This window comes from Symphodus melops (assembly GCF_947650265.1).
Source record: "Symphodus melops genome assembly, chromosome: 1".
NCBI classification, from domain to species: Eukaryota; Metazoa; Chordata; class Actinopteri; order Labriformes; family Labridae; genus Symphodus; species Symphodus melops.
The window spans coordinates 40132547-40204635 of NC_136691.1; the positions used below are offsets into that span (position 1 = coordinate 40132547).

A 72089-nucleotide genomic window follows, 5' to 3' on the forward strand; every position below is an offset into this window, starting at 1 on the left:
AATCGTACAAATTCAGTAACATATAGTTGCTGAGGAAAGAGGGGCGTAAACAGGCACATTCACACATAAACACATGTTCTGTGTACGCACAGACACACACACACACACACACACACACACACACACACACACCTACACACACACACACACACACACACACACACACAATCTACTATGTATGTTACAAATGGGCTGCAAACAGCCACAGGGGAACAGATCAAGCAGAATAAAACAAAACACACCTCAGTGTTGAGCAGTGGGGGGTTACACAGGTGATTGTAAAACGCAGTGAGCCTAAGTAGAGGATTTGTTGTACATAAAACAGATCAATAAAGACATGCTGTGTTACCACATTGTTATCCCTTAGAGATGTGATGTGTCGGTGAGACCTACTGCCATCGCCTCTACAACATTGAAATGGAAACCTATTTACACACTACTCTTAATTAATTTCAGCTCTGTAGAAAACCTTTAATTGTTTTGAATGCCTCAGTACATTACAGACCGGGTATCAGTATACTATGGTCTGCATAGAATCTGTAAGCAATACTGAAAACATGCAAACTCATGCGCACACTTTCCATGTGTATGGAGCATCCAGCCCCTGAACATATGTAAAGGCTCTGTAGTTTTCTCCATCATACTGAGGGGGGAAAAAAAGCTATCAGCTTGGATTCAAGGCAGATTCAGTTGATTTTTAACGCAACAGCTGATTCAGTTTTTGTATCAGAGCCTTCAACTCTCTTTTCAATTCAGGCTCAATTTATAGCCAGTAATAAAAGTGCCTGACGCCCTGAACATCGATAAAAGACAGATCCTGCAGAGTGAGGGATGATGCTGCAGAGAAGGCAAATTACAGAGACACTATGTTTAGCTCCAGGAGCTTTACTATTCTATTCATGCTGATCCATTCCTTATTAATGTACACAGAACAAATAACCTAAAGCTACATATTTGAGTAAGACAAAGACATCTGTGTTGTGTTTGAGGATTTGCTCAACTGAGCTTATGAAACAGATCATTTTAAAGACTTTTCCAGCCCTGTGAGAATTAAGTGAGGGCCTCACTTCCCTATACCGCTGCCCTGATTTCTTATTTTGTCTCACAACAGTATTGATCAGAGTATCCTGTTATGGGGGTTAAGGAAGGATTCAACAGAAGATCGCTGATGGGATGTTGCTTGGGAACCACTTCTGCTGCGAATAATGCCCAGAGGTGGTCAGTGTTAACAATAGTAGCATTAGGAGAATGTTAAGTATGTTGGATAAATATATTTTTTTGCGTTCATGTGGCCCATTGGAAAAGTGCACGGTATAAATAAATCTGAGAGGAGAAACATAGCACATTACGTGTGCCAGCAGCCCTAATGTATCTGCATGTTCTGTTCACCATATGTGTCTAAATCACGTTATAAGCACAACACATGCGTTTAAGAGGCGCAGAGCACAGACTGTTGTCCTGTCCTCACCGTGGGAGCACATGGTGCGCTGCTGTGACAGTCAGCATTGAACATGTCTTTGGGGATGTTCCATTATTTACACTCTGCCTTCCTGTGGCCCAGATGAGACATGACAGGAGCCACAGGAAGCTCATGAATTAAACAGAGGGACCTAAAAGCACATGGGGAGGGTGGAGGGCGATGGTGAGGCCTAAGGGAGACAGCTGAGCACCGGGACCGGCAGCAGATTGCAACGCACGTCGCCATGGCCTGAGGGGCTGGAGAGAGGTGAGGAAGGGACACAAAGACATACGGAGATGGAGATATGAGCAGAAAAAAAGCAACAAAAAAAAGGATCCTGGAAATTATCTTTGAATGAGGTTTTAATCAGAGAAAATTAAGAGGTGGCAAATAGAACAATCTTTCCAGAGATGTTTTCATTTGCGGTAGTGCATTAAAAATATAGGTGTGAAAATGACGTTATGCATTCAGGAGACACTCTGCTGTGTCTCAGCTGTTGCACAAATAGGCTGGAAAGCAGTGAGTAGCTTCTGGTGTCAGCCTGAGTGTCCGTATAGATGGATGGGATAACCACATTTGGGCTGTGACTCATCATCTGATGCAGCAAACCAAAGCACAGTAGCTGCTGGCAATACTCTTCCTGTTTAAGTGAGGTGATATAATTTCATTGATTGGTATTGAGGTCATCAACCCTGATACATTTTGATGGATGAATATGCAAGAGATATTTATCCTCTTTAATTCAAGTTGTGTGTTTATAACAACATTTAATGGGACATGGATTAACCCATGTGTGGATTCTTTTGGAACTGTTTGCTTGTGTAAAATTTAATGGCTTTCTCCTTCTCTCAAAGGCACACAGGTTCAAACAACGTGCATTTTACGAGTCTGATATTTGTAAGTAACTTTTTACAGGTTGTGCCTCTGATGACAAACCCATTTCACTGGCCACCAGGGAGCTGCTGTCCATATCTCATGGTCGCACCAGACTGGAAAAGGAACCGCCCAGATTGTCAGTGCCTGAGTGATATCATCAGATCATCAACCTCCAACACGGGCGCTGAGCCACGTAGTGCATTTTCATATAGTAGAAGGTCTTCATCCTTCACTCAGCCTCTTTTATATTCCCGGCCTTTTATCTTCAAATATTAATCCTGCAGAACAAGGGAAATTGGCTTGTCATATAAAATGGGAAGTTGTGAGCATCATATATCTGAATGGCCGCCAAGTGAATTAGGCTTATTAACTTGAATCTGTAAAATCTTTTTTTGTAACCTCAGGCTGAATGTAGCTTTCTCTTATTGATGCAGTCCATTAGATGTAATAGTAGTCTGTCTGTGGAGTATCAGTTGTCTTTCAGCTTGTGCCTGAGTGCTCTTAATTCCCTGCAGAGCCCATCTGGATGGACAAGCATCCTTTAAAAAACAATATGACAAGGCACTCGAATGCAGAATTTAGATGCAAACTACTAATTTACTCAATCATCACAATGGTTGCTGAGTGTACCTCTTTTTTACATTATTGTAGTATCTGTCTATTTGTTGTAATGATGCCAAATAACGCATTAACAGCAAGGTTGATAATGAAATAGTCAGGTCTGAAAACAAAAATGAGACGCAAGAACTGACGCTTCTTAGTTAACTCTCTTTCTTTATTTAAATGACAATCAGGAAATAAAGTTGGGACAACTTGAATCAAGTTCTCCAAAATAAGTCACAAAACATGTCCAAAAAACACAAACATCTGTGTGCAGCTCAGCGCTCCAGTGGTGTGTAAAGTTGTCTTTATTATTAGAAACAATAAGAGATTCAGATAGCTCTCTTCTGATCATGCTGTAATCCATCAGAATCAGCTTCATTGGCCACGTATAGTATGCCTAAAGGCACAAGGAATTTGGCTTCTGTGAAATGTGCTCTCAGTGTATAAAAGTAAAACATTAAATAAAAACATAAATAAGCAAAGACTAATATACACATGGCTAAATAAGACAATAGTGCAGTATTGAGTCGTGCAAAAATGCTGAGATGAGCTTGACAGTTATTATGTAAATATGGAACATATTAGGTTTTTTACAGTATTTACATCAAATGTCTGCATGTTCATGAGGAGGATAATATTACAAAATTTGCATGATAATCCATCTCTCTAGCCTAAAGCTGAGTTTATCACATTGCTCATTCTACTCCTACTCAGTCTCTTTTTTCGAAGTTGTCGCCATATGAAGAATACAAAAGTTGTGCATTGCACGGAGCTGCCCATTTATTACCACCACAAAAGTGTGACTGAGAGGACCATGTGCTCTGTCCCCACCCCCATCACACCACCACTCTGCCCATATGTGCATTCGAAGTGGCAGCTGCAAACTCCCCCGCTTGCCCCTCTGAAGAAGGAAAGTGAAAAACAGCCCCCTAAACCACAGTGGAAGTATGGAGACCTTTTCTGGTCAGATTGTTTCTCACTCACGCTGTCACCAATATTATCAAGAAGAAAAGGCTTCCAGTGCCTATTGTTACATAAAATATAAATTACAACGCTAAGGAATCTGTCTTCTGCAGTATTTATCCATCAAATTCATCTATAATAGCACCCTGTTTTGTAATTATGCAGATGCAATAATTAAATGTGTGTACCTACCCCTCCACATATATAAACAACCTGCAATTATCCACAAATAAAGCCCCACAGCAGCCTCCCAACTGGCTCCATTCTCCAACTTCCTGTGGGAGACTACAGGAGGTTCAGAGCAGCAGACTGTGTCATAGCCCACTAAACACATTAGCAGCTCAGTGACACAACGGGGCCAGGCTGGGCACATATTGCACACATTGAGGCAACGCCAGCGAAAGTCTCATCCAGCATCAATTAGAATATTGCAAGACAAGTGTGCAGACAGGGAAACCAATGCAAGTCCGGCTGCACACCCAGACACAGATATAGCGCATATAAACCCTTTCTGTTTCAGGCTCTCTGCTTTATATTCACCACAAAACTGGATGAAATGTCACCTCATGCACAGAGAGACAAGAAAAAGCAGCTTGTTCAGTTACACGCAGCATAAAACCAATCTTATGCAAAGGGTGTCTGCAGTCATGTTAATTCTTTGTATATTAAACAGAAAAAAGTAAAATCTAGAACATGCAACTGAAAGCTACATCCAACAATATCATGGTTTTATATTATAGAAATTTTTACATTATAGAAAGTATATTCCCAAACATAACTCACAATAGTGCACTTTGTTATAGGATTGCATGAGTATATCTATGCAGCTCTCATGCATATAATACATTTTAAGGTGAGTGGGTACGTCATGGCAGTGTCTGGGACCTATATCAGATGCATGCTGGTTGGAGTTTTATTTTAAAAGAGGATATCTTAAAGTTTGATGCCACATCTTGAAATTCACATATAACATTAAACTTTAAGCATTTGATTAACATTTGACATGGCATGGGATGGTTTCATAAATCCCATAAATGTCTGAGCCCACCAGTCCTGAGGACCTTTGCTCACGCTATCCACCCATGCGTTACACACTTCCTGTTTTAAACTTTTATGTTCAACTTGTTATTTATTCACACAGGGTCTGGTGTGTCTACAAGTCTGATTAAACTAAGGAGACAGGAGGCAGAAGAACATATGGGATAATGTGTGTGCTCCACCTCATGTAATTTAGCTAGAGAAGGTTTGTATGCTTATGTATGTGTCACAGCCTGAGAAAGGAAGTCCATGTGCTCGTATTAGCCTGTCACACTCACTGCTGTTTCATTTTCTTTCTGATGTATTGACGTTTCCCTTGTATAGGCTAACAATACCGGATGAAAGGTTTGACACACACACACACTTTAGTTGCTACAAAAAACCTTTCCACATCACTCTGTCATCAACAGCTATCATGACAAGGAGGCTTGTGTTACAAGAGAAATAATAATGATGCTGTTTCACATCACATGAGATGCGTCAGCAAATAAAAAAAAAACATTTGGCTTTAAAGGCATACAGGGTTAGAGATCTTACCAGGGGCTGTTTGAAGGTAATGAAGTGTTATGATAAGAACATAGATAGAAGATTAAAATGAATATGGATGACAGCCCTCAGTTGACACCCAGTCCAGTTCCCGTGTTCCTCAAATCAGTGTCCATGCTTAGATCTGACACAGCGGTTATGGTGAAACAAAGCAGAACAGCAGAGTGGAGCGGCCCTGCCAATCGTATTCACACATTCATCTTGAAGCCCTCAAATAACTCACATGCAGAGAAAACAAAACAAAAAAAGATGCAAGTACATGAGGGCTTACATAATATAGATGAGATAATGTGCAGGCAAGGTTTTAAACTCAATGATTTAACCTTTCCGGTTATTCTCTTTTTTAACACTCTGCAAGGCTTTCGCAAAACAGGCTAGAAAGTGGATACTGCACCTCCCAGCAGGTGTGAAGAAGAATTGTGTGTGTACTCTCATTGTACTCAGTATAAGAGGATTCACAGGACTCAGTCACACTGCCACACAGAAGATCAGACCACCATAGAAGGCCACTTGAGGACAAGTTTGGCAATTAAGTCAAAAGCGTGGCCATACAGTTAAAGTGGTGGGGAAAAACAGGTTGTTGTGCATCCTCAAGTGCCCACATAAGTACTCTATTTTCTCCATAGGCATGCTTGACTATGTCGATTCATGCATGTTTGTTTGCATGTTTACATCTGAGTATTTTTGCGTTTCAAGCAGAGTGGCTTTTATGGATACATGTCAAGTCAATGTGAGTCTTCAGTTTTACAGTTCACTGACCTTCTGTGTCACAGGACTTAGGCACAGCCAGGGCTTCGGTGAACACTGATATCAGCTTCCTGGGTGACCCACTGGGATGTGAGGTGTGCTTCCTCTTGAGTGGTAGTGTAGTTTCATAAAACCCATGCCTCCTGCACTTCTGTTATGCTGATGTCAGTATCCATTTGTCAGGAGACAACAGGGAAAGTGAAGGAGAGGAGGGAGTAATGGTTAGATGTCACTCACATTAGATCAGAGAACACAGCAGATCAGCAAAGATTTGGATGCACAGATGGAGGCTGACAGCAGATGTCATTGAGCTGTGCTCTGTCTATCCATCTACCTGGGGAGGACTGTCAAATCACAGCAGGAACAACGAGGGGGGACAGAAAAAACGAGTATTTATAAATTGAGAAAATGACTCAGACAGAGATTAAAACTGAGCTGAGCAAAGTGGAAAAGACATCTACTCTTGCTTTGACATATATTTTTTTACCCTGAAAAATTCTCCAAGATGTGGAGGTAAAAATTTGATGGCAGCTGCATCACTGCTGCTGTTGCTAATCCAAACTATATGAGCTCTATCTGGCCAACGTAAGCCCATGGCTGACCCACTCGAGCACACGAGTCAACTTTCCAGCCAGCGAACAGCATATAAATATCTCAAAGGGGCATTTAAAGCTTGTCCAAATGAGATTTAATAAGAGACCAACTTCTGTCTTACAGTTGGATGACTTCGTCTCACTAGGTTCTGTCTCTACACTGTAAAAGAGATACACATTAACTACTCAATAAAATTGAGGCAAAATATTGCACACATTATTATTAAATAAATCTAACCTTGTTAAAAGTTGAGTTAATATAACTGAAATCAGTTACGAAAGATTAACCTGTTTCAATTGAGTAGATTCAAATAAAACACGAACAAATTAACAAAATTTTAACCAAAAGTATCAAGTAGATATCCCGGTAAAGAGCTGGCAGCAGAGACGCCACAAATATATCAAGCATTTGTCTTGATCTGGATAAAAGACGTCAGCCAGTCGAGGGATGATAGTGGCAATAATGATCATACCCCCCTGATTTTTTTTGGGCGACCTTCACTGAACCCGCCTGCCTCCCACACCCACGATGGAGGGCGGGGAGGGCGGAGGGCGGAGGTCGCGGTGACTGTAAAGAACTTTGATGCTCAATTTATCACAGTTTACAATGCATGCACTATATATAATAAAATAACTAAATTCTGCATTTTAAAGATTTATAATATCAGTGCAACTAAGAAAACAACTTCATTATTCTGTAGACTACACACAACTGCCTAAAATCTGCTTTAATGTGATATACAAAATAAGCAATACAAACTTTTGAACGATTGAAATAAAGTTAGTGTTATTTGTAAGGGCAATGTCGATATGAATGCTGCTACTGTCAAATTGAAACAACAAACACAACAAATAAACAAACTGTAAGGTGATCCAAAGATTCCAGCTCAAAAGGTTTTGAGTAGTAAACAGGCAGAGATTAGAGTCTGCTTTAAACTATGTAAAGCATGCAATAAATGCAATTTCTTAAATTTCTTTTGAGTAACTGCCCCTTCCCAAACATCACTGTGTGAACTGCTAGAGTCTGGGTGTGTGGAGGGGAGAGATGACTGTCGTATGGCTTGTCACTGTTCATCTCTGCAGCATTATTCCAGTGTTGCTCTGTCAAACAACAACAAAATAGATATTCATAATCAATCAGAAATAAACTATATACTCAAAAGCAATGCTTATAAAGATAATACCAATTCTCCTACAATTTAATGTAGCAAATCAGACAATTGAAACAACACATGGAGAGCGAAATGAAAGAGAGCAGACTGACCTGTATGAAGTCCCATTCAGATTCAGGGTGTTTCTTCAGTAGCATGGAGACATGTTGGCTGAAGGAGACTTCTTCTGGACAATAACATCTGTCTTCTTGGAAAACCTTTGAACCAAGTCAACAAGATAGGTTAGTTCAGATACAACAGCCAAATAAGCAATATTATGTTATCATATTTTAGTCTTTAGTCAGTCTGTTTTTTTGTTTTTTTTAATTGTGGCTATGATTCATTAATGAAAAATATATTATGTATCTATTAAAAAGGAAATATTGGTTTCATTGCTTTGTTTGTTGTTCCTGTCCTAATGCTATATTATTCTGTATATTGTTACTTACAATACATTTTTTGTATTTTGTGTTACATTTTTATCTTTATTTTGTACTCTTATTGTATATGCTGCTGGAACCTACATTTCCTGAGGGAGTCATCCCAAAGGATCAATAAAGTTTAGTCTAAGTCTAAGTCTAATGCAATGTCCTAAAACATTACAACTATCTTAAACACCTTGCTTGGACAACTTTCCCACTCCTCACACTGTCCAAAAATTAAAATCAAGCTTGCAGATAAGATTTATTGGGAAACAATGTAGACATTTTGTCATAAAATCAGAGTGTCAAAGTGATGATTAAAAACCCCACAGCATGCAACTACTAATCAACTTGCTCTGTAGGATATTTTCAAACACTATAAAACATTATGCGCCGTAATTTCAGTAGCTGCAGGAAATTATGATTGAAGCCTTATTTCCCATATCCTCGAATACCGATAGAAGATGTCATGGATGGAGCCGGTGCCGCTCTGTGTTCACTTGGCTGTGTCTGCACGCTGACTGGAGAGAGCAGTGGGAGAGAGAGAGAGAGAAAGAGAGAGAGAAGTGCAGCAGCGGGCAAGCCACCAGCAGCCCTGAAACCTAGAAATAAAGACGAACTCAGCTTACATGCGTAACAATAATCTACTGTTGCCTACGATAGTTCGCAACATACGACTCTGGGAGCTTGGTTGATAGCACCGGAACGCTTGTGGGATGTATTTTTGACGGCTGGAAACTGTAAAGAAAAGAAAAACAACAACACTGGAAAAAAAGAAAGGGGGTCACACACAACAGTGACAATAAAACAACACTCACCGACAAGTGGTCCGCCTGGTGCCGTGGATAAAGTCCGAGCAGACAAACAGGATATATTGGTGATTAAATATTATTTTTTGAAACGTTACTATAGTTAGTTTACACGAGAATATGTTTTGTTAACTTTTTTTAACTCAGGAAACGATGAAGACATAGCAAGCAAGCACTCATCAAGTGTCTCGGAGCTGCTAGCCTTCACGCTAGCGTTAGCTGGGCTTTCTATGCGAGGAAAGCTAACGCCCGCTAGTGCAGCCGAATAAGCTAAGTTAGCTTGGCGGCTAACGCTAGCTGACGAGCGAAACGCGTTTTGGAGAAACTTTTGTTGTTGTCTCCCCAGAGCCCAAACACTGAAGGAGTGTTGTGAGAACAGAGGGGTAGGGCAGGTTCCCTTCTGGACTTTTCCCCCTCTATATATTAGTTTAATATGATGGCTGCGGAGGTCAGCAGTGAGGATACGGGCTCGGTCACCACAGGGACAGGGGTGGCAGGCGGAGGAGGCCCGGACACGGCCCCTTTTCCCTACTATCCTAAACCAAGCAGGGTGCGTGTGACTGACTTGGGAGAAGGACAAGCACCAGCCCTCCGTCAAAATTCAAACACCTCTCCGGACTCACTTCCTGACATGAGTATGATATATCCCTGGGCTGGTGGGGATGTGACCGGACCAGTGCTGTCCGCTCCAGGGAGTGGCGGAACAGGAGGTGGACACTCAGTTTTCCAAGGAACAACCTCAGGGACCGTGGGCAGCGTTTGCAGCTCTCCCACTTCGGAAGGTCCAGTAAGTCGGATTTCACCCACATCAACAGGCCCGGATGGACCCACTGCCTTCCCACCACTGCCTCCCCCTCCTCCTCCAGGTTGTGGGGGGCTCAGTGGCACTATGGATGAGAGCGACATGCAGGATGGACCGGAATACGAAGAAGAAGAGGTGGTATTCCCCCTCTCTGCGCCTCCCACCAACCAGTGAGTATACACCTTGTAAAAATGAATCAAATCACAAGATATCGACGTTTCACATCATCCTGTGTTTGTTGAGTTCACGTCCTTCCTGCTGACAAATACTTGAGGTCTGAACTTGACTTAGTGTGAACTCCTGCATGGTCACTAGTGACTTGTCACACAGCTGTCATCAAACAATTACAGATACAAGAAGTTATCACAATTTAATAACACACACACACTTGTTTTTCTTTTGCGTTATCAAGCTGAATTTTTGGGGAAGAACCAGGCATACTCTGATCATATAACATGATACACTGTGTTGATCCACTGACTCATGATATGATTGAACAATCAAATAAAGTAACTTTTTTTTTTGAAGGTCCCACAGGACAGTTCTAATATATGTTTCACTGATCAATAATTTATTGAACAGTGATCAACTATTAGGATATTCAGCATACTGAAGTGCATCTTATTCTATGAGGGAAGGGGTTTAAACATAGGATTTGAGTTCACAGCACAGACTGAGTGATGAGTTAATTTGAACATATTTAAAAGAAGTCATCTTTTTGGGGCTTCACCAATCTAATTAAGTAAAAGTTGTATATTAAACAACTCATTTTGATCCAGATCTTATTTATAAGGGTGTAACAAATGGTTTAGAAAGATTACATTACTACCAATATTATTTTGGATTCCAGACACTCCAGTCCTATGACAGCAAAACGACCCAGGTCATGTTTAAAAATTAAGTAAGCTTTTGTGCATAAAGCTGTCAGTGGATTAGCTTGACTATAAATAAATAAATAAATACGAGAAGATCTGTTTAGTGTTGACGATTCAGAAGAGGATTGGGGCTCACTGCAGGCCAGGGGAAGGTCAGTGTTTGTAGTTTGGACATGTAGGAATCTTGGGCTCTGCACAAAATAACTTGTTTAGTCTAAGAAAAGGTGATATAGCCATGTATGCATACATCCATACATTCTCTGTGTAAATCAACTGAAATGTGAACAGCTTATTAACTTCCTATCATTATAAACATTTGTCATAAAGAGGTAATCAAGTCTTCTTTAACTGACCTTAATAAGAAGTGTTTTACATACTCGCATATGAAAGCTTGTATGTCATCTTAATAGTATCCTAATTATTTTTAGAAACACTGTGCCTTGTATTTGTTTAATTTAAAGGCAAATGTAATGTTGCTCCTTTGCTGAACAATTGTCTGCTAATAGCCAATTCACAGTCTCCTGACTTCATGGAAATTATCTGCCAGAAACATTGATTGTGATTAAAGTCAAACAAGCATATAGCAGGCTATGTGTCAACCTTGTTGGGTTGAATACACATTAATAATCATACTTTACTATGCTTTATTATAGGCATTTGTATGAAGCATGCACAAAGGCACATGTCCTAATGCAGAGTTACTGGTATTGGAATAGCCTAAATACGGCCATCCCATTTTTTATAGTCTCATTAGAGAGCTGCTGAGATTTGTCATTTCTGGCTCTCATATGGAAGTGACTGGAGTGTGGACTCAGCTTTTATTTTAGGAGCCATCCTGTATCTCCCTGTCAGATTACAGAGGAAGGGGAAGGCCAGCATATCAGCAGCCTCGCCTGCGCTGCTGGTAATGTACAAACAACCCAAAGTTAGATTAATTTATAAGTAGAGTCATGTGTTTTTCATATAATACGACAGTGGAAGTAGTATTTTTCCCAAGAGAAGACTGACTTCCTCATTGGTTTGCACTTAGATTTCAGTTTATCAACTTGCAGGGTTGCCTGTGAGGCAGCGGAACAGTTGTCGCCTGTGCATGAATGCCATTGATTTTCTTTGGTCCTGCATGTTTAACAATGACTGACTTGTTGTCAAATGTTTTTCTACCACATCCACTAACACACAACTTTACACACTGGTGAGAGTCAAATAGAATCACTCTCTAAAGCTCGCCCTGCTTTACACAACCAAGTTGTGTAAGGCACATGCACAACTTAAGCTTTTAAAAAAAAATCTATTTCATGTTTGTGGTTTTCTGAATTGCTTGAAGTGGTGACGATGCACCGGAAAACTGGACCACATTTCTGTACAGTTTCTGTTTTTTATTGGCCTGCGACTTCCCCTAATAGGTGGATGAGGCAAGATATGGCGTTTATCACATCAAAGTAAAGGATGTATAGCTGTAAATATATGCTCGTGTAAATGTTCTCTTTCAGAGCTTATATTCTTGGATAGAATATTTAACTTTAATTTTACCCATCAATAAATGTGTGTATTATACACACGTGTATATTATACACACGTGTATATATATGCATGTGTGTTTTGCTCACAACAACACCTGCCATTTGCAATGCAAGTAAGGCCAGTAACGAGGTCTTTTAACATCCGGACATTCAGCTGTCATTCATTCATCCTCTCGTCTGGAAGTGGGTGCCTCTTGAGAACAGACAAGATATAAGGTGCTTCCTTTGCCCTGCAATGATGACCCAGTTAAGTAGAGTGTCTGTTCCTCCTTCGGGATGTGCCACTGATCCACTGTGATGGACAGGGGCAGATATGAGTGGATCTTCTGAGAGGTCATGGTCTCATCTTGAGGTACTATCCTGCAAATTAAGTTTAATCCCAATACAGGGATTCAGGCGAGATCCATCACGGTCATGACTATTGCTAAAGCTCTGGCCTTGAGGCAATAAAGTCATGGCTACGTCTTGTGTCATAAAATCAACTTATCTTGTGTCACATTGTGTTTGTAAACCGACATTGTATGTCTAATATAAGAAATGCACACGTTTGTTTTTCATGACGCACATTCTCTTACTGTTCCCCGGATAGCATATGCCAGGGGCAAATCTCCGATTGGCACAAATGAGTGTTACATTCACAGCTGACTACCCTGAATGATTCTGAATCTCACTTTGCTCATTCAGCTGTGCAGCTAGCCGCGTAGGCCTTCTGTAATTTGGCTCCAAGACTCCTCTTGTATTCCTTTGAGTAATGTTAGCAGTCTGTGAAGTGCATCTAGGAAGAGTGATGGTGGAAAACTTCCACAAGTTTTGGAACAGGTCCCACTGCGTGCTGCACAGTGACTGTGAAAACTAAACTTGGCACTCTTGCCGAGAGCTGCGGAGTGCAAGTGTCAGACATGCAAATAACAGTCACATTCATTCACACCTCTGTAAAGAAATGTTTCATTCATAAACAATGGATGCAGCGTCGCAGTAAGAATTCCACAGTGACGATCACTAACAATGAGGCAAGTGGAGTTGTGAGGTGGCAAAACGGTGCACGTTCCTGCTGCCGTCAGAAACCTGAAGCCCAGTGCCTGAGCTTAAACAAACAGCACGTTGAGAAACAGGTCGTTGATTTTGAGTTTCCACGAAGATTAGTGAGGATTTTGAGTCATAGAGGGTTTCCCTAAGAAGCTGGGTGGATGGAGGAAGGAGTAAAAGGGGAAAAGAAAAAGTTGGATTTGGAGATCAGTGGCGATCTGAATGAGTTTACCAGATTTAGCTGTTGGCTAAAGGAACCATATGAAACTGCAACGTGAATTGACTATCCATGCTACCTTACTGCCCTTTGTGACGGGTGGCACAGACAATGGAAGTCAGAAATTGCACAAGACAGAACTGGGTTATTCCCTGAGGGAGATTGTTCTTTGGGCTAAAATGTTCCAGCACTTCATAAGAAAGCAGAGGTTTATTCATGATTTGGATCAGTCCTTACACACTCTTGATGAACCTTCCAATTAACATGTAGCCTGTCATTTCCTGCCACACATTTTTGAAATTATTAAAGTACCTTGGTTGGCTAGAAACTATGAAACAGTGTCTCTTAACTAATTTATCAAAGGATGCACATGGTTTACTAGCACGCTTGATTAACATACCAGTTCCACTTTTAGTAGTGTAAGCTTGGTGCTGTGCATTGATAAGCCAAAGCTTATGGTTTCCACGCATTTTCAATGTGTTATGCAATGTCCTGTCATGCCCTTCCAATACCCACACTGCCCTGCCTTTTCTCTTGTGCATCCTGTTTTCAAGACTTCTGAGCCTCTCATTGTGGCCTTAACGGGATCCTCAGGAGCATTTCAGCCGTGTTCGACAATACCCAGGTTTTTATTAATTGAATGAGTTAGTTAGATGTGCCGAAGGACAAGGTGGCTTTCTTTGTGGAGAAAACAGTAAGAGTGGGAGCTAAGATTCAAGCTCTACAGTTCCTACACAAGTATAGAAAGGGTATTTCTTTCAAAGTTGAGTCACAGCATTGTAAGTTGAGATGCAGCTCAGCAGGAAGCTTGTGGTGCACTCTGTGCTGTCTGTCGTGTAAATATGGACGTTTGATAGTTATTGGATGGGTTAGACAGTGAAGCCTTTTTTCACTGCTGCAATGATGTTTTTTCAGGGTGGCTGATTCACAACAGGAAAGCAGAGATGTGTGCTTTGGTCCCCGTGTGCGTCTGTCTGGCCTTTAAAATGATGATGATGTTCGGTTTAGGTTCAGGTTGAGCGAGGCTGGAGATGCATGGATGACTCTTTATCATCTCTCCCATCTGTACAGTTGAAGTCGAACCCCGTGTGCTGTCACTGTCCTGCTGAGGCTGAGTTAACAGTCTGTGGCAGTTCATCATGTGCAAAGCAAAACTGATGCTGTCAGGCTTGTGCAGATCTTTAATTTATTCTATTTCCATTGAGGAAACTGTATGACTCAAATATGATTCCATAACTCTGCTTGGTAAGTGCACATAATGTGTTGACATTTATGATGTTCGATTGTTTACTTAAAAGAATTGTTTGTTGCTGGGATTAAAATATCAGGTTCATGTCATCATGTGTTGAAAAATCTATAATCATGGTTGAAGCGGCATTAAAAGTTTGTGAATGGATTTAATGAATACTATGCCTGGGCAAGCAATTGAAATGGACATTCGGAACAATTAATCGATTTTAATTGTTTAATGTCAATTATTTCAGTTATTTTCAGGGCAGAGTCATGTGACAAAACTTCCAATCCACAACATTGAAGCAATGTCCTTAGGAAAGACGACACTAAACGTAAAGAAGTCAAATGTAAACACTGAGTAAAAACAGTTAGCAACAAATCCAAGTAGTTTATTTTGTACTGTAAATTTCTACGTTAAAACTAAACTGTGTTGTTTTCCTTTCAAATGATGCTTCGATTTCAGCTCCAAATATTCAATAAAAATAACCACAAAAATAGTTAGCTATGCACTCTTTCACTACAAGCAATATCTCAGTTTTATAATGGAGCATAATTTACAGTAAAAAAAAAAAAAAAAACTAAAACAAAATAATTGTTCATTAATCGTAATCGAGGTCAAATGTTAAATTAATCGTGATATTGATTTGAGGTCAAATCGCCCAGCCCTGATGAATACATGTCTTAATGTCAGTGTTCATTGGCATTACATAAATGTGTATTCTCTCAGTTTTCTGTTTGCAGAGAGACCACTCCCTTTCCTTTCTGTCCCACTGCTTCAAAAACCCAATAGGCAGCACGCTCTCGCTCCTGATGCCAGGCTTTATGAGAGAGGAAAGAGAGAAGGATAAAAAAAAAAAGAGAGTCAGCGCAGGATGAGATGAAAGCAAAGACTCCTGGGAGGCAGATATTGCTTCAGACTCGGATCAACTTCTTCAGGACAGCACCTCCGCGATAATGGAACCAGAAATAATCCTTAAATTTTCCTTAAATTAGTTACGACGCCTAAATGCATGTGGGCTGTCAGGCTTCATCTCCGTCTCCTCCCGCTCATCTCACTCGGAAGGATGTTGCTCACTGAGCGTAGAAACGGGAGATGACTGTTTCAGGGCGAAAGAAGGGTCACATCATCATGACTTACATGGATTCAGAGCTGACTTTGCGCTGCTTTCCACATCGGAGTTCCCCTTTTTTGCCTGGCCGGCTGCAGTATCATTGGAGTGGGTGCACCTTGTGAGATTATTGGATAAAGGAGGGAGATGCAGCAGAGGGCAAACTCGGCGTAAGTGGAGCATCAAATTAACCTGAAACTCCTTCCTCGCCTCTCTGGAAACAAGGGACAATCCCAGCTGATCAAACTTTAGGACGGTATTAAAATGATAGTTTAACATTAAGTGGAATGTAGAGGGATTAGTTGACAAATGGAAGTCAGAAAAGGTCACGTTACATGTGTAATTATGTTAAAGATACAGAGACAGGCTGACAGTGAGATTGTGGAGATGTTTGAGCACAGCTGCATCCATCAGGACAGAAAGAGATGAAGACGAGAGACATGAGCCGCAGAGAACGAGCGTAATGAGAGACAGACGTACAAACAGAGGCATTAGATACCACTCACTGTGGTCACAGCCATCTTTGTCATGTGTGTCTTATTGCCCACAGAGACGTGGCTCTCGCTGTGAGGGGAAAAAGTGAGTTATATTATTTATTTTTGGAGATGCAGCCCAGCTCTAAATACAAAGAAAATAGCACAAACAGAGTTTTTATTACAGCTTTTTAAGAACAGAGGCTGTTCAACTCCTGCAGCAATCCACTAACTGAGCTTATTAAATGCTAAAGTCTGACCCAGCATACTCTATCATTTACTACTTCTCTTTTTTTTTTTTTTGTCATTCGGGTGGAATGATTTTGGTCTGTAGAATATGTGGTGACCTCGATTTGAGCGCAAAATCTTTCCGAAGAGTGTCGTCCTTTTCAAACCGGACCTTGTCATTGCTTCAACGTCTGCTGTATTTTAATAACGATTCCCTTTTACTATTAAACACGCTGCTGCAAATAATTGAACATTCCTTCATTCTTTTTTTAACATGCTATAGACAGTGTTGATCCTACTTCAATGAATAGTATGATATGATTGTTGGTCATTTCCTAAATCCATATACAATTACCAAACTGTTCCTGAGGGCAGTATTACCACATGCTGCTTTAGCTGCCTGTGAGCGCTGTGTGAAATACAATAAGCACGAGTGGAGTGCACTTTTATGACCTGAACAATGTAAGCAGTCTATGCTGTTTAACCCTGAGTTCATTTATATTGTTATGGCTGTATAAAACATGTCTGTACGGACGAAGCAGCTGTGGACCATTTCATTCAAACATCAGTTCGATACATTGATGAAACACTCTCACATCTTTTTTTCACCGCTGTCACAGCACAGTGCAGCTGGTTGTGTCGGCTCTAAAGACAAAACAATTTGATTGGAGGAACATGATCATATTATTCTTTAAGGTCAACTTCCCTTCTTTCTCAGTTTTGAGTGAACAATGCTTCTGCTTTATTCAGTACGAGCCTTGTCTTATTCTAGTATGAAAAATGTCTTCTTGTTTCTCAGTCTCTCTGTAGAGTTGAAAAAAAAATCTCACTTTATGTGCATCCTGTGGCTTCAACAGGTTGTCCTTTTTAAATCAGGAGCTGTGAACTGCTCGGAATTCACCGCCAGTGTTTTATGTGTCTCAACACTGTAAGAATCATCTGCAAACAGCACACCACTCCTGTCCTGTCCCAGCTTTTTTTTTTTTTTTTTTGATGAAGCATTATTATGAATTTCAGCTTTTAAAATATAGCTGGAAGGAGCCTATACACAATAAATCATACTGCTCTGTTTGCTGGAGCCTGAGCTCATTATTTTGGCATGTTGCCCGTGCTCCCTCGGCTCGGGCATGTTCGATTTCAGCAGTGCAGCGCAGTAATATTGTTCTTGACAGCATGACACAGTTAGCTCACAGTGTGATTCTAACTTAACCTAGTCACTCGCGTGCTCACAGGAGCAGCTGAAGTGCTTCTTGTATCACGATGAAGTCACCACATCGGTCTTGTGTGAAAATGATGAGCAGGATGTGGGCATTGGGGTATTTCGGTGAGGTGACTTTGTCAGTTAGCTGTATTTAATGTTACTGCATACAAGAAGAGGCTTTAGGATTCATGCATATTAGGTGTTGATACATTTGTGTAAGTAAGCCTGACTGAGGAATAACTTTATGCAGGGTTACACCTTCTTTGTAGGTGAGTGTGGGTAGCGGAGAGAGAGAGAGAGAGAGACAGGATGTCACGGTGCTGCTTGGAGCTCATGTACTGACATGACGGGGCATTCCTCACGCACATTGTAGCACTGAGTTATATCACTGCTGTCATGGCTTGTTTTTATAGTGTGTTGATCTGAACACCCTTCCTGCTGTTTTTACTGACTCGCATTACAAACCATTGAAGACAAGAAGAAATGCACAGTATAGCACAAATATAAAGATGGAGAATTTTTTATTTTTTTTTACAAAGTTGTGTATAAAAGCATAAAGCTCAAAAAACAGCCTTTTTTGTACGGTGAAGTTATAGGCTGTTAGGGATGTTTGTTTTACTAAAACAACAATGTTCTCTAAATAATAGAGCGAACCTCAAGGCACTGCACCAGGGCTTCACTAGCACAACAACAAAAGACAAATTGTCATTAAACGCAACAGTAAACACCAACACGAGGCACAAATAGAAAAACCAGAAGAAGGCTGCTCCATACAGATGTGTGTTTTTAGAAGCTGTTTGTCACATGTGTCAGAGGAGGACGGCCATAAGATGCGTTTCAAGTTTGGCGACGTGTGGACAACATCCAGACGCTGCAGCCAGCTATATCACTGACATGTTGGGACTTTGAGCTGAATGCTGATGATGCTTTCTGGGTTGAAAATCAAATGTTGAAAATGAACACCGGAGTAAAACGTGAGAAAAGAGACTTTCACACGCATTCATTTCAACAACACGACAAAAAAAACATCATGATGTGAATCCTGTCCAAACAAGTATCTTTTAATCAACTCTTCAATCAACAACAACAACTGACATCGTCTGCTGTGAGACCCTGAATTGTTCAACATTGTGCCAGCTGCTGTACCTCTGTAATTATCAACTTGTTCAGAAGCCTTGAGGATACAGTAATATCTCAATTGTTGACTCGCTGATTCTTGGACACAGGCCTAAGTTTACACTGCAAAGTTAGGATTATGGATCCTTTTCGGCTTGACGATGATGTGGAGACCGTTTACTGGTCTGTTGTGATTTCTGAACCTGTCCAACATAACAGATAAACTCAAGTTTGACATAAAGTCTGAGACACTTGAGCCCTGTGCTTTCTTATCTGTGACGTTGCCTCTGTTCTTATTGCACCAACGTTGACTCACAGATGTTGTTACACGTGGCGAGACTTATTTAGACTATTTGTGGTGGAAAGCTCTTTTAGTTTAATAGAAAATGACACCTGTAGCTGTTTGGATTCTTTAGTAGCCTTTAACTTGTCGAGCTGATGAAAGCCTCCAGCGACAGAAGCAGCCTGTGTGTCAGCACAGCCTCCGGGAGTTCAGTTTGAATGAGCATTTAGCTGTTTAGCTCAGCTTCACTTATGAACACGCTAACGTTTCCCCTACATGTGTTGGGTGCTTCTGTTAAAATGTCTTCTCTCAGAACAATCTTTGAAGTAGTGTTTTCTCTGCTCCCACAGGTCATGTCACACTTCGTTTTATGTCCAGTTGCATTGCAGTGTTAGTGTCAGTGCACCTGCTTGACGGTATCCGTTCGCTTCTCGTTGGTGCAGCAGGGCTGGAGGGACGGTTGATGAGGAGAGGAGGATGTGATAATGATGCGTCTCAGACCGTCACATCTCTCGTCTCATTTACTCTAAAATAGTTTTTGACGATCCCGCTCATGACAACCGCTCCAGAAAATGATTCAATTGGTGTCACACTGAAACATGAAATGCTGTATTTTTGGCAACACACTGAGAGAGGAAGACGAGTTCAGCAGAATGTGACTGCTCCGTGCAGAGTGGGATCGTGTTCATCGGATGTGTGCAGCAGGATTATTTCAGGACGGCCCAGTGTTGATTGTTTCTAATGAAATCACGTTGGTTGGCAAAGCGTGATCAAATTGTGCTCTGGAGGACGTTTTTAAGATTCATCAACATGTGTCCTGAGGAATTGATTGAACTGAAAGAAAAACGTAACACAGGGTAATATAGGCTTGGAAAAGATACTTTAACTTTGGTAGTTTAATGCCCACTGCTTTACAAGCGACTTATCATTAACAACGGGCGGACCCCCCCCCCCCCCCCCCCCCTGCACTTTAGTCTGTGTCCTGTTGCATATTCAAGAACTACTGAGTGACACTCTGCTTGCTGTAAACAATGTGTTAGCTGGGTTATTTGATTGCTATCATGACTGCTCTATTTAAACCTAAAGGCTGCAGTGTACTACACACCACGCGCTCTTTTAAACCGTCAACATGTTTTAATTCATGTTAAGCACGTCACAGAACAGTCAACAAAACAGAGGCCTGCACTAAAAAGTGAGCCAGTCACTCAGGGTGTTTTCTTTCACTCGTTTGGCTTCACGATCCCTGACCGAAGCCGCCGCGCTGAGAGCTGATACAGAGCTGGAGTTCTTACCACCTTGTTAGGTTAAACCAGAGTGTCCTGGTCTGCATGTTAAAGGAGCAGGCCGGCAGCACATGACCAAGTTGACCAAGGACGGCAGCATTATCTTACAAACAGAGAGCGACTGTATTAGATGAATATGCATCCTACTCTGGGAAGTTTTCATGACTGAAACAGTAACTGGCCCTCGTGCTGGTTTTCATCTTGTGTTGTGTATAGATTTGGCTGTAAGATCTGATTGTAGACCATCAATATGCTTTATTTTTGGTCTGCTGCATGATTAGTGACACAAGTTTGTCGCTTAATTGTTACGTAGTTTAAATGTTATTTTACATTTTGTTTGTGATTTTCGATAGAACCAGAACTCAAAGAGAGAGCCATAGTCTTCCATAGGTCCACAGTAGTCTCCTTTTCACGGACTACACATGGGGCACACAAACGAACTAACCTCCAGGTCGACGGCGTCTCCCCCCCCCCGTTGTTTCTTTTTATCTCTTACAGGATCACTTGTGCGCTGTGCAGACCTGTTGGGGGTGTCGAAGCAGCTTGAATGATGTGATGCCATAATAACCACAGCCTATGTAGTTGTAATAGATTTCGGACAATTTTTTCCTCTCTCTGCTTTTACAGTCGTCCATCTCCTCCTCCTCACTCTTCTTTTCCCCCCTCAGCGTTACTTCCTCCCCTGAGGACTGCTTGGCCTGACTCTCCAACTCGTCTCAGTCGCCCCTCTTTAATTCTCTTTTCACTCAAACTCCCTTAAAGCCCCCTTATGGACACTAAACTCCTCCTCACCTACTCAGGAAGCCTTCTCCAGCCTACTTTTATGACAGCAGACTTGGACCTGATTTCTCTATAAGCTCAGATCTCGAATGAACCAGACCAGATGGGGGTCCTTTATGTCCCAAGAGAAACGAGCTGCTGCTGCAGCTCCTCCATTCATCTTCTCACCACTGGATTTTTTGTTTTTGTTTTTTTTTTCCTAATCCCTGCCCTCCGCTCGGAAAGGCACTAGTGGCCTAAATTTGGAAAAGCGTGTTAATTTTTTACCCCAGCTGGCAGGAACTGTTAAAGTTCAGCCTCATCTGCTGAAATTTTAACCAGTGTTGTTCCTCTGGCTTCTGTTTAATTCAGAGAGCTACAAGGCCTTAATGGTGGACTGGGAACTCAGAAAAGCTTTTAGGTGGCCTCCGCTCTCCATGTGTTTATGACAGGGTTTGTCATTCTGTCTGGATTGTAGGAAAGTAGCTGATAACATGTTTTTGAAGCTGCCCATTTAACAGGAATTGTATCAAATGATTGCTTATTTGTGAAGTCGTGCTGCTTAAATTCCCAGAACTGATGTGAAAAGTTGACATTTTTTAAGACGAGCAAATGACACGAGGTGACCTGAGGAAGACGAAAACATCACTAATTAGAACAGGCGATATATGTTGTGACTTGATGTTTCTTGTGTAGAAATATGTTGTCCTCCTAACACACCTCCCCCCCCTCCCCCCTCTGTGTTTGCCTCAGGTGGTACCATGGCAAGCTAGACCGAACCATTGCTGAGGAGCGGCTCCGCCAGGCCCGGACCCCTGGCAGCTACCTCATCAGGGAGAGCGACCGCCGGCCCGGTTCCTTCGTCCTATCTTTCCTCAGTTTGACCAACGTGGTCAACCATTTCAGGTACGATGAAGCAGAAAGAACTCCAGTGTGACTCTACAGCGAGAGAAGACTTGAATGCCAAGTTCAGGCTGTTGCAAGCTAGTTCCAATGTTTGCAGCAGCTATTTTTAGACGCGTGTCCTCTCCTGACCTCTCCTTACTTGTTCAGGATAACGCTGCTGACACTTGAGTTCTTTCAACAATTTCCCATTTGTTCCCAACGTTATTCAATTAGATCCAATAAGAGGTCCCAGGTGTCTACCACACCTATTACATTTTAGTTTGGCACGAACTGATGCTCCTTTACTCTCAGTAGAGCGATGTTAGTGGGTGAAATAGGACATAATATGCTATCTCATAATGATTAGGTAGTCAGCATTCATACTAATAGAAGATAAGGGTAGGGGGATTTCACAAGTTATCCATTACCTACAGTAAAGCTACAGTCACTGCAGAGCGAGATCAACCTCAGAGATCAACCGATAAAAAAGTTAGGAATGCGTGCATCTGAAAATAAAATATCCAAGTGTGACGACTTAATTCTTCAGAAATGATTTTGAACTTCACCGCTTTGATGTCGGCTGAAACCCATGACTCTGTCTCTGTGCATGTGAGTTTGTTTGTGTGTGACGCAGAAGGCTTTTCATTTATCCACTCTGTGTGTGTGTGTGTGTGTGGGCGGGATCCGAACTCAAAGGGAGAAAGGGTACGCTTGTTTGGCAACATAACCACGAGATCTTTACAACCTTGCTCGTCTGTACAACATCGCAAATGAGTCGTGACAATCTGTCCTTTCCGTTTGTCATAACCTGTATGTGGACATCAGCCAGTTTGTACGGACTGTTTTCCTGCCACCTTTCTCAAAACTAAAGATGTAGCTGCATGACTGACTCGGTTTTTTTTTTTTTTTGCATCTTTGTGCTCGGGGAAATCGCAGACTTCTCCTAAAGGAACAATGACATCATCTCCTTCATTCCACATTAGTTCAGTGCAGATCCATGATGTCATTGATGCTTGGGAGGAAGGAGCCCTGCTGTAAAGGAATTATGAACACAAGGTTAATTGTGTCACCTGCACTTGAAAAAGCTTGATGTCCTCCGGTAGAGCAGCAGCAGATGAGTAATAGTGCACAAGGCTTTATTATAAATCCTCCCTCAGAGATCCACTCAACTGATGGGCAGAGAATGAGGATTAGTGACTCTGCAGTAGAATACAGTTCAGAGCAGTAATTTGATCGTCCAGAGATTTCAGTCTGAGTCAGAAATAACAAAAAACCTTACAGGATACTTGTATTCAGCTGGGCAACTTTTAACTCTGTCTTCTTTGCATCGATATTTACATTCTTGAACAAACCATTGTTCTGACGTTTTGTGTGTTGATGCTGTTTTCTGACAAACGGTGAAACCTTCTCCCTCGCCTTCACAGCGAAGTGATTGACCCGCACGTTCTAATAACTACCGTCTCCTCTGTTGTGTTCCTCCAGGATAATCGCCATGTGCGGGGACTATTACATCGGTGGCAGACGCTTTTCTTCTCTCTCAGACCTGATTGGTTACTACAGCTACGTGTCATGTCTGCTCAAAGGGGAGAAACTGCTATCACCAGTGGCGCCCCCAGAGGTGAGAGCAACACAACAGCGGCGAAATGTGCAGGGTAAAAATATGAGTGTGACAGCGGAGTGTAAAAAAACCCTTTTTAAATTTAATGTGTAATTAACTTTGATTCCTTTGGTGAGTCCCTGGGTTAGTCAGAGCTGTTTAAGGCGAAGCTCAAGCTAGTGCTAATTACCTTTTCTTTTTCTTCAGCGCTGTGTGATACCTCCCAGAGGCAGTCGTAGTAGAATTCTTGATTTTATGGAATAATTGGGGTATTTAACGTGGATGTGGGTTTGGAAAGTCAGAGTGAGACTTTTTTGTTCTGTGTGTTCTTGTTCCTGCAGCCTGTAGAAGACAGGAGGAGAGTCAGGGCCATACTTCCATACACCAAAGTGCCAGATACTGATGAGATCAGGTACGGTGCAGTCTGTACATAAACACATTTCTCTTCTCCTGTTTCCTGTTGGAAGAATGCATCACCTTTAAAAAAATAAATAAGTGGGGAAAAAACAATCTCTGTGACACAGTTAAAGAAGTATTTGACGGTGTTGCTCCCAGACAGCAATGTAGTTTCCCTTTAATTTTTTTGTACCATGTCGAAGGTCATCTCTTCCCCTCACAGCAGCATGGAAAGCCCATCCTCTGGCCCAAAAAAAAAAACATCTTCTCCCCGTGTTTAAGGAGCAGAATTAGATCACGATGATCCCAATGATCCCTGTTGTACTAAATCAAATGAACATCTGTCTGAAGTCAAACTCCACCCTGAGTCTGACAGGCTTAAACAAAGTAGATAAACATGCAACATTCACCGCCGATGCTGCAAGTCACAAGAGACACCTGCTGGATATGTGTTGCTACTACAACCACACAAAACGCGACTCCTCAGAGTTTCTTCCTGTGTTTTGATTTCAGTTTAGTTGTCAGCTGATCACACATCACACACATCTAAAAGAGTAACATTCAAAGACCTCTTCCTGGCAGGGAGTTTAACACACGTGTGATTGCTGTGCCCTCAGCTTCCTGAAGGGGGACATGTTTATTGTTCACAATGAACTGGATGATGGCTGGATGTGGGTGACGAACGTTCGCACAGAGGAGCAGGGCCTCATCGTAGAGGATCTGGTGGAGGAGGTGGTAAGTGATGCAGAAATGAAAGTTGTCTTTGGGGATATCCGTTCAAGACAAAACGAAGTGTGGATAAAACTCAGTGAAGTCTGCACAGTAATGTCTCTGTTAACCCAGAGATGATGTCCTGACACATTTCTGTTGCTGATATTTTTCAGGGACGGGAGGAGGATCCACACGAGGGAAAAGTGTAAGTTGTCTTGCTCTGATCATACTCGTTTCCTTTTTCCCGCTCTTATCTGAGAAATGGAAACATTTGAATGCAGCTGTCGTAAGACAAAGCTCCCGTGCAAACTTTCCCCATTCAAGGAGCGTCTCTGTGCTGCAGCGTCTTCTAACTCCACCTGATGATGTGAAAGCAGTTGTTTGTCTTTTCTACTTTTAGCCAGTTTATCATCACAGGATAATTTCCACCATCTCACATCAGCCTCTTTGATCTCTTATCACGTATTTGCTTCATCCTTAAGTTATAATTTTTTTTTTGTATTTTCTTCAGCAAGAAGAGTAGCATAAATGAGCTTTATTAAGTCCTTCTTTTTCCTTTTTTAATTTTTGAGATTTGAGACGTGGTGCTACAGCATTGGTTTCCTCTGTTGATTGAGCTAATCGTTCTCTTCTCTCTCAGCTGGTATCATGGAAAGATCACCAAACAAGAGGCCTACAACCTGCTGATGACAGGTACCATTCCTCTTTCCTCTTTCTTTCAGCCAAAGTTATTTATCATTTGTGACGTTACCATGCATTCTTTTTGTTGTTGTTGTTGCTAGAAATAACTTGTTAACACCAAAGTCCATTTATCAAAAGGTACTGCTGAGCCTGCACCAAAACCTTCCTCTCCCACTCCCCCCTCTCGTCTCACAGTCGGCCAGGTGTGCAGTTTTCTAGTGCGGCCGTCAGACAACACACCTGGGGACTACTCCCTCTTTTTTCGTACCAATGAAAACATCCAAAGGTTCAAGATCTCCCCTACCCCCAACAATCAGTACATGATGGGGGGGAGGTACTACAACAGGTAAGCCTCACACTCTGATGGCCTCAGAATATACAAAACAAGACATGCTGATGAAGCCTATTAGGTTGAAAAATGAGTTAAATGACTCTCCTGTTGGATCTCTCTCTCTCTCTCTCTCTCTCTCTCTCTCTGGCAGTGTTGATGACATCATCGACCATTACAAGAAAGAACAGATTGTGGAGGGCTACAATCTGAAAGATCCAGTTTCAGTGCAGGTATAAAACAACTGTATCCTACTTTCCTTGAACTCGTCTGAGGGTTTGTTTCTGACTCCACTCATTTTGATGAGATTAGACTGATCATAATTTGGATAAAGAGGAAAAAAAGTGAAGAAGTTAAAGCTGTAAGCTGGATCTTTGAATTGCCTTCATGATTTTTTTATCTATTTTTTGCTGCAGCACCAGGAACAAGTTCTTGCTGACACGGTGGATGGGAGGGAAATTTATAACACTATCAGACGGAAAACAAAAGACGCTTTCTACAAAAACATTGTCAAGAAAGGCTACCTCATGTTCAACAAAGGTGCACATCACGTCTGTCTTCTCTTTCACTTCTGAGTAATCGTATCCTCTGAGCAGTCAGGACTGCTAAATATAACTAAACATCCTTTTTCTCCTTTGGTCTTTAGGCAAAGGCAAAAGATGGAAGAACCTTTATTTCATCCTGGAGGGAAACGACGCCCAGCTCATCTACTTTGAGAGCGAGAAGAGAGCCACCAAACCCAAAGGGCTGATTGACCTGAGCGTGTGCTCCGTGTACGGTGTGCATGACAGTCTGTTTGGCAGGTGAGACTTGAAATGATTCTCCTTAGTATAAAGTAAGAAAAGGTGCAAAAGTGCACATGAATAAAAGGCCCATTCGTCAAATGAATGTGATTAATTTTAAATGATAATCATTTATATTTCTGCTTCTTCTTTTTCCCCCAGGCCAAACTGTTTCCAGATTGTTGTCCAGCACTTTAGTGAGGAACAGTACATATTTTACTTTGCCGGGGAGGCTCCAGAACAGGCACAGGTGAGATCAGAGTGTGTGCCGACTGAGTGCTCTTACTCTAAAAAGCTTCACGTCTCAGACACTAAGTCAATCAAGACCTCGAGACGTGCTGGAGAGCTGGATTCTTATTTTATCCATAGAACAACGAGGTTAAAATAGAATAGTCTAAAGTGTACCAGTTGTTATGAAAACTATGCCTTATTCTGACTCTTTTGTTTTTTGCAGGATTGGATGAAATGCCTTCACACCTTCTGCAGTAACTTAAGAAAAACCACTCAGCCGACCACCAACAAGAGACTCAGACAGGTACCTACACAACCACATGATCACATATCACTCACAAGTCCTTGAATTTGAATTTCAAGAAGGGGGCAGAGATACATCTGGGAGGAATATTTAGAAAAAAATACTTTTCTTCAAAGTTCCCAGTAAGAAAACAAAACTCGTTCTCTTTAATCCTGGATTGCTTCACACAAGTTAGTCAGTCTTTTTGTATTTCCATTGAAAAGGCCTAAACTCAACGTAATATTTCGTTTCGAGGCTTTACGCCTGTCAATCCCATTTCATAAATTTAATTTTCATTTGAAAGGAAATCATTAAGTCCAATTGAGTTCACTCCGTGGTGGCTTTCAAAACAAGTGTAGAACTGTTCAAGGTTTCAAATTTTAAAAAGTCAATGTGTGCAAGTCAAGAGAAAGACGGATTTGACAAACATAATGACGTTCTCTAGAGAAGCTGCATCGTCAGGATTGGCCGGTGGTCATTTGAAATACTGGCGAGAAAAGCAACTCAAAGGACACTTCAAGTTTCACATCGTCAGAACAGTTCATTTGATTCATTATCGGATGATCTGAGAGAAGAACACTTCAACACCTTCTGATGAAAATACAAACTGTTCTTTTGGACACTGTTCAAGCCTTCCCTGCATTATGTTTGTCTCGCGTGTGTGTGTGTGTGTGTGTGTGATCTCTCAGGTGAGCAGCCTCGTGCTGTATGTGGAGGAAGCCCACAAGCTGCCAGTGAAATATTTCACCAGCCCCTACTGTAACATCTACCTGAATAGCGTCCAGGTTGCTAAAACGCACCCAAGGGAGGGGCAGAACCCTGTTTTCACAGAGGAGTTCATCTTCGAGTGAGTTTATCACATACCTAAATAAGAATTTTCCTTTTTTCTCCTCCTGTATTCTGTGATAGCATCTTCTCTACCAGCACCCATTCACAAAACACGCCTATCCTTCATCTCTCTTCTTGCAGTGACTTGTCGAGTGAAATCAACAGATTTGAAATCAGCCTGAGCAACAAAACAAAAAAGAGCAAAGAAAGTGACATCTGTAAGTGCATCTGTACATTATATAACAGCTCTGTGTTTTTCTGCATTCAGCGTATTTCTCACAGAAGCTTTTTCTTGCTCTGTGTCCCTCCTGTCCTCTTTCTCCTCCTCTCAGTGTTCATGCGGTGCCAGTTAAACCGTCTGCAGAAGGGCCAGATGATTGACGAGTGGTTCCCTCTCAGCTCACACGTGCCTCTGAAGGGCATCGAGCCGGGCTCCTTGCGGGTACGTGCCAGGTACTCCATGGAGAAGATCATGCCCGAAGAGGAGTACAGCGAATTCAAAGAGGTCCGTTAAGCCAAGAAAAGCCTTTCACTGCAAAGTCTGTTCGGTGTCTACTACTTGTTTTCTGGAAAGAAAAAAAAAAAGAGATGGCATCACTGTTGTGTGTCCTCTGCAGATGATTTTGCAGAAAGAGTTCCATGTCATCTACGCTCTGGCCCACGTGTGTGGTCAGGACCGCACCTTGCTTGCAAGCCTCCTCCTGCGGATCTTCAGACACGAGAAGGCGGAGGCTCCTCTACTCAGGACTCTCAACGACAGAGAGATTAACATGGAGGGTAAGAAAGGAAGCAATGATAGCAACAAAACAAGCTAAATGTATATAATATTCTCAAACCTTAAAGAGGACATATTATACCCCCCTTTTTTTTCACATCTTCAAACAGTCCCCTGTGAAGAAACGAAGCATACGTGCTGTGCTTTGGTCAAACTATAAAATGACTCAAGCACCACAGACGGGTTTATCACCCTGTAGAAACCAGCTCTCTCAGAACACGCCGTTTTGGTGCGTGTCTCTTTAAATGCAATGAGACCCACTGAGTTTTCCCTGCAGACATCTCTCCTCTGTAGAGAGAATATAAAGGCGGACCGGCGCAAAAGTTTAGCTCTGGGCAGTGGCTGGAATCGGAGATACCAGGGGAGGGGATTTTATTAACCAGAATCCAACTTGTGATGTCACAAACTGATATGATAATAATAAATAACAATAAATAAATAATAACTGATGATATATGAGAACATTTGAAATGGAGTACTTGTCTCTGTGTTGCAAGACTTATGCAGACCACTATTAAAGGACTGGTTGGATTTATGTCAGATGCTTTGGGTCCGTAGACACTCAGGTTACCCACATGTATTTTCAAAAACACTGTAAAAGTGGATTTTATATTATATGTCCCCCACAAATCCTTCATAGTAAGAACACCTCAGCTTTTGTATATGTGGCGTTAACGTTGTCTGCTTGTGCCTTGTCACCAGATGAGGCCACAACCCTGTTCAGAGCGACCACGCTGGCCAGCACACTGATGGAGCAGTACATGAAAGCCACGGCCACACCGTTCGTCCACCACGCTCTCAAAGACAGCATCCTCAAGATCATGGAGAGCAAACAGTCCTGTGAGGTAAGAGACCGTCACACAGCAGAACTGGTCTCTGAACTATTTCCCCTCCTGCTCTCGTTGGTGGTAGAAGGTTTTTATGTATGTTGGGTTCAGGCCATGTGAAGCTCGTATTTATTCCATCGTCTCTTTCCCTCCTCTCTCTGGCTCTCATTACATCTCAATTGAAGCTGAACCCTTCTAAACTGGAAAAGAACGAGGACGTGAACTTGAACCTGGCTCATCTCCTCAACATCCTGTCTGAGCTGGTGGAGAAGATCTTCATGGCCGCTGAGATCCTGCCCCCGTAAGAACAAGCACATATTGAAACGTGCGCACAATGCCCTGGTTTGTGAAAACCTTCCACCACATTAACATGCTCAATCTGTTCAGGACATTGAGGTTCATCTACGGCTGTCTGCAAAAGTCTGTGCAGCAGAAATGGCCCACCAACACCACCATGCGCACGAGGGTTGTGAGGTAATCACACACAAATGATCAACTGAGCTCAGCTCATTTTCTCTTTTCTTTCTTTTTTTCTTGTTCATTGGACAACAACTTAAATTCAGAATTTTATTAACATGTTTTTATTTTCTGTTTCACATCATCTGTTCCTCCTTTAAGCGGCTTTGTCTTTCTGAGACTGATCTGTCCTGCAATCCTCAACCCAAGAATGTTCAACATCATCGCTGGTGAGCATTATGAACCCCATATTTATCCCAATATTTTAACATGTCGTGTGACATATTAAAATATTCTTTTTTTTTATTTTATTTTTTTTACTACCCTCTCTTCTTGCAGACCCTCCATCCTCAGCAGCAGGCCGGACCCTCACACTGGTGGCTAAGTCTGTCCAGAACCTCGCCAACCTGGTTGAATTTGGTGCAAAGGTACTTGAACAACAGCCTGGAAGAACACTTTGACTGTAGCTGTACATCACATGAATTATTAGTTTTAAGTATGTTTTGTCCTAAGTTTCAGCTTCATTCAACTTTTTTTGTATCTGCTTGAAGGAACCCTACATGGAGGGTGTGAACCCTTTCATCAAAAACAACAAACACAGGATGATTATGTTTCTGGATGAATTAGGGGTGAGTAATATTCTTTAAAAAAAAAACATTACAAGTGTCCCGTTTTATTGTGTGGAATGAAAGGTGAATACTTCACAAGCTAAGGAAGTTGTTTGACTGTGTTTCTAGAACGTCCCTGACCTCCCTGAAGCCACAGAGCACTTTAGGACAGATCTGTCCCGGGACCTGGCCGCGCTGCACGAGCTCTGCGCCGCACACTCAGACGAGCTCCGGACGCTGAGCAACGAGAGGGGAGCGCAGCAGGTAAGAGACGCACTGATGTCCCCAGCTGCGCCACACTCGCAGGCAGATTTGATGCTTTTATTTTTTTCTTTTCCTTTCCTGAAATGAATGGATTTTGTGTCTCCCCGTCCTCCCCTCACCTCCACAGCATGTGTTGAAAAAGCTGCTGGCCATCACAGAGCTCCTCCAGCAGAAGCAGGCTCAGTATGCCATGTCCAACAGCAACAGGTAGTACTGCACTCCTCCTCCTACTTCCATCATCCCATCATCTGTCAAGTCTCCTCCGCCGGAGTGCAGCACAAGGGGAGACCTAGCATGCTCTACCCTCATCACCATGGCAACCCCTCCACTGCCATCACCCTCCATTATTGTCCTCCTCCGATAGTCCCGCCCATCCTCATCCACCTGCCATCTTGTCCCGTTCACCACAAGCGAGCTATGCAACAGCAGATGAGTGAAACAGCCGACGCAGTACTTACAAAGAAAAAAAAAAAAAAACTTGCACCAGTGACTGACAGCTGTATTTACAGAAACAGATTTTTTTCCCCCCCTCATAAACTCTTCAGACTTCGGGTACATTTCATTCCCTTCATCACGAGGGCCAAAAACAAAGATTTTAAGAAGTGTCTTTGTACCCGAGGTTTTTTGACAGCACAGGTTGCCAACGTGTCCCCCACTTCCTGCTCAATATGAGGAAACTGACATGAAGAAGCTAGTTCTCAGTCCCCCCCCCCCCTTTTTTTTTCTTCTTGTAACTGGATTATGAGCAATTATGCTTTTTATACTGTAATTGACTGATTTTATTTTAAGGTTGTGACAATATCCGCAAAGAGCTGAAACGAGCATTTCTATCTATTTTGTTCTTTTTGTTTTCCCTTTGTTTTCTAGATTGGAACAAAGTCTTTCAGAAAAGTATGGTTATTTTATATTAAGAATAAATTCTCTTGCTGGAATCATGAGTATATAAATGAGACAAACTGAATTTTTTTTTTCTCTCAGATGTATCAGCTATTTTTGATTATTTCGGTAAGTCTTCTTTTTGAAACCTCTCCATGCCAGGCGAGACACATAATCAGAGAAACCAAGTAAAGAACTCCGTGTTTACAGCAGAAATCTTTGGAATAGTACAGACTGTATCAGACATGCATGCACTTATTAAACAGTTTTTTTTTTTTTTCAAGTAGCTGAATGAGTGGTTCCTTGTCCCCCGATAAAGGTGGAGAAATGTATGCACACAGCATATCTCTGCTTGTTCACATGTCAAGATGTTAAAAATGGAGAGAAAAATGTAGGAAAATATCTTTATTCTTGCAGAACAAAGGCATCACAAGCATGTACAATAATCTGTAAAAAGGTAAATACAACATGTACACCTCAGAGAACGACGATCTCGATGGCTGAACACTTGACTGCATCTTAACTTTAATCCAAAAGTATTAGGACGTACAGTAAATGCTCACATCAGGTCTTCATCAGTCCAAACCTGCAATTAAAAAAAAAAAAAAAGTCCAACTTTAGAAAGACCAGAACATCTAGAAGTGTTCCTGTCGTCAGAAATCCAAAGTAAAGTCTCACCTCTTCTTCCAAACGCGGTTCTTTTGCCACGTGACCTTCCTCTTCATACCCTCGCTTTCGTTTGCTGTAATAGAAAAAAAAAAAAAATAACAATGTGCAACATGCACCAAAAAAAAACCCAGACCGGTTACCTCTGCAAAGATTTCATCATCAGAACTTTTGCAAGCAGTAGTTGTTGGTGAACTCATCTTGTTGTCGCCACACCTTCATGGTCTCCATCTGTAGTTGTAGTTACCGTACACTATTTGGCTTCATTAGGACTCCCACCGTGCGTATTCATAAGCATGTAATAACAGTGGATTGAAGTGACCTTTAAGGCGTGCGCCTCTCAAACGTGTCCGCTTTATTTCACAGGACAGAGTGCACCATCATGTCTCTGGCTGCTGCCATCCAAGTTATGTGAGTTTTACAGGTTCGCAGCTGAGAATGGAAAAACGTGCGTGTGCTGAGTCGGACCACGTTGACAGCCAAAGTGAGCCCTCGACACACGAGGCCGATGACAAAAGTCCGTTTGTATTTATAAGCATGTGGCCTAGATTAAAAGGCAGTGGAAGCGCAATATGGCTGTTCTCCATGGGAAACCACTTGCTGCATATTTCAATACTGTCCTTCCAAAGTCCTTTCCCAAAAAAAAAAAAACGCATTAGACACTGACAGCGTGTTCTGTGACTCTGATCAGAGTTGCCTCATCTATGAAGATGGACCTGAGATACCTTCGACTGAAGACCTTCTTTGTCTTTCCTGGTATGCCTTCCTTTCCCTCAGAACTTTGCCTCGATATGGTTGACAAACAAGACCTCCACGCTCGGCCTTTTCTTTACTTGGACTAAAGACTAAAAGGATTACAGGGGAAGGCAGCCCAAAGCATTGAAGTAGCCGTCATCAGGGAATTTTAAACATAGCACCTCTCTCCGAGATGACAAGCCTTAACTCCCTTTTTACGCACCGTCCGCTTGCCTGGGCCACCTGATATTACGACAAGCTCTTCCTTCATCTTTGACTTCCACTCGTCTTTATGTATGAATTCCACGCAGCACTGAAACCACTTGTTACCTTTTCTATATGCTGCTTTTGTTTGTTGATATGCTCTACTTAGGCTTGTAAAGAAGTAAACAGGTGTTTTGTGTATAAACTAGCTGAGGTGAAAGATAAAGTTTGTAGATTTCTGTATCCTGTCCTGTGCATGTGTTAACCCTGAATGGATCCTGCTATTGTGTGTGGGCCTACATATATGCTGCTCTAACAACCACCACCTGGACTTCCTTTAAGCTTCAGGGTGTCAACGAATAAGCTTTTCCATGCATTTGCAGTCCCTCTCTCTCTCTTTTGCTCCCCCGCTGATCACAGAGTGGCGTCTCAGCACACCTCCGCACCGACTGTTTCCATGTAGATTCATCTTGAGAAGTCGCGCCACGCACAGATTGATCCACTTCTAAGTCCCAGACTTAGAAGGGTCAGTTTGTGCGCCTCCTGATGATTCGCATCCGAATCTGTGCCTGTCATCGCTCGAGAGTTTACCAAACTGTTTACTGTAGATGCACTTACGATACTAAAGGACCTCACCGACCTCACCAAGTGTTAACAGACAACTGGCAACAGATAAATGAGCCTGAACGTCTCCTCATCAGCAATACCAATATATCAGCTGTGCTACATGGTATGGGTGATGTAGGGAGGAATGTGGCGTGCTGTTATACTTCCTTTCTTGTATTTCATACAGCTGATGTGTTCCTTTTTATTTTTCTACCTGATTCTGAACCTTAAACCTTTTGCATCTTAGATACGAGAACCTAGCTAAAATAAAAAAAACAAAACTGTAACCACATACGAAAACGTAAGGATTTCTTACTCGGGTGTGCATACACAAACCCACATCAACGTGCTCCATAAAATGCATTATACCTGTCCATTCTTTTTAATATGACTGTTTATGACATTAGGAACATGTGCAGGAAATGTATCCTTACTTGCTTAGACTGAATTCAGCATGAATCCTCTCCAGCTTCTGTTTGTAAACATTCACCTCCTCTGGTTTGGGTAGCTCGTATTTCTTCAGGAGGGTTTTCATCCCTGCATGAACACAAACAAATCGTTTTGACTTGTCTAACCTGAAGTCACGCCCCAGACGGCTCAGTGACACCATCTAGTGGTGAGAGTTGGAAAGGTACACTTTACTCACGTCTCATTGAGTCATACATCTTGGAAAGACTCTCTTTGTCCCCTTTCAGGCCCAAACACTCCGTTAGGTAGCTAGGTGTTTGGGAGAAAACAGTTTGTCAACATCACGTTTGTCCCCCAGATGGTGGGACAAACAATTTCCCTTCAATTATAACAAAGAAATGAATCAAGACCTCTTAACAAGAAACATAGGACTGTCAGATATGTCCACAACATTTCCAAAACTACCTATAACGAGACTTAAAACACAGATCACAAATAATAATAAAAGAAAATGTTTTTAAATGAAAGAAAAAAAAATATGTTAACTGAAACATTAATTTAAACGTGCAGGTTGAGTTTCCAATATATAAAGGTAAAGTTAACATACAGTGTGCCAAATGTGATTAACACATTCACGTCATTCAAAGTGTGTGTCTGTATGAGCCTGTTAGCACTCACAAATAATCAAGCTGTGGAAAAAAAAAACAAGTGCGAGCATGATTGAATTGCTGGTTCTATATTACTCTTTGAGGTTAAACCTCAGCAATGGTCCTCGCTTCAGCCCAAACATGCCTGATGACTAACCTCTCCATGCTGAGGCCGGCTCTCGATGAACTGTTCAGAATAGCTGTGAGAGCGATCTGAGAGGGAGGAAACAGCAGGCCGGCATCTGTCAGGGCCGCCTGTGTTAGAAAGTCATCAGCACTCTTCCTGAGTGACTCTGGGTTCTCCAGTGTGGGGTATCTTGTCTGAGGAGTGACATTTATCAAGAGGTAACGTTAAATTGGATTGAGAATGTTGACGACAAAAAAAAAAAAAAAGAACCAGAAGACCGTGTAAGGGTGCAAGAAGAGCTACTTTCAAGAGCAATCCCATACCTTGATGTCGATGAGCAGGCCCTCCATGGGTCTGTAAGGGTTGTGGACCACCAGGTGAAAGTTGAGTTGTTGGATCAGCGGCAGCTCGTACTCCAGGATCTGTTCGAGAACCCTTTCCTGCCCTGCTGGGGTCTCCTGCAGGAGGTTGCCCACAAACTGGGTGCTGGACACGTTGAACTCGTCCACTTTACAGGACAGGTATGCACAAATCAGCCTGGAACACAGAGGTGAGTTCAAAACAGATTGTACAGACGGATAAGAACAGGGCTCGTCTTTTCAAGTCCACGTTGACCAAAAGGCTCCTCTCACATGATAATCCTCGGGTGGTACTCCATGATAGAGTTGTTCAGGTAGAATCTCCTGAAGTACATGATGGCTGTGCCCTGTACAGGGTGAGACACACACATGGGTCAGACAAAGTTCAGACATTAAGGCACACATCCATTTACACACACACAGGTGAAAAGAAGGAGTGCACACATAACACACACCACGACAGATTTGGGCATGGCAGGTTTGAAGGCGTTGCAGAAGTCCAGCAGCCTCCTCTCATAGTGTCTCAACAAGACGTCCTCCTCGTGACGCTCCAGGAAGCAGGTGGACGCACTCACACCGGCCTGTTTCACAAACAGCAGATCAGAACTTTAAGAGTCCTTCTTTGGAGTTGTTATTGCATCTACATATTTAACTACTCACCTTTCCACTTTCGTGTATCTTGTTGCGGAACTTTTGATTGGCCTTCTGTCTCATGTGCTCGAGTTCATCTTCACTTTTAAAGATCCAGTATTTTCTCTGAGAACTGATGTGAAACATGGCTGCTTCTGGAAGATAAAGGAGCGGAAAACCGTCAAATAATGTGATATAAGACAAAAACACACAAACAGAAACGTACAGTCAGCCTGCTGCTAACAATACGACAGGTTTGATTGAGCATAAATATCTTTACTTTGTGCCTACAAATACGCTAGTCCATTTATTCCGGATAACGCCGACATGAAACCTGGTGAATTTGGGCTGTATGCAGCTTTAGCGTCCTAAAACACAGCTTTGAATGCTACTTTTGGAGCTACTAAAAAGATTCTCTCACTAGCTATAATAAAACTGACGCCTGTCGCCATTCTTTTGCGTCACATCGTCCCTCATTGATGACGCCACACTACCGTAATTTACAATTAAAGGCGCAATTGAAATCTCTCCTCTCCCCCCGTCTCTCACGCACACAGGCACACCCTTTCATCTTTTGTTTTATGTAGTCAGTCTACAACTTTCATATAGCTGTAACTTTTAAGAACATAAATAGGCTTATAGCCACTTGTCACAAGAGGGTTTAACTTATTGTATTTTTAAAAAGGGGCTTTTTCTGTTACTGCATTATTAAACCCTATAGTCTGTAACTTTTAAACGCCGATTATTCTACCCAATGGACAATCAATTTGCAGGCCAATGAGTCACTCAGCAGGTTAACAAACGTGTGTTTATAAAGTAGTATGCTATGATAAAAAAAGAAAACATAGAAAGAAAAATAATAGTGCCACTGATGCACTTTGTCTGATTTCCCTCAGAGCTCAGTGACTATAAAGAAACTTCAAAATGACTGAGCCGGTTTATGAATATGTTGGTGGATTTGAATCTTTTCGAGATGGAAGAGCAGAACAGAAACTGAATCATGACAGCAATTGAATCACTGTGTGTTTAGATGGAGCCACCCCCACCAGCGTTACCGTATACCGTCATTTGCATAAACATGAGTAATTTATGAATAATAAATGACCGTGCGTTCAGCAGGAGCTGTTAATTTGCATATCGCCACAGCTAGTTTTATTTCCTTAGTTGCAGTGTTATCTTGAAGCCCTTCAAGCCGACATAAACCAGAACGAAAGAAATAATGCTTTAACAGGTATGTGCTGATGACAATTTTATTATCTTAATCTCTTTCTTTACCTTCATGCGGAAAAAAACTAAAACATTTGAACTTTGCTGTGTGAGCTGAGTGCGTGATAAGCTTGTAAAACGCTGCACGTGCAATGTACGCCGGGCTTACATCTACAGTAGCTATCCATCGCTCGGTTTTTGCCATGTAGTTTATATTGCATAAACATGAAGTGCCGATGCATTATTGATGAGACCAGTGCAACGTTGACTACTTTATGTGCGCGCGCCGATAGGGCGTGTAATGCTCGCGTGCGTGCGTGAGCGACTGTGTGCATCCTGTAGACTACGTTTGTGCTGTCAGTCTTTCTGTCTGCTATTTGTCATAAATCCTCAGTGCTGTGTGGACGACCTGTTTTAGTCCAAACATATTTTTCTTATTCTTAAATATCAGTAATGAGGCTTAGTAAGTAGGGAATGCATGGATGCTATTGAACCATGGAGCCAGTTAAACTCTTGTGTGTATTTGAGAGATGGTTGGGAGTAGATAGACATTTTTTTTGTTATTACTCTGTCTGTGTGACAAAACGATGCACCTATGTGAACTGACAGCCAGTGTTTTATGGGAAATCAGACTTGTGTGATTTTGTGTCTTCTACAGATCATCTGAATGATCTTAGAGCCTCCCTGATCAAGTTACTTTGATTCAGTCAGAGTTGAATTTGCTCTCCGTCCTATTCCTGCTGCACTCGAAAACCTGAAATTATTACAATTCATGGACTGAAAGTCAGCCGCTGACCGACAGTTTGATGTTGTGTGAAGCATCACCTCGTCTGCACTATTTGTACTGTGTAAACTATTCATTTTGCTGATAATACTGTGGAGGAGGAGGAGGAGGAGGATTATCCTCTCCCTTATGAAGCTGCTTGCTTGTATGAAAGGAAAATCATTTGGCAATAACCTTGACAACGATGCAAATGATTTCTCTGACCAATGAGCTCGCGTAATCTTTTTTTTTTTGGTGCCTTCTTTGATGTTCCTCGTTTTGCTATAGCTTTGAATCCCATTAAAGCTTCACACACCAACAGATACAATTAAATCCTCATTCAAACACCCTATATGTGTGCATATTAATTTTTTAAAAATATGTTTACCCTCCATCATGCACAAACACCCCCACCCCCCCATCCTCAACAGGGTTGCCATGACAACCAGTGGTGGCAGCGCTGATGTCAGAGTCTTGTCCAAGGACACTCATGCAGGCACTGGGTCAGGTGATATTTCGCACTGCTGCTGGGCATGGACTAACACCCAAGAACAAAATGGCCGCTGTTTCCCTCTTTATTCATGCCACATGGGGGGAGCCTCTCTTCTGGGCCTTAAAGAAAAAGAAAAGTGCACCTGCATGATTGTGCTTGTTTTTGATTATATGAGTGATATAGATGATGTGGGATATTCTCAGCGTGATTGGTGTGAGCAAAACATATCACTGCCGTCTGAGCCCCCTCAGAGAATTTGGAAATGTTGCCCGGTAGTTTAAGTATATCCACCTCTATGTGTATGTGCCTTTGTGTTTGTATGTGTCCATCGGTTTCCTCAGGTTGGCATCAGGGCTCTTTCTTCTTCTCTTCTCTTTCCCTCCCTCCCCTTTCCCCCCCAGACACTCAAAGTCCCCATCTCTCTCCCTCTCTCTGTGTGTCTCTAATTGAGCTTTGTGTCTACCTCAATCTCCATTTAAATCCAAGCTCATTTGCATATTGCCACCGCGCGCCGGACAGCTCCCCAGCTGTACAGTACAGCACTAAATGAGGAACACAGACCCACTTTACGTGATGTGAATACTAAGCAGTCCCTTTTCCTCCTGTTTCCTGAAAATACAGCTACCTGAGAGGAAGAGGGATGTTTGTATCAAATCAGCGCATTCAGACAAAGACACACATTACCTGTCTGAAAGGAGAAACTGAGTTTACATTTTTGTTAAAGCAAGACATTGCAGAAGGTATCACATGTAATAAAATGACAGAGAAAAGGCAGAGAAGCTGTGAGATGGAAGTAATAGGCACCAGTTTCAATGCATGTTAGTTTTGTAGATATATTTTCAACATTCTGCAGGTAAATTAAAGATGTACCGAGCTTTTGTAGTACCAGTCTTCTTTGTATTTTCTCCCTCTTAGCTCAAATATTGCCAGGGTTTAATTTGAAACCAGCGTGCCCTTTGGCTTTTTTCTTGCCTTGGGCCCAGTCAGGCCTGATTTAACCCTTCACCAAAGATAGAGAGAGCGAGTTTCACTCAGCGTCAATGCATTTTAGGGACTTCTTGCTTGAGTGTGCGTAGACACATGATTATGTTGTAGTTCTGGTGCACTCCAACCACACTTAACAGAACGTGTTAAGCACATCCTTAATGGGAACCTTAAAAACCCCAAGGCCAATTTTCATTTTTCGAGCATATTGGTTGGGATTTGTGACATTTCAACTCATTTCAGGATTCAATCAAAACTGTAGCTTCAGGGAGAGCAGAAATGGCACGCTCTTTCCTGCAAATTCAACTGTCCTTGGTTTGCTATATATGCATACAACTTCTTCCTCCACAGTGAAACTAGCAAGAACTGAATGAAATTTAATAACCCATTTAAGTTTACCTTGAAGACAAATGCAAAGAGTGCAGAAATGTTTTCTGTTTTCCTAACTCGGATGGAAATGTTTTATTTAGAAAAACAAAGTGAGTCCTGCTCATTTGTAAAGAGTTTCCTCATCAATGGGAAGCACACCGTGTTCCATCACTGTGAGCACTGTAGATAAGAATGAGATGTAGAGGACAGGTACAGAGAGATGTTAAAGTGCAGCTGATCAGTTGAAAATCCAATCCTTCACAGGACCGGCGCCATCAAGTCCTACAAATGATCCTTTACATCAACGTGTATGTCCTCAGCTTTGCAAATAACCGGCCATTTGGGTGAATGGGATATATGGCCTGACGGTTGGCTCTGTTCTGCCTTTTCTTCCCTGAGGAGTGCTTAATACTCAGTGTGTAATCCTTTTCCAGCTGTTTGTCCTTAAAAAATGTTTAATTAGTTTTTTATCAGATTTTTTAAAAAAAGGGAAACCTCAGTCTTATTTTAAAACAAGCAATTTAAGCCTTTGATGAAACATAAAAGTTTTTAATGAATGCAATTGTAAATAAAAATATATATTAATTGCAATGAAGATAGATACCACAATTTTTTTTCCCTGCGAGATTTGATTTTTCTTTTTTTTGGCGAACACATGTTATATGTGTGTGAGAGAGAGTGTGCATCTTTATATTATTGTGTATATGCTTGCAGTGTTCTTTTTTTGTATTTTAATCTAATTAAGAAGAGGATGCCTGAATATAGACGAAGAATTATGAGCTTGCAAACGGGGGAGGGGAACCCTGTTTGATCAAGCCACGTTGCCAAGCAACCTAAGCCATTTATTGCAGACAAAAAAAGCCCTCTAAGATTTAATAATCAGGTTGTCTGCATTAAAATGCAAAGCAGGCTGTCAGGCTGCACCTGAAGGACAGCAAAAATTAGGCAGGCTAATTTCTCTCCTTACAGGTGAAAAGCTGACCTTCTGCAGAGAGTGCCTGTCAAAATCAGCACTCGAACACCACAATTCAGCTGAAATAAGCTTTTAGAAGCAGCTTGTTAAAAAAACGGCAGGGAATCAAACCGAAGTAGCATGTGCACACAATTTTTTCATCTCATTTGAATTTTGTTAATTGAGCAAGCTCAAGTGATTCTAAACGCAGTCATTATAAATTTAACGCAATGTTCACATTTACTGTTTACTGTTCAGATGAGTTCCCCGTTTGCTCTCGTTAATTTCAGGAAATGAAAAGAAATATAATGACAAACAGAAATTATAGCGCCACAATATGTCTTCCCAGAATTTCATTTTCAAAAATAACAATTTTGATACCCAGAAAAATATCACATTTCAAAGAAAACATGTCATTCTCATTTTCCAAGCTTTATTCACAGTTCTATGTATAATACATATTTTACAAATATTGACCACTAGACACTTTTTTTCAGATGCTCTGTAATTGATAGCATAAAAGCTGGGTGTCGGCTTCTTGTAATTCTCACTTGCATCCTCTTCTTTTGTTTTCTTAATTGCTGCCGTCCTTTTACTCTGAGATTTTTCTTCTGAGTGCAGCAGGCCCTGCTGGAGAGCACTGCAGGCTTCCTGTGGACTTCCTGTGGACTTCAACAAAAAGCCCTGTCAGGTGGATCAGCCATTAGTCACCGGTCTACATTGTCACTGACAAATCTGGTGTTTAAATTACATACATAATTCCAAAGCACCCTCTGTGAGCAGCAAATTGCAGACATTTTTTTTCACTGGAGATGTCACACAGGCTGGGCTAAACTCCTTACAGAAAACATGTTGAAACTAAATGTTGATCTGAACTTTTGCTCTGTGAATATTTTTTCATACAACATAAGATGATAAAAATTACCTAAGTAATAGAATTTAATTCTAAAGAAAAATTATGATTTAGTATGATTTAATTTATTTCTTTAAATTCTATTTTTATTCTTTAAACAATAATTCTGAGGTCTTTTTAGCTCCAATTTCAATTTTTGAATTTTCTTTCCCAATTTTTTCCAAAACATTTGAGATTTTTTAGTATTCCTTTAAAACAAAAAAAACCAATAACAACAAATTATTTCTCTGCTATTTGGAATAATCCTACTGTTGACTTTTTCAGTCTTTACAGAAGACTAAATTGATCCTTCCTTCAGAATAATCTGTGATATATTTTACAGTCCATGATTAAATAATGCCCTCTTGTGGGCTCTGTGTGAAGAAATCAAACAAAAGCAAATGTGTCAATTAATTACTGAAAAGACTGCAAATTCATTTATATTTTAAAAAGGAATTGTCATATGCTGCCATACTTAAATCGTGAAACCAGGGCAAGATCTTTAATTCCACTTTAATTAATTTGCCAAAGTTTTTTGAAGAAGAAAAAAAAAATTATTTGAGACAAACACACCCATTAGCACACATTCAGTCTCTTGAAATGATGATAGTTACTCCCTCTCTTCACTAGATGGGGTAAGAGCATCATTTAAAGGCTTTGAATAAGAGCTAATGTTGCCCCTCTGCACCATGTCTTGAACTTCACCACTATTCTTTTTGAAGATCCAGTGCCTGGTGGAAGTCTAACTTTACTCTACCATAGCCTTATCTGTGCATGTGTTTCATATTTAAAAGTATTGTTTAAATATGGTTTCCTTTCAATTGTGTTAAGCATGGTTGGGGTGAAATCAAATCTTAACACAATAAAAATATGCAGACAAAAGTCGAAACTGCAAAAAAAAAAGTGCAAGTTTTGTGTATATGTCTTGTGTATGTGTTTGTGTGCTGAATTGTATTAGTTTTCTTTGAAGTCAATTGGAGCCTTCACTGTACTTCCATAAGGCCTAACGCAGGTGCTTTTGTATAACTAGTACTTAGATCAAGTAATTCTGTGAACCATTTCCCACACCACAATGTTTTGATTCTTTCATGGATTTTATTTAATCCTTTTTTGAGTCCACCAATTCTCTCAAAATTGTGTTCCTCTATGATTTGATGAAGTTGCTAAAGTTTTCCCCCTCTGTGCTTTCCCAGCAGCCCTCGTGCTTCATACATTAATTTGAAAGCAGCATATCATTAGCTCATGGTTGTGTTATGTCGCGCTGTTGTTGGTCCCGTCCCGGCTACTCAGCGAGTTTGAATTGTCCTGGGAAAGAGACAGGGAGAGCTTAACCAGCAGCACTGTGAGACTCTGTGGAGATGACAAGTAGCTCCTTGATTAACCCATAGGCTGGTTGAGCGGACACACTGTGTTCTTTATTCATTCCCCTTGTCCTTTTCTTTCAGAAAAAGAGCCAATAGGGCCCAGCAGGTGAATGTAAAGAAACGCGAGAGGACTCCCCTCCGATCGGCCCTTTCAGACCAGCACAATGGGCCGGCCCACCTCTTGTACAGCTGCATTAAAACTCTGATTAAAGTTCTTCCTGTTAGCGATTGATTGAGGATGCAGAGCTAAAACCAACAAAAACCTGCACTGCTGAGGCCTGATAATGACCGGGCCCCACCTACAAAGAGCAGGCTTCAAATGATTAGTGGGCTTTTGTTTTCTTTGGAGGTGTGTGTATTTGAGAGAGAGAGAGAGAGAGAGAGAGAGAGAGAGAGAGAGAGAGAGAGAGAGAGAGTGTGTGTGTGTGTGTGTGTGTGTGTGTGTGTGTGTGTGTGTGTGTGTGTGTGTGTGTGCGTGTGCGTGTGTGCGTGTGTGCGTGCGTGCGTGCGTGCTAGAGAGGTAGTGAGGCAGGAGAAGTTGTTTAAGTTAACCAAGAGGTCTTCAGACAGATAGCTCTAATTAATCAGTGGGGCTCTCTGGGAAAAAAAAAAAGATATTTTTTTTCTATCTTTTATTTCTATTAGCAATGACAGGCTGTTTGTGCAAGTGCATGTGTGTGCATTGTGCGGCAAAGCATTATAGCGTGTCTTGTCCTAAAATTGTACAAAGCAAATACAAAAACGCCAAATTTATTGGCTATAAACCATTAACACACACCATTTTAAATACTTTTTTAGTTTCCACCAGCACATAAATATTTGTGTTAACTTTTATGATAATAAAAGAGAAAAAAATCAACAGGAGAAAAATGAATTAAGATCAATCAGCCTGTTTATTGTTCAAATTAAATATTAAAGTAGCTGCTGTGCTTTATTGTACTGGTAGTCCTTTAATCATTAATAAAATTACAGGTTGTAAGAGAATAAAAAACACCTCATATCCCACATAATGCTGAAGGTCCGTAGAAAGTTTCTCATGCTTATGATAATCATGTTTTGAAGTGTGGATTTTAAACACACACGCTGTCATTGTTATGTAAACTGCCTTTTTTGCATGTTAATCCTTTTATGAAGGAACTTTAGGGAGACGCATGACAACATGGGAAATAATTTGTGGTGAAGACGCTGAGAAGACTTTAACAATGTGTGTGTGTGTGTGTGTGTGTGTGTGTGTCTGTCTGTGTGTCTGTGGGGGGGTCTAGATAGAGAGAGAAAGGCTCTCCAAGAATCCATAAATATTGCATTTCTTTGTTTGACGGATGTGTGACACATTTTCATGTTTCCTCAACAAATTCTACCGTCATATTCTTCCTTTTGTCAGTCATCTTCCAAACAGCAGATCCTGACAATTATCCCAGAGAAACTCCTGATCAAAAACTGCCTTATTCTGTCTGCTGCACGGCTCCATGGCATACTCATTCTGCCATCACTCCCCTCTCTCCCTCCCGCTCACTCTTTATTTGATTCTAGCTCTGTATCTACTGCGCCACTCATCAGTTCAAATGCAAAAAAATGCATTTACAAAGTGTTTGTGTCATCTATATTTCACACATCTTGTAATGTCTGTTTGTTGATGCACAGAGCGGTATCTCACAGAGAGATTGTCGTCACTGTGTGTACTGCAATCAACCCGTGAATTCACTGTTTCATCAGAGGAGGGCATTGTACATTAATGAGGGCCGCGCTTAATGATGGCGCTGAAAAATGTAGAAAGGTCTCACTGCAAGTAATGTATGGCTAATTTGACTTGGTTTACCTTTTCAAGAATAATTAGCTCTATGTAATTTTGAACATGTGATGTGTTTGTGGTTTTATTTGGCTTAAAGAGGAGCAGTAAAATGAAGTGTGCCATGCATTTCTTTTCTTATTTATAATACAAGGCATTTCTTATTTTGATCCTATATTAAATTAAATATCTTACAAGTTAAGCTGTAGAAAATTCCTAGAAAACTGTACAAATTCACACACTTCATACTAAAAGAAAAGTCTTTGTATCCAGTCAGGGCTGGAGTGTTTGAACAGCATCGAGAAAAATAGAGACAGACAGGTGGAGGACGGCACTGAGGAGGCCCTCAGGCTACAGAGAGGGTCTTGGGCAGATTGGCTCTGAGGCTCCACAACAACGATCCTCACATCCCACACATTTATCAGGATAGGGTTAGTGTACCACACTGTGCCCTCTTCCGAACACACACACATACGCGCGCGCACACACACATCAGTTTAGCCATCCGCCTACGCCCACTGTAAGCCTCAGAGCCTTTTTAACATCTCCTCTGTGCACCTCTTCCTCCCACTCTGCTGTTATTAGCCTCAGACAATCAGACTACCTGACTCCACCTTGTGTTGTGTTTGTGAGTCAGAACGACCTGCAGTCTTGGTTATTTTCAAGAGCATAATTGTTAGATGTGTAAAATTACCAATGCAGTATCAAAGAAATGGTGTGAAAAATATTTGTGTGGGGGAGAAAAGAAAAAAAAATTCACAGACGATGAATTGATAGCTTCTTTGGGAATCATGTAATCACAAATATATCCAACACAGTAGAAAATCAAACCGAGCAATAGTGCAAATCACACCATGTTCTGCTTTTATTCTTGCAATGCAAAAGCTTAACAGCTCAGCTGAAGCCCTGTCTTTTATTTCATATATGGTCAGGGAGTCTTATCAAGTCTTACATGACGCAAGAGAGGTGCATGAGACGAGAAAATTTCACTTTTGACAAGACATTCTGTCTCTCTTTTATTTGCACCTCGTACTCTTTGCTCTTTGTAACATTTTCATTTATAGAGATGGACATTAAGTGTACCTGGCAGGCAGCATCTGAGATAGAAATAAAAAACAAGGGCCTGTCGGTAAATCCTTCTCGAATTTAAGTCAGATTCAACAATGTCTCAAAGAAGCTCTGTCAGTGAAAAGCTCTGACATACTGTATCAGGGTATAGCAGGTGTAAGTTGAGACATAATGTTGCAATTAACCTAAAAGTGGGGTTTGTTTGTAAATGTGTAGAGGGCTGAAAATGAATGACCATAGGAATGACAATGACTTTTTTGTCACAATTTTTGGTTTTTTTTTTTTTTTCCCTTTTTCGGAAACAGGAAATATGTTGTTTCATATTTTAATGTTTCAAAATGTAAAGAGAAAATAGTGATGCATATGTTAAAGAGAGATTTAAAACATCAATCAGGAACTAAAGATTCTTTGTTCACTGTATTTCCATGCCCCACACTAAACATGAAGACTGGCAGTCTCGACACAACCCCTGTCCTCACCTCCTACCCCCCAGACTTGTTGTTGCCCCAGCAAACCCACCCTCAACAAACTGGGGGTCTTTGCAGCACAAACAGGAGCACGTTGTCACACTCTCCACCGTCGGTGTCAGCACCGGGTCACGGAGGCCGACGCCGGGCTGTGCATAGCATCAAACACACATGTCAGTGAAGGACTGCCAGATTGTCAGCAACTCTTCTCATCCAACCCTAAAAATATCTCAAACACTCCATTCCTTCTCTCTCTCCCTCTCTCTCTCTCTGTCTCACACACACACACACACACACACACATACTCACATACACACTCAATATCCTGATCTGTCTGACCTCACTGGATTTGGATCAGTGCAAAGGAACTGACAACCCAGACTTCTGGCATGCCAACAAGTCTGGTGTCGATGAAGTGATGCTTTGAATTAAAAGTATGTTTGACGCTTAAGAGGAGCTAACCTGATTTGGCCGGCTAACGTGATTTGAGTGGGCTCAGACGGAGATAAAGTGCTATGGTGTGTGGAGAGAAATGGATCTCTGCCAGTCGGATCTGCTTATTCAGACGATAATGGAAGCAAATGCAGCTAAATGAACCCTGAGGTTCAGCACAGAGCTAATCTGAAATGCTAACAGTTGCCCTTGCATTGATTCTATTCGTGGTTTTTATCGTTATGGTTATTTAATAGCCATTTGCTGAAAGTATTTGGCGTGGAGATCATTTATAAGCTCCTCTTTTTTCATTTGCATGAGTAAAAGGTAAAAAAGTTTAGACAGTCTAAATGAATGTATGTGTAGGTGTTTTCTGTGCTTGTAGCTAGGTCCCACTAAAATGTAATGTTAACCCCACTGACATATTTGTTTAGCACGTGATGCGTTCACTGTAAACTATGTGTTTGTTGCCATAAGTAGGCTAATTCTGTTGTGAGAAAAGCCTTTGATGGGAGAGGCCAAGCCTTTGGGCTTTTTTTTTCTGAGGTGAGAGGGTGTCAGAAATGGTGAGAAAGAAAGTGCAGAAGCGTTGATTGGGTGGAGGAGGATGAATCTTGAGATCTGGTCGAAAAAGATTTTACTGTAAGGATGCCTGTGTATACCAAGCACCATTTTGTTTACCCTACCAACATTTTCTCTAGGATATTACTGTTTATGTTGGTAAAATCAGTCTTCTGCCTTGTATGTCAAAGTACTGAGGTTTAGTGCCCCCCAACTCTCTCTCCACCCACCCCCATCCTCAAAGAGCATTAATCATTGGTTCTCAAAGACACGGTTTCTCTGAGGAGCAGTCACTCACCACAGAATGACGAGACACACATGAAAGCTAGAAAAGGGGGGGTTTTAGATAAGGTATAGTGAACCATCCTGCAGGGAGAAGGGTGAGAGGATTTCCCCCCTCTCATTAAAGATCAACTGCTTGGCTCTCGAGAACTCCTCCTTTAAGCAACAAACAAACACTTGGTAAAAAGTTGAGAAAAGACTATTGATGACTGTACCTCAAATAAACTCACCGTTGGCATACCTTGTTCATGGGCTCCATCTACTGGAGGTCAAGTCACAGGTGGTCTCTAGAGGAAAGAAGACCAAAGCTGGTCCTTCTTCGCCTCTTCTCAGAAATGCCTTCATGATCTCTAAGCATTAGGCTTCTCCCCAGGACTGACCCCTGCTGAGCTTCTAATCTGGTCTAAAAGAAGCAGGAAGATGGCTTCTCTGGGTCCTCCAACACCTCCCAGTATATGAGGGGATTAGCAGAGCAGGCCTCGGGCACCCCTGCTGTCTCGGTAAGGGGCTAACCCCAACAACCCCGTGGCCAGGTGGAGCTCCAGGATGGATGGCTACTCAGGACTAAATGAGGAGTCCTGATGGGCGCCAGGTAGCACAGGTCACGAGGGGTCTGCAGACCCCTGCGGCATGACACAAAAAGATTCAGAGGATCACCTGCCACTCGCCAGATCAAATGCTGCCCTAAATAGGGGGCTCCTCTCTTGTCAAATCTCTCTCCATGAATACTCAGCAATGCCAGAACCCGCTCGACAGCCTCCCCCAGTCCTGACCTCCTGTAGACCTGAGACCCTGTTGATGGCTAACACCTCCTGTACTTCAGACCAGGTACCTCTCGCAGTAGCCATCAAGCTCTTAATTCCTCCTCTCAGCCCATCACTAAGTACTATGTGCATAATGGACCTATAATCAACCTCTGGCCAATGGAGCCTTTTCTCTCAGCGTGTCTGCACTCATGTCGAGCTTGCATGTCGAGTTGCAATGAGATGCTAATTAGACTTCATATCTACGGGGCTAATCTGTGTATTCACATCAAGGTGCTTTTAATCCACTCCATAGCTGAGCAGTTGACTAATTTGCAGGTAGTATTTCCATAGTGGTTGATAGAAAAGGGTGGAATTATCATATGAAGTATTATGATGAAGACATATTTGAATGTAGCTGTTCTGGCTGTAAAGTTCTATGTTGAGCGTGTTCTGTGACTGTAAGATTATTGGTCAGGTCCTGTTCTCTCCACCAAATAACCTCATCAAACTGCACCGCATGACAGGGTAAGTGAGGGGTGTGGCGGTCTAGGTACCTGACACAATGCCCCCTGTCAGTCAGCCTCATTCCTGGGGGTGAAGAGGTGCAAGGGAGGGTGGCAGCCACAGGCCATTGGGTCCCTGCGATTGGCCTTAATCCGCCAGCTAATAAGTTCAGAGAGGGGCCATATGCTGCAGTGCAATGTGTGGGGAGGGGAGTGTTGCCTCATGTTACTTACACCAGGCCGGCGCTTTCTCAGGTACCGCCCTCCCACGGTCTGTTCCTTTGTACTTGGGGATCAGCCCTCTCCACGCTGTGAATGGTCCGAATTGATTAAACCCCACCGTATAATTGTCAGCAAATCCCAGCGAATCATTTCCCATCCATTTGAAAAGTACAATGTGCGTTTCTCTCTTTCTCCTCACCTCCCTCTTTTTCCCTCACCATCCCCACCCCGCAATGCCCTGCCCCGCCTGTTTCTTCTACTTCTATTTTCTTGGTTTCAGGTTTGTCCCTGCATGCCACTCTCTCCCTCTGCATGAGAGAGAAAGCAGAGGCTGGAGGAAGAAGAGGATAAGAGGAGGAGGAGGCAGGGGTGAGGAGGAGGCATAGGGTATGCTTGGTTGGACACTTGGCCGTAGATGAAAGTGGGCAAAAGGGAGAGGTGTTTTTAATCTGCGGCCCAGGCACGAGAGCTGGAGAGCTGATCTGAGCTGGTACCTGCCTGGGCACAGTCAGGACGGAGTCTGGTCGCAGCATTAGGTGAACAACAGGAAGTCAGGGTCTGAAGGAGGCAGAGGAAGAAGTGGAACAGGTTTGGCTGCAATTACTGTAAACTACTTTTGTTCTTTGATGAATTTCTAGTCTATCCTCCCACCCACAAAAAAACCCAAGAGGGGAATCAGCTGTTTCAACAAGTGTATTTAAATTGAAAGTAAAATTTTTAAATGATGAATCGATCAAAGAAATAAAAGAATGGAGATAGCTGACGTCTTTAAAGAGCCACATAGGAAGGAGATTAAGTTGTATAAAAAGGTAAACAAAACTACAAGAATGTGGTAGCTTTAACCCAAATCAAGACATTTCCATTAAACCAAACCAGGCTGTTTCTGTGCATCATCTCTTGGAAATGTTAAATGCAGTGACATATTGTACTCTCTACTGCATCAGTAATACAGATAAAAGCTTACACGCGTCCTCAAAGAAAGCTGATGCAAACCATAAACTCTACAGAAATAAATTCCTTGGTTTTCAATCAAGGTTGGGTTTTAAATGACGACATCAAGAGTGAAATTCTAAAACTATGTGTATACTATATTCCTTTTAAATGAAAAAATAAAAACATTTTAAAAAACGTTTCAATTTTTCTTTACAAATAGAATTGAAGAGCCATTGTCTGTGATTCTGACCTAGGACCACTCCAAGCCTCTGACACTTATCCTTCCTCTAATCAATCCTCCATTACAAGAACACATGTTCAACACCCTTTCATTGATCTGAGGAATCCCCTGACAGAGGTTCAAGACTCTCTGACCTCAGACGTTTAACCCTTAACCCTTAGCTACTGGTTGAAATCACATCCCGGTGTTGGGATTTAGTTAATTTCAGGTGGCCTGGGGCTTTACCTGTGTTTATTTAAAATCATCCTCCTTACTTCACATTTTGGGCTGAATTGGTACATTTTAGCACTCTCAACGTCAATCCAAATCACAAGATAGCTAGTTATCTGGAAAATCACAATGTTGGCTGATGAAATGGTCTTAAGGTCAACCGATGAGCCATTTTTGACTAACAAATCTCACCTTTTACATCAGAAGGATAAGTTCACCTTGTTGAAAAGAAAATGCAAGACAACTTAAATATGGACAGTCTTTCAAGGTCAAGGGGTAAACTTTCATTGTGTCAATATCTCTGTGTTTAAATGGCTGCTTATAGGGCCAAGTCCAGGGAGCATAAATTTCTATTATGATTGGCATATAGAGCAAAATGCCACCTGTCATATTGCAGGTGAATTGCACCACATCTCACATTGTTCTCGAACCACATTCCCTTGAGATCCATTTCATATATGGGCTCATATACATACATGCAGGCCCTGTCAGGAATCTCATAACCTGACATTGATCTCCAACTTTGACGCTTGGCTTTCATCACTGGCTGAAGGGCGTTGTTTGCGAGAGCGATCTTCATGTAAAGTGCTCATAAACGATCACGGACCATGCGGACAGATTTATGATCATGAGGGTTACAAGGAGATGTGGGACAGTGCAGCATCTCATCCACAATCATATAGATCTCACAGTCCTGTAAATTTGAGGTTTGTATGGTGGTCATGGTAATGATGATGGTGATGATAAGGAGGCTGAGAGGTGAAGAATGGCAGTAGTTATGCAATAGGTTTTGGTTTGTCATGCTTTTGGACGAGATAATAGAAACAGGTGCTAATGTGAAAACTAGCATGCATATGCTCGTATGGATACAAAACACACATTAGCATGCTAATTCCCGATGTAGCTGGTGGTCAGGTAATGCTGCACACCTCTGGCCCCTGATTTCCATACAGAATAGTTAACCCTGAGATCAACGCTAGAAAATGCAATCCTAAAAGACTGTCCCTCCAAAGACCCCACCTACAGTTAATTATCATTTCCCACTCACTGCTCTGCGATGTTAATAACGTTCTGTGCATATTTTGGCCGCTTTACAAACTAAAATGTTCTCTTTATCCAGGCAGGTGTTAGACTGTGAATTCAATTACTACAATGCAGTTTTCTCCTACTGCATTAAAACGGAATCTCTTTGTGTAAAAAAAAACAACCAAAAAAACATGGCAGATCAAGGTTTGTGAAAGTTCCCACTGTCATTGACAATGGATGTATGCAGCCAGAAGGATGCTTTAACACATGCTCCCGCCTTGCTTTCTTTGCGACAACCTTCTAATATTCGCATCATTACTCTAAGTTTGGCAAGTTATTTTGCTTCTTGCACGCAGATCTGACTGCAGGGTCAGCAGCTCGTCATGTCAAGGGTCATTAATCCTTCACTTGTGCAGCCAAAGTCCTTAATGATGTCCACTAACAGGCTCACAGTCTATCAGTAGGAGTCTCCAGGGAGTGAGGTCGAGGGGTTTGGTTCACACACTCTGACCTCTAGTGACCACAGTTGTCTGACCCATACATGCGCTCTCACACCAACCAGGACATCAATGAGCCCTTGTCAAGGGCCCTAAGCAAACAGATTAGGGCCCATTGTTTGTAAATAGGATGACCAGCTGCCTCACTACCCATCACTACAATTATATGACCCCTGAAGAAGAAAAGTGACACAAGGCCTGTTTTATTGAGAGCTTAATTGGTTGCCTAAGCCATTTGAAAAATCATTCATTCTTATTTTGGAAAGATATGTTTTGATTAATTTTGTAACACTGTGTTGTTTAAAAAAGTAGGATAGCCATAACTATTCTAACATTACAAAAACAATAAAATAATGTAAATGTAAGTAAGGTAATCCCCAATATAAGCTAATTATGATAAAAACAAACTCAACCAAACACACATTTATCTTAGCAACAACAAAAAAATCAGAGCCAATGAGTCTTGGGTTAAGTCGAATGTAGCTTAGTGCCAATCATACCCTTGTTAACCCCTTGCTCCCAGACAAATTGCCCTCCCTGCCACTGTTCACGATCGACTCTCTCTGTCCACTCAGTGCTCAAACCCCTCCTGCTGACCCCTGGGAGGGCCCGTTGGGACTGACCATATCCTAATTTGACCTGCATCTTCCACATGGAGAGGGGCAGAGAATGGACAGAGAGGGGACACTGCTGGAAGGTCAAGGGTTAAATGACCAGAACTGTTTACAAGGCAATGGAGAGTACAAACAACAGAGGCTTGTCCATTCTTTGTCCTCACCCTGTCAATAGACTGTTCAAGACTACGGACTATTATCATAATTGATCAGCTGAATGGATTTATATTCACTTAAATATAATTTATCTAAATGATCAAGGTTGATAGCAATTGTTGTTTTTGGCTTTAAATAATATACATATTGATTTGTGTTTTTTTAAATGTCTCCTGACTAATGAATACGCAGCTTCCAATCCAAACTTTAAGCCTCTACATCTCATCTCCTCCATATCTTCTCACTCGGGTTATGAATCTGATTAACACAGGGTTTGCTTTTGTTTGGATACCCTGTGTTTACATAAAGAGGCCCAGTGGGACCAGCCCCGGAGGTCAGGGGGTCGATCCTGGGTTGTCAGAGAGCCTTGTGACATTTCTTTCCCACGTTTCCCAGCTCCTATTGTCCACTGCGAGGAGCCCCCGTTAACGTTTGGCCCTGGGAGGTAGTGTGGCGTGAGAGGGAGGCCTCGGGGTATTGGACCCTCAGCGGGTCCCTGGGAAACGGGCGTAACCAGGCGGGGCCGAGGCGAGCGGGGACAGCATGGGGTCATTTTCCGGCTTGCTGCCCCTCTAAAGGGCTTTGGAGCACAGTATTGGCCCCTGGAGGAGAGCTGGTGTGGAAGACAGTACAAAGGGCTTTGTCTGTGTGTGTGTGTGTGTGTGTGTGTGTGTGTGTGTGTGTGTGTGTGTGTGTGTGTGTGCGTGCATGTGCGTGTGTGTACTTACGTGTGTGAGAGAGACAGAAAAAAAGAGAGATAGAGAGAGGGAGAGAGAGGTGTGATGGACAAGACACCTCAGCAGGTTTTTATGATTATCAAATAATTATTGTACATGTTCCTGTTTACATTAGTAACCACTCATAAGGGGTTTACATCATGTCAAGAGGAATGCAGATTCTTACATGTTGTCTGATAATTTCCAATTTATTCAATTATCCAAAACAAAAAACAACAAAATGCAGGTTGAATGCAAAATATTTTAAAATGAGATTTGGATCATAGATCTCAAAACACCCTATATGTAACAATTCATGTCAGAGGTCAACACTGTGCAGTGGGACACAGAATAGCTCAATAAGTTTAAGAAATAAATTTAATAAAATATGATTTATTAACTTATTTAGTCACGATATTTTAGACTTCACAGGGGTTACTTTCCCAAAAAGAAAAAAAAAAAAAAACGTGTAAAATTGTAAAATGCCCATGAAATGAAGACAGAACTCTTTCCCTGACTTTTCCAACGTAACCATACACATTTTTTTTCTAGTGAAATCCACAAATAAGGCGACTTTTTAAAATCATACCATATTTCAATATTAAGATACACATCCCTTCTTCCTTACACCTGTCCTCCCTAAGAAGACATGAATTTACATTTTGCCTCCTGTACACCCAGGTTGTCATTTGAAGCTAACACACTAAGCTATTGAATAATAAATAGACATCAGCAAAATGAATAAATAAAACATATCACCCTGCCATTATCACCTTTTTCTCTGTCTACATGCCAGAAAAGATAAAACCTACATTCCTCCTTATAATAAGGTCATCCTTTTTTAATGTTAGCCCAAGCTCCTGTCTGCACTCTCTCTGACAGCGTTTCAGGAATCTGCTTCTCCAGTCCAATCGATGTGTACAGTAATGTGCAACTAGGGCTTTGTTGATCTGAGAGAGGGGTGGCATGCTCGCTAGCTTTAGTGATGATAGGAGAGAGAGAGAGAGACCCCCTCCACCTCTCTTTCACACACACACACTCACACACACACACACACATAGACGCACACATATACACAGCAACATTCCTGTGGAGAAAGCAAGTGAGAAGCAGTGGAGGATCTCAGGAGAGAAACGGTCTCTGGTGAGCAGGGCATCAAGAGGATCTGCTCAGTAGTTTTTTCTCCTCTCGCTGCAGCTTGCATGTGTGGTGACGAATGGCAGCCATTTTGTGTTTATGCATTAAAGATTCCCTGTTTACCACACTCACTTCTTGGAATCTTTTAGGTCTTCCCTAAGGTAAGAGTATACACAATCAACTACATATTTTTTTCTACTTTCTTTCTTTGATCGTTATTTATTATTCATTAAGTGCATTTCGTTCTTGATTTTATTCTTCTTCTTTAAATAAAATAAAGAAGAGGTAGCCTACAAATAAAAGTAGCTCAACATGAAGAGAAAATAAGGGGGGGTACTGGTTGAGATGGAAATCTGTACACATGGAAAAAATGGAGATGCATGCTTTGTTTGTCTCTAATAGAGCATGCTATCTCCTGAGTGCTATATATCAAAGTTTTCAATAAGAAGTCTGCTCATCCCAGTGTAGGTTTACCTGGGCTGAACGTATTACCAGTAGCATATCAGCCCAGAGAAGCAGCCTGATAGAATCTCTCCACTCTTCCAAATCGCAGACAAAACATTGCAATCTGGTGGCTGATTGCTGCTATTTTCTTGCTCCTCTCCTTTTAACAGAATTGTTTCCTGGCCCTTACGGATTGAGTTTATCAGATGTCGAACAATGGGATAGGGATGCTTTATCAGGTGTTAAACAAACAGATAGACTTTTGCGGAAAGGGTTGCAACTTTATTTTTTTTAAAACCTCAAAACCAAACTTTGTTTCAATTTCAATGCAGGGATAAGGGCACACAACCTTAAGATTTATTTTAAAGGAGTCTGAAGTGCTTTGAATGCAACACAGCATTTCTACACATTTCATGTTGAGCAGCCCTGACACGTGGGAGGGAACTATTTTATTCTCAAATGTATTTATTCATGGATCTGACATTTTAAACAACCTCTGCGTGCCTGCAGAGTTACAAAGCAACCTAATTTTCTATCATATTTCATAGATTTGAGACTCTATCACGTTGTATACTCCTGGATCTGAGGAATATTTGTTTGCTGTCCTCCTGCACTCCCAAAGTCTGAACCTGAACTTGGGAGTGCAGGCGCAGATTTATATGCATGCCCCTCCTTTCATGACAGGGTAAATATTCACACAGACAGCCAAGGTGCCCCCGTCATTACCCATGTGCTGCGTGTTTGCCCACCAGTTAAATTCTTAGGGGGATTGTTTGGGGAGATGAATGGGGCCAAAGTGCTGAAGGACGTATCAGAGTTCAGCAAACAAAACCTCCACAGATTGGCTCAGCATCGGCTCGGTCCAGTGAGCAAAGTTAGCAGCGAGGAGGTGAGCTGAGGAGGAAAAAAAGGGCCGTTGTAAGTTTTTGCCTGTCAATTAAGGCTGCCATGAATGTCTGCGAGGTGTAGGGCGCTCGCCATCTCTTCGGTCCTGTTGGATCAGTGGAGATAGCTGAGGTGCCGCTCATCAGAAATGAGAAAAAACCCTGTCAATATTCAACTATTTAATAACCCTGAATGTGCCGCTCACCGAGTCTTTTGAAGACTGTGGGGTCTGCGTTTCCCTTTGATGTACTTTCATTGTCAGATTCTCTATCTGAAATCTTCCAAGATGGAATTGGTGACATTTTCTCTTTTTTTCATTCATTCAATCCAACCTCAAAGGTTTCCTGCAGTATTTCTCTAGTCCAAGATGCTTTGTTGTATCAGGATGTGGGTGGCGGGGGGGCATTCAAGTTGGCTGTAGTCCCCCACTAGGATTTCTATCACGGCGTAATGGAACACCAGGAGATTTAGGCAGGGACATTGCAGACAAAATATATATTTTTTATGTGCTTCGACTACTAAGGCATAAACCTTGGTGTCTAGATTGCTCCAATTTAGTTCCTTTCTTCAATGTCAGACACATTGAAGCAAAACATGCCTTCTCTTTAAACACACACACACACACACACACACACACACACACACACACACACACACACAGACAAAACTCAACATTGATAGTTGACAGGTGAAGCAAGTTTGCCAGTAGCATCTTGAGCCCATACTGTAACAAGGTTTATATTTCACTTTTGATGAATGCCTCCCAGAACACTCACTCTCAAACTCACTATAGAGCCAACATTATGGCTGTAGCCTACTTCTCTGACTGCTATTATTAAAATCATTTTAAATCAAATTGTTTTGTTTTTTTAATATATCTTGAACCTCACATTGATATAATAGTTATAATAGTGTCAATATCACAGTTGTACGTTTTAAGCATTTATTTATTTACTGTAAAATACAATAAATGACACTCCAAAATCATTGGTTACATTTGAGTGGCCAAAACTGATGAGACTACGTTTAAGTTTAAGGCTTTAAAGACTTGTAGTGACAGTAACAGTTTATAACACGTTCCATTGTGTGTACTTTATCAACACGTACATTAGTCTTGGAAAAAGAAATTAGTGCTGGTCAAAAGATATTCTAACACATTTTAGAATATTTTACAAACTTGACACATACAGCACATTTCCCTCTGTCCATGCACATTTTTTTCATTCAAAGGGATGCGTTTCTTCTTTTGTTATTTTTTAGGCATCATTCACACCTGTGGAAAATCAGAAGATCCAGTGGATTATTATTATTTATTTATTTATTTTTTCCGTATGAGTGAGTTGAAGACTGAAATTGTCAGGGTCCAGTCTGACTTGGGTTTAACAAAGTAAAGGTTATTGGCATTATGTAGGATGTATAAATACCTTTCTTTACTTTTACTTTGAATATGACCTTTTTTTTGTACTTTAAAGGAGGTCGTTATGCAGTGTTCTTCAACTCATCAAAGGCATCTCCTCATTGACCTTTCACTTTAAAATATCATACAAACATCAAAAAAACACGTTTATTATTAGGATGCCGAGACACCTGAAACACTCAAAGCAGATTCCTGAGCCGAGGCAGTGATAATACAGATTCTATGTCACACCACGTCTAGAAGAGTCCCTGTGAAATGAGTGGGGCGGACTTTCCCTCACTATAAAGTATCTTTCAAGGTCTTTCTGGAGGAGGACATAACTATAGAGCCCACACTCCACAGTGTACAGCTGTAATGTCTAACAACTTCCTCCATTTCTCCTCCTCATATTCAGCTAATTTGAGTCTCCCCGTCTCTCTGCGTTGCCGTGTGCTCTATACATCTTCACCCACCATTCCCTCACATTTTCACTCTTTGCACTCTCACTCTGGAGGACCTATACACCGGCAGATAAGAGGAAATGAAGTCTCGTCTGCACAATTTGAAGCGCTGCTTTGAAGCTGAATGCGAAATAGCAGCTCGGCTCTTCTCTGCTCCTCTCCGGCTGGTAAAATAAGGGCCCTCTCGTTAAAAGCACTTTACCTGTGCTCCCTCTATGGATCATTGCTCTCATTAAACAGATTTGGGGTTACATTCAAATCACAATTACTTCCAGCACTAACTGTTAATGGGCACAAGGGTTGAAAGTGTAAGAGAAATGTTTCTGACATTTTCTTTTATATCTCTTTGAGCCAGGATGAGAACACATCAAAAAGGTGTAAGGTCAGACATAAACCAACCTAAACCTAGAAGGGTGATAGATTTCAAAGATGAGCAGTATTAAAGTATACCTCAAATCCCAGCAAACTGTTTTTAAACGTTGCATTAAATCTTAATCTTTTGGGAACAGTTACTTTCATCTCTTAAATTATAGACCCTTCTCTGCAGACAGGGAACATGTACTTGAATATGAAACAATCGCAACTTTGTGTGTGCGCACGCGTGTGAGTGTTTATGTGTAGAAGTGTGTGTATTTGTCTGGGGTTTATGGTATATGTAGACTGCAGAGAAGAGCCCCTTGCGTCCTATACGGCACAATGCCAAGAGGAGTTCAGGCAGGATACTTTCTTCTACTCACCACAGAAATGCTGTTGTGTGTGTGTGTTTGTGTATGTGTATATGAGGGCATGAATGCTGTGTGTTGTATTTAACATCCAATCAAATACAACACACACGTCACTGTGGGAAGCAAAGCAAGGAAACACCTTTTTTTTGTAAAGTAGGTGCAGCGAGCTTTTCAAATGTGACACTAAAACCACTTAAACTGAACAATATTGAAATGACAATCTGCACTTTGCATTAACTGTTAGTCAGATAAACCCCTTTATTACCAACTGACTCATTTTCTCCTCTGAGACTTTCTTTGAGTTAGTAACATGCTGACTGCCTTTTGAAAACAAAGTTATAGTAAGTGTATCATTAAAGACAATCATCACAAAAAGAAGCCAAAATGTGGATATAATGCATCGTTCTGTGGGTGTGTGTGTGTGTGTGTGTGTGTGTGTGTGTGTGTGTGTGTGTTTCAGATAAATACAGAATAGAGTATTGTGTGTATTTGTGAGCTTGCATGTGGTTGCACCTCGCTGCTACTTTGTTGCATGTGTTTGTGTGTGTTTTTACTGTATGTGTGAGGGCCTCTCCTGGTAACTGCCTAGGGCAATAGCACAGGATGTAATCCCATGTATGCCTGCAGTCTCTTAGCTGCCTGCGTAGATGTGGAGGAACGTTTTAGCCCCTGCAGTGTGCCGTAGGGCACGGGTGCTCACCCTCCCGTTCTGCTAACAGACAGCACCTGCCTGCTGCAGCAGCAACACAGTCTCCTCTTCACTTTCACCGTGTGTGTGTGTGTGTGTGTGGGTGTGTGTGTGTGTGTGACTCTTTCTGCACTCTGCATCTGTGTGGCAGAGTTCAATTTCTAGCAATGAGAGATGGTTTAAGCAGGGAGAAATTGACTTTTGAAAGCCATTATATTAAAGTAGACATACTTGCACACATTTGTATCAGTGTGTGGAGGTGAAGAGTCCCCTCTTTGCCTGGAAATCAAATCATCTTCTAAATGTAAAGCCTTTGCTTGATTGGCACTTGGTTGTACAGGAGCTAAAAAAAACAGTTGGTAAAACAAGCTGTGTGTCATGCATTGATGACATCCTTAGTGCTCAATTCAGGATCCTATGGCAGGCAATCAAGTTTCATTTGACAAAGAAATTCAAGGAAACAGTTGGAGATGAAATTCTTTATTTAGTAGCTCAGAAATCATATTACTTACAAAAGTAGAACATCAAGGAACATTTTCAAAGCGATTTCTTGTTCTTGAAAGACTCAACTCAAAGCTGTTTTGAAAATTCTAGTAAAAGATAAAATCCTATATGATCAAGGTTGTTTTCATAACTACGTTTTAGAACTAAACTGTAAGTCTTGTCTTAATGATAATTTGTGAATGGGGACATTATTTTGACAAACTATGGACCGTCTGATCTCTTGCATTTCTTATCCATTCTCAATCATTCGACTGTGGTGTAACAGTGTGCTTGCACTGCTTAATATCGGTCATGTAACACTTTGCTGAAATGTTTTCATTTTCAACGCAAGTCAGAGCTGAGCAAATAATTGTAGCTCTTTTAAGGATGCACTTTTGGAATTAAAAAAAAAACTTCACCATACGTTTAAGATATTTCTGATCAATAGAAGAAAAAAATATTCACGTGATATCCTCACCTTGTTATGACCCAGCTCGTGGAGGGAAAGGGAAGTAACATAAAACCAGATATTAATAAAAGTTATTTATTACAACAGAAGCAAATTGTGAAATTGTCCCTTTTTTAGTCTTTCTCCATTCTGTCTACATCCTTCTCTGTTCAACTGGTTATTATTCTCAGTGCCTGACCTCCTGCAGTGCTGCTGGAGAGTCCTGATGAGCTTCTCAAAGAGAACTGAAGGAGTGACAGGTGGTCCTGATGATAGCTATCCATTCTCCCCTTCCATATTTCCACGCTGCAATCCTCCCTCATTGATGTCACCTCTGATGTCCATGGCTGCAACAGAACACAGCAGACAGGTAGATCAATAGGCGTCATAATCGATAGGTCAGAATGAGGAATCAGTGAAAGGTCAGTGCCGATCGATTCCCACTTTATTGCACTCTAACCTCTGTGCTGTCATTAGCTATGAAACCCTGTAGGATGTCGGAACCCCTGCCAGCTTTTTCGCAATATCAACTAATCCCAATGATTAGTTCTGCTCTAGCTGAAGGGGCAGAGGATGATTTTTTTCTTCATCTATGTGTGATGTGTTATGTTATGTTATATGCCTGGCCCTCGCACCTCTGACCCGTCTCTCTGTGAGATGGATCCTCGTTAGGAGAAAGTCCACTCGCCCCCCGCTGCATGGAGACACTGCAATCATTAGTGAGGGACAGTGCTGTGTGGGGCTGCCTTCCTGCAAAGATCTCAGACCAGCACTCATGAGCTCCAGGATTGGATCTTGGGAGCTTTGTGGGTTGCAAGGTTGAAAATCTTACACCAGTCAGCCAAGAGTGATCCTGGTCAGGCACAGAGCTTAGCAAGACATCCACCTCAGCTCCCAGACGGCTGAGTCAAATCTGATTTTCACCTCTGTCTAGACTGGTGTGAAGCTATGATGGAGTTGTGACTGGATAAAGAAATACAGTGTCACAGGGGTGACGATATGGCTGTCAGGAGTCCGCTTATGAATTATTATTTTCTTCTCAAAGAATGAAACCTTTCTATGTTTTTTTTAAAACCTCTGGAATTCACAGAACACTATAGCCTTCTAACTCATCTAGTGTCCTGTTCACCCAAAAGTTATTGTAGACACACTGCTGCATACTATGTTGGAAATGAAGTCATTTGAGTTTTAGTAAGCCTTTCTAATATTGGGTTCCGAATTATCTTGGGTAATACTGTATATCAAAATAAAACTGTATCATATACAAAATCCTAGAATTGAAATCAATGAAACAGTCAGAGGAACAGCCCTGGCAGCTCGAGTTATTGGGAGTAGCATTTGCTAACTGTCGAGCATTGATGCATGTTTTGGTTTGCAGAAGTTTTGTTTGGGCAATTATGTTATATCTTTTGAATCAATTATCACAAAGAAATCCTTCAGAGGTACTTTTGTATTAATACAGCCAACATTGAACATTACATAGGTTTGGAAGAAATGCGTAAAATAGACCAAAAAAATGTGTCACAAATATCCGTGTATATAAAAATAAGGGTATACTCTGGCCACACAGCTACACCTCTATTTTGACCCTCTTAACCCGTTTTGTCCAGTGTTTCTTCCCTGAATTTGCATTAGCATAAATCTTTAGTCCATAGAGGTAATGATGGAGTGAAATTATGGCTGCCTCAGCAGACCTTATTCCCCTCTCTGCCTCTCCCTCCCTCTGGGTCCAAGGCCTCAGCCTTGTCTCCCATGCCTCCTTCTTTCTCTCCTTCCTCCACTCCCTCCCTCTTTTTTTTCTCCTTTGCCTCCTAGTTCCATTCAAAGGGAATGTGTAACTGAATTTGAAATTGAGTGCCCTTCTTTCAAGGACCCCAGCTAATGAGACGTTTTGCCTTGAAATCTTGGCTGCAAGGGGGAGACCCTGATGGGTGGAGATGATAGCCACCCTGTTCGTCAGGTGCAAGTCTGTCCAGCTCTTTACCACCGAGAAGGGGAAAGATTGCTTTCTATAGCGCTGACAAAATAGGATAAGCCTGTACACAATGAGCATCCTTCTCCAGGACACCTGGGGTTACCATGGTGAATCCGGAAGCTGACCCAAAATAAATCATCTCTGTGATCTGCCTCTATGGGCCAACAACAGTGTCTTTTGTAAACATGTATTAAGAGCTATATTGTAAAAAAAAAAAAAAAAAATCCCATAAGGATGTGAAAAGAGATTGGAGGTGAGAGTTGGATTGAGTTGAGGCAGGATGGAACGATGAAGGTGAGAGCGAAAGAGATGGACACGGGGGTCAGATCCATAGAAACAGGTACACTTGACAGTTTGCGATCCGTGGTTCAGCTGAAAGACGCTGCACGGCTGCAATGATGAAAGGAATGGAGACCTTTGCGTCCTAGGGGTTCACCCTCTAATCAGGGGGCCTGAGGAGAGAGAACCCTGCAGCCTATATGGGCCCCTAGCTGCTGCAAGCTACTGTCATGCTAATGAAAGAGGCTCAGGGTGTGAATGGAGAGCCTAGCTTGTTACCAGAGTGCTAATTAATGCATGCAGCAGGGGTGTGTATGTGTGTGCATGTAAGGGTTTTATACATTTTAATAAGGTGTATGTGTGAGGGAGTCTGCGTGTTTGCTTGTCAGGATGACAGCAGTTTTGAGGCAGTGAGATAGACACATGTGCGTCCAGGTTTAAAAATGGGCTCAGGGGTGTGGAAAGGATTGTTAGAAATGACCTAAAATAAATCTGCAGCCAACATCATTGTTCTGCTCTATCGTACGATTTTTTTAAAGCTTTAAATACAGATAGAATAGTTTCCATGGGCTATATGGGGGGAAAGAGCATATTTAGAATGTGCAAATTTGGTATTTTATATCATGAATTCAAACTGATCCATAATTATTATTTGATGCAAACAATCTTAATAGCCTCCTCATCTCGTCTCCATCGTTGTGTGGCTGGAGACAAACCTGTCTGATTTGCTTTCACATGACCAGCTGCATCACAATGGCTGCTGTGTATTAAGTGCCCTTGTGTTTGTCATGTCCCCGACTATTTCATAAAAAAAAAAATCCTCAGAGATTTGTTAAGGGGCCTCTGCTCAGACAACCCTTTCTGTCTACTTCACAGGTTCCCACGAACCGATAGATGGGCGACTCATGGATGTCCAGCATATGGCCCTGGGCTGCGCCATCATTGTCTGAGCTGTTTGTCTGAGATGAACAAACAGCATTGTTGCACGTGTCATTCAGACAAGACTTAGGGGCGTGTGTCAGCAAAGAGAATGCCATCAAAGTGTCTGACCTTTTAATTTGCTGCTGGCCTCTCCCACAGCCCTCTGTGTGGGCCATACATGCCCAATTCTGTTGACCAGGACTCAATCAATCTTGTTGCTATTGACAAGAGACACGTTTGCTGGATTCAGTTTGTCTGATGCATCCCAGGAGGAAAAATCCAATAGATGTGTTATAAAATGCAGACATGTTTAAAATGATTATTTCAGCAATGGGGTCTAATTTGAATGAGGTTAAATGCTGTGAGGATTTGCCTACGAAAGAATTACCTCAAGGCCTGGAATGTGAAATTGTCATCTTTGAAGAATTAAGATTATATTCTAGAGCATCTACTTGAATATCTCAGAGGAAGTGACCCAGTACAGCTGTAATACACTCGTGAAATATGCTCTACTTTTCCCCATCCATCAGCTTATGTTCAATTTTGCACAGAAACTTGGATTTTAAGCACTGTAATCTTTTTCTTAAAGGCAAAAAAAGCCAAATATTATTCAAAATTGATTGAATAACGGAGTGACATTAAAAGTGTACGTGTAGAAATAGTTGATTTTTATAAAAAAAAAAAAACATTATCCTGCAACACAAGCGTCAACATCCTGCATGCATTTCAGTTGGAAGAGCAGTTATTCCTTTCCAAAATACAATGTGCTGATAACAGAACATATAGGTCACTGTCTCTCTTCATGAGTGCTACACACACTGGAGGTCCAACATTTTGTTCCACCAGCGCTGCCGCCAATATCCTGTCCTATCCCCAACCTTGTCCGCTCTGTAAAGTGCCATTATAAAAATGTCAAGGGGTCCCTCTCTCTCGTCCTGCCTGTCAAAATCATGCGCCATTATGCAAATCAATGTGTGAACACACACTCTCACCGATTTACATAGGCTATACGGGCTATAGGCGACAGTGAATTCAGATGATTACAGAATTAATCCGAGAGATACACATTGCATATGTACATCTATGAAAATGAGGGAATATTTTTACATTTTGCCCTTGAAGGTTAAAACATTATCAGTGCATTAACATGTATGTGGCAGCTGTGGATCAGGAGGTAAGCAGGCAGGTCCAGCAATCACAGCTCAGGGGGGTTCGATACTCGACAAGGCACTGAACCTCGGATTGCTCCTAATGGGCAGGCCGCCGTCTCTCATAGCACTCTGTCGCCAACGCAGCATGTGAAAGAATAAAAAAGAGGCAAAATGTAAAGCTCTCCTGAAGAGCAGTCTAATCGTCTTTTTCATTTTACACTGCACAATTGTTTTTTTGTTGTTGTTTTTTTTCTATGATAATTAAGTTTGTCAATTTCTCGCCTGAGAAGGACTGTTTGTTTAGCACCATTTGTTTTCAAGAATGCTTTCTTTTTTCTACAACAAGAACCCATCAACATCTTCAGTGTCCACCCAAGGACTGTGGATAAAAAAGGTTCAAGCTAACTCTGGTATAACACATCAAACAGCATCATTTGTGTCTAATACTGTATGTGGTTTATTCACAAATGAAATAAAACATTGTTAAAATCTTTCCCCTTTACTTCTGTAAATATGCAAATGAACAAAGCTCAGTCTTGTGGGTGTGCAGTCAAATAAAAGTCAGTCAGACACACTCTCAAATTTGAATATATTCTCTGAGTTAAGAGGATTTTCATCACTGATACTTTTTATTGAAGAGATCATGCTAAATGCTCCAATGCCAGCACCCCTTTAAATGGGGTTTAAAGTGATTTTCTCAGTGGCCATCAGACAGAAGTGCATGTGTGATTTTACATTTCTTAAGTCTCTCCTCTTTCACCCGTCTTAAATGTGTGAATGACAGTTTGTGGAGTGGTTTAACTGTAATGCAGAAATGGAAATAGTTTGCCTGAGAAAAGAGGGAAAGAGGGACATACGAGGCAGAAATATGTAATTTACGCTGGAAAGCATGAATGTAGCTTAAGTGGCGGTCAAACCTATAATGTAACCATTTGGAGGCAGGATCATTAAAGCAATTTACTTTGACTTTCACAGCATCGCTTCTTAAGAAATGACAGAGGTCCTCCTGTTGAGGGCAAGGGGAAAGAGTAACGTCTGTCCCTCTTATATGTGCTTTACAGAACATTACATTTTGAAAATAAAGATGGCACGGATAACTTCAACACTCAATGACACATCAGGGTATCCATTAACCGCAGGAACAGCGTAAGAGAGGAAAAAGGGAGAAAAAAGGAGAAAGAAAATGAGGTCTGGCCCTCTGTTTTGACAGCCTGAAACCAGAATATTTCTCCATTGTTTGTTTCAGGGAGCAGAGGAGTCATGGATGTGCTTTGAGTGACAGTGAGGCCTATGCACGCTGACATGCGGAGCTGCTTCACATTTCCTCTAATTGCTCCGCGTTGCCCGAGCTTGGCACACATGTAGAGCATAGTAAGAGGGCGTCTTTTTAGGTCGAAACAGGGGGTGCTGTGATTTGGCATACAAAGAGAAAAAAAAAAGAGGGGGGAAGAAGAAGAAGAACGTGAGCAGGAGGAGGAGGAGGAAGAGGAGGAGGAGGAGGAGGAGAGGTATTCTATTATTCCTGATAGACTCTTCTGAAGGACAGAGAGGTGATGGCCTTGCTTGTACAACTCTGTGGCATAATAATACCCTGCATTAAATCTCTGGCCAGTTAGAGCAGAGATATAGAGCCAGCACATCTGATATATAACACCAGGTATATCTACCAATCAGCTGTCAATGATGCCTGTAGGTTTTGTGCTTATAAACAAATGAAGAAACAAATACAGGGATGTGAGGGCTACAGTACGGCGTTATTCATGGTGTCAGTTTGGACTCACGGTGTGCTGAGAAGCTCTGAGATTGGAGGAAATCCTTGTGAGGGAGGGGGAAAAAGCCTCCATCCTTGCTGATGCTATTTTAATTAAATAGTTGCTAGGTTACATCTTGCAGAACGACAGGGGTGGGTGGTGTGGCACAGGCGCCAGAATAAGGGATGTGTGTTGGTGTGTGTGTGTCTGTGTGCGTGTGCGCGTGTGTGTGTGAAGGGACATGTCTCTGAACAATGAAAGCACATCCCCTTTTTTTCACACCCAATCTATAATAAGGATTTCAAATGTGACACATATTGACATGAAATGCAGTGCGAGCGGTTTTACACTCTCTAAAACTCTCTCGAGCGCTCTTGCTCACCCTCTCCACATGTTCGTCTGCCTTTTTTCGTTTTTTCTCTCATGCATCCAAAAGGTGGAGGGGAACTCTCTCCCCCCCCCCCCCTTCATCTCTGTGACATTGCTTTTCACCTCCACTGGTGACTTATGCCGAGGCCTGGTGCTCCCATTGCACCCTGGGATGCCAGACTGATGGAGGATGCCACAGGCCTGAGTGCCCTGGCAACAACTCTTCCAACCCTCCCCATAACACACACACACACACACACACACACACACACACACACACACACACACACACACACACACACACACACACACACACACACACACACACACACACACTCCAGCCCCTTCTTGCACTCCTAACTCCCAACCTTTACCCATGCAGGACTCTGACCACACAGAACCCCAGAGTGGGCATTGATGGATGGGGCTGGAGACAGTAGAGAGTCCCTTGATGTTGGAAATAAATCTGACAGGTCCTACTGGATAAGGCTGAGACTAATCTGTCTCATTGACTCCATGCTGAAGGGTGTGTGTGTGTGTGTGTGTGTGTGTGTGTTTGTCTTGTCTCTCCACCCCCCCCCCCCCTTTTTTATTTCTAACACCCTCCCTCTATTCTCCCCTCTATGCCAGCAGAGATAATGCCATAATTTACAGCTATGCATTATAGAAGATGAATGATAGTTGCTTTTTCTTGCTTAATATTCCTTCACCATGACCAGATAATAGTCTTTTGGTTAGGAGGAATGAAAGAAATACCTTCAAAAGGATTGAGCATTTTTATGTTATATTCTCCCTGTAATGTGTTAAAAGTGATATATAATTCCCAGTCTTTCATTAGAAACTAAATTGATAATGATGAAAGTGTGCTGTGCTTTTCCTTTTTCATAATCTTGTGTGAAATATTGCAAGGAGGAAAAAGCTTTTGAGATTTTCCCCTATAGACTCCTTAGTGTATACGGAGCCTGCTTAAAAATACATGCACACACAGTTACACACATAATTTTGCAAACTTCTTGTGCAAAAACATCCTCTTTTGATGCATATACAGCATAAATATGTATTCCATGCCTCAGTCACAAACAGCTATTTCACATTCACTCCTGTGTTTCTCCACAGCTGAGTGTGTAGTAGAAGATTCTGGAGCTGCAGTGTGCTCATGCACCAACAGGAGCTGGAGGCGCAGCGTTCATACCGAGGCCTGCTTCCCTCGGGACTCCTCAAAATGGATCTAGTGACCCTGCGGCCCTCCTCGATAGCCGACATGCGCTCCAGCAGGTCGCAGCCAGAGGTCAGGGGTCATTTGAAGCAACACGGTCTCAATATGTGACACAGACTAACAGGATCAAAAGGCAAATGAACTCTTTGGACAAGGTCATGTTTTTGAATGTCGGTAAAAGGAATGACAAGGCTAGTGATTTAACCTCAAGTGCAATTATGAGGAGTTGTTTGGTGTCTGAATTTGACCTAATATTACAATTTGACCACCTCTGTCTGTTTGGTTCTTTATCTAATATCTTCAAAAAATGAGAATCCTTGTTAAAAAGGTTGTTTCTAAAGTATACATTGAGTGGCTGTATCTAAAAGAATACAGCTTTGAATATGAGGTCGCGCAATGCCTTTTTCTATTTAACAAACCCTGATCGAATCCAGTGAATTGTTAAAGTATACATCTAAATAGAGCTGGTCATGTTAGCTACATTATTAGAGATGTCCCTTCAATAATTTGAACACAATGTACTATCAAGAATAAGAGGAACAAAAATCTGATATTATGTCCGCTGTGCATTGCTTTGAATTATTTTCATCCCAGCATAAACACTGCATGTGTGTCCTTAATATCAGCTTTGATTCACAAGCTACAAGCTAACTGACAGAGTTTAAGTAACGTAAATGTCTCCCTTCATCCAGAGAAATTTTCCAAATTTGTCGCCTTCATTCCAATCAGTGATATTTCCTGGTCGCAGCACACAGTTACATTGTGTTAATTAGAACCCTAGGCTGGCTTTATGACAAAGTGTGGGAAGACCTGGAGGTTGAAGTGCTCCATGAATGCAATGTGCATCATCAGCCTAATGAAATATAACAGTGAAAATTAAGTCTGCTGCACCTGAGGCACGCAGAACAACAGGGTTACTGATGCCAAATGATGTAGGCTTCAGCTGTGTGTGTCTGTGTGTGGATATGTGTGTATTTATATAAGTGCATTTACCAGAGCGTGGAAACCACAAAGGAAGCAATTATGTTTGTTACTGTATTAATTCTTCCTTTGGAATAGAAAGGAAGGAAACACTGCAGAGAAAAGGTGATGTATAGGCTGCATATATTTTTGTCCTAGTTGGAGCACCACATTCACCAAAGTGCATCAAAGTGTCAGCAAAGTGTCAGCAATTCAAATGTGAAATATGGATGAAGACAATGGTGCATTTCTCACAATTTTTCCAATAAACTGTCAATCAAACCGCTCTGTGGATGACACTAATATCACATGATGCAGCATCCCGTATCAAAGTCCTCATCGATGCTCGTTCCCCCCCTTTGGCTCAATTGCGAGGCCTGTCCTCCCCTCTTATTATCACCATCATCATTCGGACATGAAAGGAGAAAAACAAGTGCTGCACCATTGCCAAGGAGAAACCTTGATCTCCCAGCATTTGCATTCGCCACTTTGTTCCATTGGATGTGTGAACGCAGTTAGCAAGGTGCTCTCTGATTGGATGGCACTGAAAAGCTGGCATTCTGCTACAATGCTCAAAGCAGGCGACAGGCTCTTCCCTTCCCCCCTCTGTACACTGTCAACTCGGCTAGTGGCACTAGGGGGCAGCCCACTCTGACGGTTATTACTGTGAAGCAGGCATCTAGAGGAGGGTTTTCATCAAGAGAAAAAAGGGCTGAGCAAGAGAGAAAAAAAAATCAAATGATTAATTCATTCATGTTGATTCCTTTAAAAATCTATTAGGAGTCTGTGAACTAAGAAAAGCAGACAGTAAGCTGTGTGAAGCAGCACCGCTTCAGTTTATAATTTTGGAATGCATGAATTAGTAGTAGAGTAATATTCGTACTGTAAATCATGGATTAAGCATACAAAAATATGGAATAAACTTGTGTTTGTGTGGACCTCAATAGAAATTCCTTTATGAACTATAAATAATAATCATAATAATAATAATATAAATGATAATATACAGTATATGTCAGTACAAAAATATGTTTTCTTTAACAAAATAAGCAGCCAGGTGTCTGAATCAAGAGAGATTGATAAGCTACACAGTTGTCACGACACATTTGATTTTAATTGGTTTGAACGTTTAAAAAGGCCAAGATGAACAAGGATTAAAGACACGCCATATCATCTAGATAAATGTAATCTGGAGGAAAATAGTTTTTAAAAAACTTATTTGGCATCAAAGAGAAAAAAATAATTGAAGTGCTGAAAACGTAGACACCTGCTTACACTCACTGTAGGAGCCACAGTATATTGTTGCAGTGTGTTTGTGGTATGTTGTGTCTATCAGGATGCTGCTGATTGAAGCCCGACAACAATAATACATGAAGCGCCCAAAAATGAGCCATGTTTATTTTTTAGGTGAATCAATGTAAGAGTAAAAGTGATTAGAAGCTTGAGGACAGACAGCTATTTCTTATTTGTTACACATGGCGGTGGACATAACATTTCAAACATGACAAGATTTAAAGATTTATACTTTGCTTGGTAATAATCTAATCACACACACACACAGACACACACTCACACACACACACACATTTCCTGCGTCGCATGGAAAACAGGGGCATGTTTGTCTCAATTAAGTCATGACACACAAAATATGGATCTTCGATGACTATTGTTTCACAAATAAGTGAGGTAAGTAAACGATAAAAGGGTTAGAATAAGAGTGAGAGTCACAGGGCAAAGGTGGACAATGGTGGAGACTCTCCTCCTAAATGTGCCTGTGTTTTATGTATCATCGTATGTGGTTTCAACTGCTGCAGATCTATCAGATTTATCTGACCTGTTTAAAAATGATTCAACCAGACCCATATTACATCCTCCACAGTCCTTGTATAAAAAATGACATTTTAACAATCCTCTCTCAATTAGTACTATATTTTCAATTCTCTGAGCGTTTCTCAGATGCAGCATGAATAGAATGAATTGTTCCATCAGTATATAAACTGCATGCCCTTTTAACTATTAATAAAAGCTATTGATCAAACTGTTTCTTTTTGTGTCTTCATTTATCTTTCATACATTTTTAATGCTTCTTTGTGTATTTAAGGTACACATCTGAATACGGGTCAGATATTAATCTCCTATGTTTCTGGTTGCATAAAAACACCTAAATGAATTGTACTACTTTTCCAGCTGTTGTCATGGTAATGAAAAGATAATTGCGCGTGTGTTACATTTAAGATGATTGCTGCTCGCTGATCTCAGTCGACCAATGTGTAATTGGCTCTTAATTCAGCAGGGGATCTTTTTTTTCTGTTTCTATCTTGCTTCATAATTTGGGGCTATCATTGTAAAAAAAAAAAAAAAGTACATAAAAAAAATCAGGTCAGAGCAGTTTAAGCAATGTAAAGTGTTCTCTTGTAAAGGCCTTTCACCGTACAAGGTCAGGTCAGCGGTGAAGTATGGCTGCTGCTTCTTACAATCGACATGAGGGTGGGATCACCATTCTGTGTCGGACAGAAAGCCCACTATTATAGTCACCCCTCCAGAAGCTTCTCATTTCTTCTGGCTGGGTTGGGGACAGAAGAGTTGGGGTAGGGGGGTCGCAGCTCCTCACAGCACTACGCAGAGAGGGACCTCGGTGAATAGGCCCCACTCAAGAGAAATAAAGGAACCTCTTCGCTGGTTTGTTTTGGAAGCTGTCTTATTGATCTGTCTACCAACGACTGAATGCATTGGCCTAGTTTTCCCGCTAGTATGAACAATGGCACTCAAGGCCTGTATTAACTGGCTGATGTTATTCTCACAGAACGGCGTGCGTTAAGTGGAGTTTAGAACGCAAGCTCGTCGTTCCATCCAGTTATCAAATGTAATCTACAAATAAAGCAATCAATGATCACTGACTGCAGAAAAATCGATGTCAGTTGGCACAAGGACGTATTTCATTTGTAAAATGATACTAAAACACAATTACAGTATTGCTGAGCACCATCATACAAAGACCATTAAGTGTAGTGAGGGAGCTGCAATTTCAAATCAATCCTTGGGACCTTGAGGACCCAAAAAGAGCAGCATAAAAAT

General features: G+C 41.6%; 2 protein-coding genes and 1 long non-coding RNA gene across 6 annotated transcripts; 1 reads left to right on the plus strand and 2 right to left on the minus strand.

Moving 5' to 3' along the window:
* Nucleotides 1-5295: 5295 nt before the first annotated feature.
* On the minus strand, nucleotides 5296-9116 carry LOC306826331. Of its 2 annotated transcripts, XR_013779396.1 has the most exons (4): nucleotides 9028-9116; nucleotides 8090-8194; nucleotides 6937-7926; nucleotides 5296-6391 (listed from the first exon to the last, which is right to left on the minus strand). It is a non-coding gene; the product is annotated as an uncharacterized lncRNA (long non-coding RNA). The 2 variants fall into 2 exon arrangements; XR_013779397.1 differs by having other exon boundaries at nucleotides 5296-7926.
* rasa1a (RAS p21 protein activator (GTPase activating protein) 1a) lies at nucleotides 8615-34352 on the plus strand. Of its 3 annotated transcripts, none has more exons than XM_079347334.1 (26): nucleotides 8615-10179; nucleotides 22086-22238; nucleotides 23700-23835; nucleotides 24156-24226; nucleotides 24828-24945; nucleotides 25095-25126; nucleotides 25562-25614; nucleotides 25741-25948; nucleotides 26085-26163; nucleotides 26347-26470; nucleotides 26577-26733; nucleotides 26875-26962; nucleotides 27167-27247; nucleotides 27916-28073; nucleotides 28196-28272; nucleotides 28387-28559; nucleotides 28672-28831; nucleotides 29532-29674; nucleotides 29842-29957; nucleotides 30044-30130; nucleotides 30275-30342; nucleotides 30452-30540; nucleotides 30664-30741; nucleotides 30850-30984; nucleotides 31112-31191; nucleotides 32893-34352. In XM_079347334.1, the coding sequence occupies exons 1-26, from the start codon at nucleotides 9641-9643 to the stop codon at nucleotides 32939-32941; spliced, it is 3252 nt and encodes a 1083-aa protein (XP_079203460.1). In that variant the 5' UTR covers nucleotides 8615-9640; the 3' UTR covers nucleotides 32942-34352. The 3 variants fall into 3 exon arrangements, with proteins under 3 accessions (XP_079203460.1, XP_079203462.1, XP_079203461.1); XM_079347336.1 differs by having other exon boundaries at nucleotides 8616-10179; nucleotides 25798-25948; XM_079347335.1 differs by lacking the exon at nucleotides 32893-34352 and having other exon boundaries at nucleotides 8616-10179; nucleotides 31112-32146.
* Nucleotides 32256-36720, minus strand: ccnh (cyclin H). Its single transcript, XM_079347538.1, has 10 exons — nucleotides 36523-36720; nucleotides 36273-36397; nucleotides 36068-36193; nucleotides 35886-35959; nucleotides 35577-35790; nucleotides 35284-35447; nucleotides 34718-34788; nucleotides 34506-34608; nucleotides 32539-32602; nucleotides 32256-32446 (listed from the first exon to the last, which is right to left on the minus strand). The coding sequence occupies exons 2-10, from the start codon at nucleotides 36387-36389 to the stop codon at nucleotides 32420-32422; spliced, it is 960 nt and encodes a 319-aa protein (XP_079203664.1). The 5' UTR covers nucleotides 36390-36397; nucleotides 36523-36720; the 3' UTR covers nucleotides 32256-32419.
* Nucleotides 36721-72089: the final 35369 nt, after the last annotated feature.

Bases quoted from the DNA above. Each gene is read 5' to 3' on its own strand.
- rasa1a (XM_079347334.1), top strand. From the start codon at position 9,641: ATGATGGCTGCGGAGGTCAGCAGTGAGGATACGGGCTCGGTCACCACA. The intron at 23,836-24,155 runs GTGAGAGCAACA...TTGTTCCTGCAG, and splicing joins CACCAGTGGCGCCCCCAGAG to CCTGTAGAAGACAGGAGGAG. The intron at 25,615-25,740 runs GTACCATTCCTC...ATTTATCAAAAG, and splicing joins CTACAACCTGCTGATGACAG to GTACTGCTGAGCCTGCACCA.
- ccnh (XM_079347538.1), bottom strand. From the start codon at position 36,389: ATGTTTCACATCAGTTCTCAGAGAAAATACTGGATCTTTAAAAGTGAA. The intron at 34,789-35,283 runs GTTAGTCATCAG...CCAAACACCTAG, and splicing joins GCCGGCCTCAGCATGGAGAG to CTACCTAACGGAGTGTTTGG. The intron at 32,603-34,505 runs GTAAGGATACAT...TTTCTATTACAG, and splicing joins GCTGAATTCAGTCTAAGCAA to CAAACGAAAGCGAGGGTATG.